We start from the raw sequence: 72,089 nt of genomic DNA on the forward strand, positions 1-72,089 counted from the left end.
CGTCCATAGGATCACCTATACAATACACATATGCGTCTCATAGACCGTCCATAGGATCATCTATACAATACACCTATGAGTTTCATAGACCGTCTATAATATCACCTATACAATACACTTATACATTTCATAGACCGTCCATAGGATAACCTATACAATACACCTATGCGTTTCATAGACCGTCCATAGGATCACCTATACAATACACATATGCGTTTCATAGACCGTCCATAGGATCACCTATACAATACACATATGCGTTTCATAGACCGTCCATAGGATCACCTATACAATACATCTATGCGTTACATAGACCGTCCATAGGATCACCTATACAATACACCTATGCTTTCATGGACCGTCCATAGGATCAACTATACAATACACATATGCATTTCATAGACAGTCCATAGGATCACCTATACAATACACCTATGCATTTCATAGACTGTCCATAGGATTACCTATACAATACACCTATGTGTTTCATAGACTGTCCATAGGATCACCTATACAATACACCTATGTGTTTTATAGACCGTCTATAGGATCACCTATATAATACACCTATGTGTTTCATAGATCGTCCATAGGATCGCCTATAAAATGCACCTATGTGTTTCATAGACCGTCCATAGGATCACCTATACAATACACCTATGCGTTTCATAGACCGTCCATAAGATCGCATATACAATACACCTATGCGTTTCATAGACCGTCCATAGGATCGCCTATACAATACACCTATGCTTTTCATAGACTGCCCATAGGATCACCTATACAATACACCTATATGTTTCATAGACCGTCCATAGGATCACCTATATAATACACCTATGCGTTTCATAGACCGTCCATAGGACTCATAATACATCATTATGCACATGACCATATATAAGCTCAAACAACATGATTAACATTACATTTAAGGTCATAAGTTCTCAGATCATTGGAATACTTCATGTTCATGCTCATCATGGAGAAACACAACTCATTACATTAGCACGTGTATGGTGAATCAATAAGTCAATTTCAATGGCACATGGCCCAAATTCGTTTTCCATAAGATTCATTATCATTTAGCATAGGACATATCTCTTTCATCTCGTTATATACTCTCTTGCCATCTTAAGGTCATTAGCTAAGTTCAAGATTCTTGGAGACTTAACATCGAAGTCATTTGTATTTATTATTTTATAAGCATACATACTATGATTGAAACCATTGGAACATACAATGCCTCATAATTCTCATTTTGGCAAGCAACCACATTTCATGTTCATACTATCACTTCCTTTTACTTGCCACGGGTGACCATATAACATTAAGAGCATTTAAAATATTTAGGAACTCCATAGCCTTTATTCATGAGAACGTAAGAGTTTATAACACATTGGAAATACTTATAAAAGATAGCATGGTGATTTATGATTGAAATAGTGGTTCAAATCATAGGTATTAGTTTAGAACAACAACATTTGAACACCACTTGAGTACATGAGCCTTTTCGGCAAAACTATTTTCGGAGTCAATTTGAAATAGTTAAATCAAGGTTCATTTCATCATCTTTCACACATCATTTCACCTATTGGTACCATTGGCCACAAGTATAACTTTTATTCTTGGCACGGTGGCCACACTTTATATCTCCAACTCACTTCTGTCACTTTCAATCATCTTTATAGATTATCAACCATAAGAGCATTTGAAATCAAGGCCTTAAGTATATGTATGACAATAGGAGTTTTAGGTGCATTGAGTATTCTTTCCAAATTAAGCATAATGGACTTTCATTTGAAACATGAATTGAAGTTGTAACGCTTTAACACATAAACCATACTTGAACACATTCCCGAAGAAGATCATGGTGAGATAGGAGTAATTGGAACACGTTTTGAGTACATACATCTTTCGACACTTTGCTTACTCGGGATAATCGAATTTATTAAGAACAAATCTAAACATAGGAATTATGGACCTGGGCCAACCGTACTTGAAACTTACAGGAACATCATGGAATTCAATTCTAAGAGAGAAGTTTTAGCCAACATACCTGAAATTCGCTCCTTAATAATATTATGATGGTCCACCACACTAAACAACTTCAATCTACAACAATGCAACACAATTATGCCAATATTAGCAAGATTTCTATACTTTAAGTCATTTAGACTTTTTATCAAACATCTAATGTGCATATTTTTCTACAACCTCTAGTAATGGTGTTTCTTCATCCAATAATCCCTCCTTTCCACTAACAAGAGATACTACAACATCCTTCGTCCACTAACTACCTTCTTAGCACCATTATAATCATCAATGAACTCACATCCACCAAATTTTACTAATTAACTCATTACAAAAAAATCTCTACAACACCCAATTATCTAGGTTAAGAACTTATGGCTTCCAATCACCATCTCATAAGTGCTAGTATTTATTTCTTGCTCGTATATTCACTAACAATCCATGCATGTAGGTTTAAGGGTAAAATATTACCTCTTGTAGACCAAATCTTGAAAGACAACTTTTGGGGTGTTCTTGAATTTTTTTGAGAAATCATATGGAATACAATCAAAACCTTGTTGTAACCAGTGATTGAGAAGTGAAATTATCACAAAAACACACTTAAAAACTCACCTTAGGTGTGTATTGGAAGCCTTGGTCGGATGGGTGATGGAGAGAAAGCCCTAGTCTTGAAGAAATAACTTAGCCACTCTCTCTCCCTGACCTTGGGGGTATTTATAGGGTTCCTACATGCATGTCCGCTCACCTGGGCAAGTGACCGCACATATGGCCGCGCACACAAGGCAGAAAACCCCCCTTCTGTGCGCGGTCGCACATCTGGGCGCGCATATGGCATAGGTCTGGTTCAATGGTCATAACTTTCTATATACATATCCAAATGACAAATGGTTTGATGCGTCAGAAACTAGACTCAAAGATCTTTAATTTGATAGGTATATTACCACTTAAGTCTTTATATTTTGGTAGAGGCATGTATTTGAAATTGAATCTTATGTGAATTTATTTGAAACTTTAGCACATTGCATAGCTCTCAACTTGGCTTAGTTCTAGGGATCTCCTTAGACCCTAACAACATCCAATACACCTCCTACACTTAATATCTTGATAATCTAAGTTTTTCCAGTCCTTAACCTCTCCTGGAAGTCAAGACGATACTTAAGCGACTTATGAGCGTGCTTATGGCTTCAGAGTAATAGGAAATTCGAGGGGGCTCACAATTTTGATCTAGTTATGAAATGCCAAAGTGACCTACTAAAGTAGAATGAGTCATGTGTAAAACCTATCCCTTTGGAAGCATCAAATATGAAAGCATGTATCATTCATAGATGCCATCTCCTCATCAAACAATAGTCCATATATCTTGCCCAGCCTTGCATGTAACTGTGTATATACCTTGCTTCCATTTCTCTATTTGAAACAAATATTGTATCCATACCAACCTGTTTTAGCCAAAATTGATCCATGTATGCATGTGAAAACAGTGCACCCAACTGATGACTACTCCAGTGATGAATTTGTGAAACCATTGTTGACCATAGCCAATTCCAGTCACAAAACACTCTCATGTTATGCATATGACACATATATATACCTGCATTGCCTTATAAAATAAAAAATCCACATGCATTCCCAATCGTCCCCAGTGTCTAGAATATTTGCTCATAGGCGGACATGCACTGTTTGAACAATAATTCATGTGTCTTCCAATTATATTCCGATGAAGTCTTAGCATGAAACCACTCTTGGGATATTGTAGTAATGGAATGCATTGATTTTTTATTCTGCAATACATCCATTAGTCCCATTTATGACCTCCTAAGAAGCTTACCTCGTATGATCTCCAAGACTAAACTGTTGGGCAGAAGCCTTTTGCTGCTTTCCAAAACATATGTTGCCTTGCTAGAGTAAGTAAGCTTGATGAGTTAAACTTGAATCCCATTGTGCTAAGGTATTGGTTCTTGATCATTTGCTTCCTACAAGCCAACATAACACTGCCAATCCCTAGCTTCTCCTTCTTGAAGTTAAATTCCATGCTTGTGCCTACCATTGATACTCCTTCAACGGAATGAGCACTAAGTGCTAATACCACACATTGAAGTCGTATGGAATGGTAAGGCATGGCTACAGTAGCATCACCTGCAAAAATGAAAACGAAGTTAGTAGTAACAATGACCACCATGTTCTCCTCCCTAAGGACTTGAGCATGGTGATCTACTACATTCTCCAACCCCCTACTACTCCTTTCATCCTCATCTCCTAACCCCTTGCAACCCTTACTCATAGATATGGACATTGTAATTTATCACTATTCACAATCCTTCTACCTTGTACCTCCAATTGATCGAAGCCATGTGCTTCCATATAGCCATTATCAAGAGCATAGTTAGCTAAATAGTCAGCCAATTTATTGCCCTCCCTCATAATATGTGTGACTCTAGCAATGCATCTCTCCATTATACCTTTGATTTCTTCAACATATGTTGCTACTGTCCAAGGTGCAATCCATGTGCCATCAACTACATTTTTCAATATCATGGAGTCCGTTTGCACCCCGATATGTGCGTAACCAGTATCTCAATGCTTCAAGAATAGCAAGGGCTTCAGCTTCAGTGTTGATAACCTCCTAGATTTCCCTCCCCATTGCATACTTTACATCTCCTTCTTCATTCCTTAATACAAATCCAATCGAACTCTTGTGCGGGTTACCTCTTGATGCCCCATCTGTATTGACTTTTATCCACCCTTGAGTAGGAACTTCCCACATAACTTTAGTCACTTCAAACATGGAGTGTAATTCTCCATCATATGCAATAAATATGGCCATTTGTGTGGAACATTCTGCAAACTTGACTTCCTCGCTTTGACTAAGGCTTGTAGTGTAGATGATACATGATATATAACTTTACTAATTGATATCGCTTCCCCAGGCTTATAACTATTCCTCCTCTTCCAGATTTTTCACAAAATAATGGAGGGTGGTACATAAAATATAGGTTTAAGTCTTGGCACAACCTGGACAATCCAACATTTAGTTACTGCATGTTGCAAGGAGATCCCTTCCATTGATATTCCTGCATTTGAGAGAAAGTAATACCAAATAGTGTGAGTTGCATATGATCTATAGAAAACATGAGCTAATGTCTCCTCGTCTGGATTTCGATAGCACCAACACCTCGATGGCATAAAATAGCCCCATCTCCTAAAGTGATCATCAAGTGGTAGCCTTGCTTTCCAAACCTTCCACGTGAAAAAAGCAGTCTTAAAATGCAGCCCTTTCACCCACATATTTTTAAATGCAATCCTGGGATCTCTTCTCCTCCTAGTGTATTCCCAAGCATATTTGACTGTGAATTTACCTCTAGCCTCCAACATCCAATAAGGTCTATCTAATTCGTCATGCATTACTGGAGGCTTAATATTCTCAATGATATGAAGTGTAAGATCATGAGTTAAGATGTCCATAAGCATGTCCTCATCCCATTCTCCTTCCTCCACCACATCGTACACATTATGAATAACTTCATCACAATAAAAATCCTGTGGAGTAATGAAATATAATGCTCCTAATCCTGTCCAATTGACAAACCAGAAAAGTGAGGAGCCCATTCTTGGTTGCCATATTATTTGATGCTCAATGTTATCTCTACATTCTAACATCTTCCTCCAAATGTATTATCCATTTCTCCATTGTACTACTATAGTTTTTAACTTCTTGCAATATTTTTGACTCATGAAAGAGCTCCATAAGGTAGGTTTATTTCTAAAATTTCACCAAAGTTTACAAAATAAAGCTTTGGAGATATCATGTAATGATCTAAACCCTACTCCTCCTTCTTCACATGGCAAGCTTAATGTATCCCAAGAAGCCCCCAGTGCATTCCTTTACCACCTATTGCATTACTCCAGAAAAACTGTGCAAACATCTTGTGCAACTTATTAATGACAAATGAGGGAGGGTTCATTGATGACAACAAATGTATTGGCATGCTTTTCAACACATGTGTTATCAAAATTGCTCGACCACCAATAGAAAGAAGTTTACCTTTCCACGATTGTAATTTGTCTAGAATTTTGTTGATGAGGCCATGATAGTAGTTTGTTCTCCTTCTTGCATAAAATATAGGGCAGCCATGGTATGTGAAGTGGAACTCCTGCCTACCTATTCCTATGATCCTTTGAAACTTATTCACCACTGCACTGCTTGTAGAGTGATGCATGTATACTGTTGATTTAGCCTTATTTATCAACTGCCCAGAAGCCACCTCATAAGCACTCAAAACCTCCATGATCAATTGTAATGAAGTTGCATCTGAGGTTGAAAAATTATGGTATTGTCTGCATATGCAAGATGATTGATCCTTGGACTCCATTTTGGTAACCCAAACCCACATAAGTAAAGATTCAAGTGAAGTGAATTCAATCCCCTTGACAATGCCTCGGCAGCTAGAATGAATAGAGTAGGTGACAAAGGGTAACTTTGTTTAATTCCTCTGGTGGATTTGAAAAATCCATAGGGCTGGCCATTAATCAACACTGAGTACCAATTGTTTGCAACAATGCCATAAACAATCCCAATGAATCTCTCATAGAAGCCCATTTTCCTCAGCATTTTAGTCATGAATAGCCAAGATAGTCTATCATATGCTTTGGTCATGTCTAACTTGATCACCACATTTAGTCCTGCCCTTGTTCTCAGTCTAATATCAGTTATTATTTGTTGAGTCAATAGCACATTCTCCACAATACTCCTCCCTTTAACAAATCTAGCATGTTCATTTGATATAAGTGTAGGTAACAAGTTGACTACTCTTTCATGGATAACCCTTGAGAACACCTTGTTAATAAAGTTGCTAAGACTTATAGGTCTCATTTTAGAATATGTGACCACTTCCTTTTAAATAGGGAACAATACTAAGTTTGTGTGCGTGATAAACTTAGGTAGTTCCTGGCCATTGAAAAAATCTTTCACCATAGCATACACATCATCTCCTATGATCTCCCAGCAGTAATGAAAGAACTTTCCACTGAAGCCATCAGGTCCTCCTGCACTTTCCCCATTTAGCCCAAACACAGCGTGTTTGGCCTCCTCTTTTGTAGGTTATCTTACCAAATCTTGGTTATGCTCCATAGTGACCATATTAGGAACATGATCAATGATCCCAAATGCAGTAGGGACAATATCTTTACGAAACTTAGCAGTAAAGAATCTTACTGCTTCTTCAGCCATTTGTGCATTGCCTTCAATCCAGTTTCCTTCTGCATTTTGAATCTTCTTCAACTGCAATCTTCTTCTCCTCCCATTCACTTGAACATGAAAGAATCTATTATTGCGATCACCATCTTTAAACTAGGTCATACCAGATTTCTGCTTCCAAAATTCTTCCTTAAGTGATAAGAATATGATAGGTTATGCTTGTACTTTATAAAGTCTTTCCCTATTAATCTGAGTAGGATTAAGTTCAAATTGAGTTTCATGCACCATCACCACTTCTTCTAAGCTAGCAATTTTCTGAAAAATATCTCCATAAGTAGCCTTGCTCCATGCTAATAATGCCTTCTTTAACTTCTTCAATTTGTGATTGAATATGATAAAGAGATTAGCACTAAAATCAAGCTGCCAGTTTTCCTTCACTACATCTTGAAAAGTCGCATGATCTATCCAAAAGTTTAGGAATTTGAATTGCTTGTTAACAGGAATAACATCTGGATCACACTTGATTAACAAGTGGTTGTGGTCATATCCAATTTTGGACAAGTGCGTGATCTCCAACCCTAGGAATAACTGTAGTAATTCATCATTAGACAGCACTCTATCCAGCTTTTTAAATATAAAATCAACCTCAACTCTACCATTCCACCATGTAAAAATGCTTCCTTTGAAACCAAGATCATGAAAATTTCACGTATTGATACAATGCCTAAAGTCATCTAATGCATTCAAATCTACTGGAAGTCCACCAAATTTCTCCTCCTCATCCCAAATTACATTGAAATCCCCACTAACAATCCATGGAGATATCATATCGCTAGCCAAAGCATACAGTGTATCCCATAATTCTATTCTCTCTATGGCATCACATTTGGCATATATTAATGTAAGTATGATCTCTTTTTGCGAATTAAAGTCAAACAACTTAAGAGTAAGTTGTTGAACTATGTCAATAAGAATAGTAACCTCATAATCATCATCAACAAAGGCTCATATTTTATTAGAAACATTCATAATAGTCTGAGCAAAACCAATCCTTCTTCTATATATTTCCAGTTTCCTCACTTGTTGCATTGGTTCCATCAGCCCCACAAATCTAAATTGATGTTGTTTATGCATTGTAATAAGCCTTTCAAAGGCTTTCTTGGTATTTACAAAACTAATATTCTAAATGATAGCATTCATAGCTAAACATTGGATTTAGAGATTGTCCATCTTGTTTGCACTCCAGTGCCAGGGACACTAGTGTTTTCTTTTTGTTGCCTCTTCTTGCCTTTGCCAACTGATTTCACCTTCTCTATTTTCCTGGGAGATAGATCACCTTACCGTACCACATTCATGAAGTTCTGGGCATTTGATTCCTCATCCATGTCCTTTCCATTTCTTGCATCATTCTCTTCTTCTTGGATCACTTGTTGTTGCTTTGTTATCTGATTCTTCCAAGGTTTAGGGACTACTAATTTAGCTACCTTTTGATCCATAGGAGCTGGGGATACATCTGTTACCTTTTTTCCAGCTATGTTGGTGTCCTTAGGCATCAAATAAGGCCTAGGGTTTACTGTATCTAGGGTTGCATCAGGTTGTTTAGGGCTAGGGTTACTTTCTGGAGTTTGTGCTGGTGGATTTGGACTTTTAGGTTTGTCTGGAGGTTTAGGATTAGCTCAGCATCTCTCTTAACACTTGATTCCATGACTGTGCCACCCTTATCACCTGCAGGATGTTCATCTGTAGGTAATACTTCCTCATCATGATCATCTTTATCAACTAACTGTACCACATCTTATAGATCTTCACCACATGATTGAATACCATCTTCTACATCTACCTGCTCATTTTCAGAGTGAAATTCACCTTCTTCTTCAGATTCTTCTTCTACCTGTTCAGTCTATAATCATCCTAGTTGCACATTGTCAGTAACTTAATTCTATGAAGGAACCTCTTGGCAGGACTGATTAGTTGTAACTAGTTGAGGAAAATATGCTCCTTTTTGTTCCTTGTTAACACTATTAGCATTGTGTTCATTACGTTGGACTACATTGATAGGTACAAAGGTCCTATTCACCCATTGATCTGTTGATTCTTTTTGTCTCCTTCGGTAGTTCCATTCCCATTCGTCTTAGGACTAGCATTCTTTCCTTTTTCCAGCTTGTTAATCCCAGTTGAAGCAGGCATGAAGACAGCAGCCATTGGGTTCAATCTCCCAATTTAAATAGGATTAGGTCTAGGGCTTCTTTGAGTAACAGTTTTCACCACCAAAGCCAACTGATTATTGTCTTCCTTCTCCACTTCTTCCACCTCTACAGTCACGAATGTGTTTGTTGTTTGAACCTGCTGGGCACCACCACCAACTGGGATAATTTCTTTCCCAGTTTTATTTTACGAATCATCCTGTTTTCCGGTGTTCTTTACACGATTGTCCCTCACCTCTTTCCACTGCTCACCAACATTACCAACTACTCTTCCACTTGTAAATATCATTAATGGACCCTTATTTTTCTTCTTTTCTTCAACATTACCAGTTGCAACCTGTTTGTCTTTGTCATGAACCATTAATTCTGGATGTAACCTCCAACAATCAATCTCACCATGACCTTGTAGCCTACACTCTTTGCAATATTTAGGTAGAAAATCATATTGAATTTTCACCCATTCCGTCCTTATTTCCCCAGTAGATTCATTCTCTAATTCCACAGGCACTTTCTTGGGCAAGTCAGCTAGAATATCAACAAGGACTTTAACTCTAGCACAACTAGGTCGTGTTTTATTTGTAGTAGCTATATCGAGGTGTAATGGTTTCCCTACTGCTGAAGCTAAAGAGAACACACATTCCTTCACAAAATACGTTGGTAACAAGCTTAGAAAAGATATCCAAGCCATAGCCATTGGAGTTTCTTCCCCTACTTTGAACTTTGCATTATAAATTAGCAGCCTCATTTGATATTTATAACCATCCTTAGCTCTAACATAATAAGCACTCTTTGACGTAAGATTAATAAAATCTTCCCATAATGTCAGTCTAATAAGCACATGCCTATCTCTAAAGAAGCCAACATTGCATTCACCTTTGATTCCACATTGAGATGGGATAATTCTACATAACTCTTATAATTCTGGCCATTCATAAGAGAACTTACCCACAACTGTGTATTATAATCCTTCAATGATATTCATACGATCAACTTCTGCTTCTGTAAACTTGACAAGAGGTTATCCATGCAAGAATGTAGTGATGATAGTACAAATGTATTGGTGAGATCACAAATCTTATGATGTGTCATGTGATTTGATAAAAATTCTTATTTTCAGAATTTGTTGGCAAAATGACACTAAGGAAAATCTAATAAGTTTTATTAACACTTATGTATTGATGAGAGTACATATGTTTGAGCGCTAAAGATAAATTTTCATGAAAGAGTATTCCTTTCGAAATTTGAAAAATATAGTAGAACTCGTTATATATTTAAAAGGTTAATGTTAAATTACTAAAGGCTTTAGCATGAAAAGGGTAATTCATTTGATTTTATTCAAATAATTTGGATTGGATTGATAATCATGATTTAATGAAAATAGATCCTTTGAAGCTGTTAGACTATGAATTTATTGTTGATATGCCAAAATTTTGGGAGTTACTAGTGTAGGCCATAGACATTGGTTCGAATATTGAGTTCGTTACCATGGAACTACATGTGCGGTGTAGGGACGCATTCATGCTACGCTGAGGTTTGTGGGATAAAGTCCTCCATTGTGGGGGGAAATTATCATTACTTAAAGTAATGAGGTAAAGTCGACTCGTACGACACTACGGGAAGTCATCCAGACAAGTAGGGTCAAATACTTGTTGCTTGGTTGATCACCTAGTGGTGTTTATTATGCTGGTGTTGATATAGTACTCCCGATGAAACGTAAAAGAGGACTTTCTTATGTTTAGGCCTAAGGAGATAAAAATAATTTCAATTATTTAATGAAATTAAAATGGTTCTATATGATTTCTACTAAAATCTTGGATTTATATAAATTTTCTAAAAACTTATATCATGGCGTACATTTCACTTGTCTTTTTATTTAAAATGATAAAGAGCATGATCTATATAACTGTTTATACTTTATAGTAACTATTGGTTGCATATTCTTTCATAAATATTGTTCCAGAAACTTGAGTTAGAGAGAGTATATAATACTAATTGAGTACCGTGGTAGTGTACTTATCCCTCAGGGGCCCCATTCCAGGGCTCCGCTTACTTTACAGGTTTCATGATGAGGAATGATAGACATGCGAACAGGGTTAGGCTGACTCTTTTCCCAAGGTATATGGTGAGGCACCACTCCTATTTCGTGGTACCTATCATGTTGCTTTCTTATATTGTGTTAGTCGGGCATTGTGCAAGTGTTTAGTTCTATTTCTTGGTATAGAGGCTCAATAGATAGTTGAAATGAGTTATAGTAATGGGATTTGAAAATATATTTTGTTTTATTTGGTCTCAATATTATTATGAAAGGCTTCATGTATGATTTTTGTCATGACCAAATTCTCACTTCAAGGCCGTGTGGTACCTAGCAGAACTTGCTAAGCACGCCAACTCACAATCAATAGATAAAGTCCATTTTCATTACTTAACACAGATACATAATAATTAAAGATTGATATAGTCTCAAAACAATAATAATATCTGATAAAAACCCAAGTACAACCTTAACACGATCAATACGGTATGCCTCAAGACTAGGTGGCAAAAGTACACGTGCAACTACGAAAATGAGATCAAGTCTGTATACATGTCGAGCTATCTGAAATACAAATAATAAAAGGAACATGAACTTGGGAACTACAAAGTAGATCCATGAAGTGCAACTCATCCTAAGTCTCCGTGAAATCTCCTAGCTCAATCAGGAAGCTCTACTAGGACCCACCTACTGATCTATACAAAAAGATGTGCATAAACGTATTATGAGTACACCACAATCGATACTCAGTAAGTACCAAGTCTAACCTCGAAGAAGTAGTGGCGAGGCGCTTCTGAATATTTACCACACTGATATAATAATAAAATTAAGAACTGAAATAATAAATAATATCATGAATAACAAAAAGCCACAAATATCATTAGTTGAAAGGTATTAAGCATGCTTTTCTAGCACAGAAATAACTGTAATGCTACTCATATATAGAAACAAAAGATAGCATGATCAAATAATGGAGCCGAGACTCCCAGTTAACATATAAGAATATCAAGTAACAATTAACAGTGAAATAAACACTTTAAAACGAGCCAATAATAAGAATGCGTGCTCGACTGGTACAAGATCCACGTACCCCGATACACAATCCATGTATCAACATAACCCGATACAAAATCCATGTACCAAACCGGTACAAAATAAATATACTAACCACACTCATAGGGCCCAAAGTAACATGGGTTATCACCTGACTCCGGAGGGGTAGATCGAAATCCAAGCGCAAAGAGGGGCAGAATAGCATCCCTCATAAATTAATAACCGATCATCACGTCCAATATGCCATAACTGTATTTCATCTGCACGCTTAGCCTTCATGCCCAAAAATCCATTATCCAAAATGTAAATATATGCTCAAAAATTATAGATAAAAGGTGCACAAGGACTTAATAAATATCATATGGATATGTGCCCATGAAATCTCTATGTGACTACAGATAATTATGAAATTCAACATATCAAGAATAAGTTCTCATGCCTTCATAATTAATCATAAGCCTAGGAATGATTTCTAACATGAGTAAGATAGCAAGCATAGTCACATAAGTTAAATAATTCATGATTAAAATGAGCACATAGTAAAAACAAGGCATAAAATATTCAAATTCTACCCCGGTCATGATATAAACTCGGTAAATGCATATATTATCGCTGTCACGTATATAAACTATCCCCAATACCTTAAACACATAGCAAACAAGTCAAATCATAGGGGTTTTCCTCTTAACAAAGTTAGCCAAGAGACTTACCTCCACCCGGTGGCCTCTAATCTCCTAAAATAGCCTTTCCTCTCAAACAAACCTCCAAACGAGCCGAATCTATCCAAATACAACTCAATAATGTCAAAGAAAATCATAAAAATCGAACCCAAATGATAAAGATTGTATCTTTAATCAAATACAGAAAGTCAATCGAAACATCAACCCGGGCCCTCTTCCCGGAGCCAGACAAAACTCACAAATTCTAAACACCCATTCCGATATGAGTCCAAATACAAGTTTCATCCAAAACCAACTCCAAATCGGGGTTCGAATCCCAAATATTCATTTTCCAAAACTTCTTACAAAAATCCCACTTTTTTCCTTTAGATTTCATCATCCAAAACCTAAAATCAAAGATAAAATCATGAATAATAATCAAATCTGAGTTGAAAGACACTTACACAATCCAAGTGGGTGAAAATCGCTCAAAACTCGCCCCAATCCGAGCTCCTAATCTCAAAATATGATAAAATAGGCCAAACCATCTATCAAAATAACACTGCCCAGCGATTCCACTTTTGCAGACACATAAATTGCTTCTGTGACTCCGTTTCTACAAAAATATGCTCGCATCAGCGAGCTCACTAACATCCCGACCCTTCACTTCTGCGAAGCAAGTTTTCGCTTCAGCGGGGCTGCACCTGCGGAACAGCCTCGCAGGTGCGCGATCGCTTCTACGCCAAAAGTCAGCATCTGCAGACTCCCTGTCCCAGGCCCAAATTCTAATTCTATGTTCACCTGTCCGCATCTGCGGACTCGCACCTGCCTTCCAAACATCACAGGTGCGAAAACACCATACTAGAACTGCCCTTAAATTTCAACATGTTCAAAAACTAATCTGAAACATACCCGAGCCCCCCGAGACCCTGCAAAATCATACCAACCAGTCCCAAAAACTAGCATGGACCTACTTGAGACTTCAAATCACAAAAAATAATATCAAAACCATAAATCGCACCTCAATTCAAGCTTAATGAACTAATCAAACTTTTAACTTCCAAACTCAAGCGAACCACGTCTAACCAACTCGGAAGAAACTAAAATTTTACACACAAGTTTCAAATGACATAATGAACTTATTCCAACTCCCAGAACAGCAATCCGACCCCGGTAGCCTCCAAGTCAACTCCCGATGAAACCTATTATCCTTCCAAACCTTCAAATTTTTAATTTTCACCAAATAGAGCCAAATTAACCTAGGTCCTCCAAATCCCCATCTCGACATATGCCTAAGTCCAAAATCACCGTACAAACCTATTGGAACCATCAAAATCCCATTCTGCGATTGTTTACAATAAAGTCAAGTTTCGGTCAACTCTTACAACTTAAGCTTCTACAATGACACTAAGTATTCCAAATCACTCCCGGACCTTTTCGAAACCAAACCAACCATCCCTGAAAGTCACAAAACAATAGACACACATACGACAAGTATTAAATAAGGCAACAGGACTCAAATACAAAAAATAATCGGCCGGGTCAAACGAGTTCAGAAACCTACCTGGAATTCCAAAAACATGAGGATATCTGCTCTGCATATCATGTTCGGTCTCGCAAGTTGCCTCCTTGACTGGTTGACCCTTCCACTAAACCTTCATCATTGCAATATGCTTCGACCTCAATTTTTGAACCTGCCTATCCAAAATGGCCACTGGTTATACTTCATAAGATAAGTTCTCATCCAATTTCACCGAACTAAAATCTAACACATGTGACTGATTCTCACAATACTTCCGAAACATGGAAACATGGAACAAAGGATGAACTCCCAACAAGCTGGATGGAAGAGCAAGCATGTAAGCCGCCTCACGCAGTCTCTCCAAAACCTCAAATGGACCAATGACCGAGGGCTCAACTTGCCCTTCTTCCTGAACCTTATCACGCCCACAGTATTGTATTAAAGATTCCTAGTATTTTTCAGTAGAGCTTATGATTCTGTACCATCAGATTTTAGGGATTGTACTATTGTTGCTCAGTTATGGTTATTATGTCATTTATCAGCTTGATTTAATATCTTAGTCATTATTTCTGTTAATTTCTCAATATGTGTTAGGCTTACCTAGTCTTAGAGACTAGGTGTCATCACGACTACCTAAGGTGGGATTTTGGGGTCATGACAAGTTGGTGTTAGAGCTCTAGGTTCATAGGTGCTACAAGTCATAAGCAAGTTTAATAGTGTCTTGCGGATCGGATGGAGACGTCTGTACTTATCTTCTAGAGGCTACGGAACTATTAGGAAAGTCCACTTCTTTGATTCCTTATCATGTTGTTGTTGATTTCTGAATCTGAACCTTTGTCTTTCTATTCTCTCATATATGGTAAGTACACGCACTTCTGGATTAGCTATGCAGACACCTGCACCCCCTAATAGAGTCGCGATAGGCCGGGGCCGAGATAGAGGCCGAGGAGGGACGTGCCACAGATAGGGCACCTGCCAGAGCAGCGATTGAGGAGCCACCAGCAGCTCCGGTTGGGGGACATGCACCCGAGGCGCCTGCTACTACCCATGCACTCCAGGAAACATTACCACACTTCTCGAGTATGTTCGGCACTTTAGTTCAGGCAGGATTGATCCTGGTTACACCAGCCACATCTTAGGCTGGGAGAGGAGCTCAGACTCCAGCCGCCCGTACCCCAGAGCAGCGGGTCCATGTAGATCAGGTTCCTGGAGTTTTGTCAGCATAACCCATTATCCTAGTTCAGCCTGAGGTCACTCCAGAGGCATCGGAGAGGAGTAGAGGAAACTTAAGAGGTTCAAGAAGTATGACCCTCCTACTTATAGTGGCGTAGTTCCTGAGAATGCATAGGGTTTTCTACGAGTGCCATCATATTCTCAACACCATGGGCATTGTGGAGGTGAGTAGAGTCGCCTTTAGTACATTTTAGCTGTCAAGAGCAACCTATAGGTGGTGGCAGGCTTATGAGGAGGGTAGGCCAGCTGATGTCGCACCACTCGCTTAAACTCAATTTTAACTTATGCTTTTGAGGGAGATCGTCCCACAGATCCTCTGGGATGCATGGCGCACAAAGTTTGAGCAGGTGCATCAGGGGACTATGAAAGTGTCAGAGTATGCCATCAGGTTCAGTGGATTGTCCCACCATGCACTCGCTTTAGTTTCTACAGTCAGAGATCAAGTCCGTAGATTTATTGATGGGCTCAATTATGATCTTAGATTCAGCATAGCTCGAGGTTTGGAAATCGATACTCCGTTTCAGCTGGTTGTAGAGATTGCTCATAGGTTGGAGCGTATGCGAGGCCAGGATAGGGAGGATAGGGAGGCCAAGATGCCTCGAGATTCTAGAGGATTTAGTGGTGCCCGCGCTCCAATTGTAGCTCGTCATGGAAGAGGTTATGTGAGCCGACCAGTTCATTCAGCACTTCCATCTACTCGAAGTGCTCTAGCCACCCATTATGCATAGCCACTTTCCAGTGCACCTCCTGCACGGGGTGCCTTCAGCGGTCAATCGAGCCGACCGGTTCAGACTCAATTACAGTAGCCATGGCCATCGAGATGTTGTTTATAGTGTGGTGATACTAGGCATATGGTGAGGGACTATCCCAAACTTATGAGAGGTGCACCTCCATAGACTTCACAGGTTCCTCGGATTCCACAGGGCGCACAGGCTATGGTTGCTACTCAGCCCATTTCAATTCCACCATATCGTATGGCACTAGTAGAGTTGAAGGAATTAAAGGAATAGCTTCAGGAGTTTCTTGATAAAGGTTTCATCCAACCGAGTGTCTTGCCTTGGGGTACTCTAGTTCTATTTGTGAAGGAGAACGGCTTTATCAGCTTCAGGGTGCTAGAGTGTTCTCGAAGATTGATTTGAGATCAGGATATCATTAGCTGAAGATCTGGGATTCAGACATTCTAAAGACGGCTTTCAGGACTCGATATGGTCACTATGAGTTTTTAGTGATGTCATTCGGACTAGCCAATACCCCAACAGCCTTTATGCACTTGATGAACAGTGTATTCTAGCCATATCTTGATTTATTCGTCATCGTGTTAATTGACGACATATGGGTATATTCTCGCATTCGGCAGAATCATGAGCAGCACTTGCAGATTGTGCTCTAGACCTTGAGGGAGAAGAAGCTATATGCTAAATTCTCCAAATGTGAGTTTTTGCTTGATTCGGTGGCATTTTGGGCCATGTTGTGTCTAGTGAAGGGATCAAGGTAGATGCGAAGAAGGTGGAGGCAGTTCAGTGTTGGCCCAGACCATCTGCAGCTACAGATATTCGGATCTTCTTGGGTTTGGCAGGATATTATCACTATTTCATAGAGGATATTTCATCCATCGCAGCTCCTTTGATCAGATTAACCTAAATGGTGCTCCTTTCAGATTGTCCGACCAGTGTGAGGCTAGCTTTCAGAAGCTCAAGAATGCATTGACTACAGCCCAGTAATGGTGTTGTCTACAGGCTCGAGATCTTGTACCGTGTATTTTTATGCGTCGCATATTGGGCACAATGTTGATACAAGATGGTAGGGTGATTGCCTACATATCTCGCTAGTTGAAGCTTCATGAGAATAATTACCATGTGCATGATTTAGAGTTGGCAGATATTGTTCATGCATTGAAAATTTGGAGGAACTATTTATACGGTGTTCATTGAGGTCTATACCGGCCATTGGAGTCTCCAACACCTATTCAAGCAAAAGGACCTTAATTTGCAACAGCGGAGATGGTTAGAGATACTGAAAGACTATGATATCACCATATTATATCTTCCGGGGAAGGCCAATGTGGTGGCAGATGCATTGAGTAGGAAGGCTGAGAGCATGGGCAGTTTGGCATATTTACCAGTACCAGAGAGGCCACTAGCCATGGATGTTCAGGCTTTGGCCAACCGAATTGTGACATTGGATGTTTCAGAGCCTAGCAAGATTTTTGCATGTGTGGTGGTATAGTCATCATTGTTGGAGCATTCAAGGCTCGCCAGTTTGATGATCCTCACTTGATGGTATTGAGGAACACGGTGCAGCGGCATGGTGCTAAGGAGGTTGTGATTGGTGATGATGGTGTTATGCATCTTCAAGACCGAATTTGTGTTCCAAATGTTGATGGGTTGAAAGACTTGATCCTTGAGGAGGCTCACAGCTTGCACTATTCCATTCTTGCAAGTGTTACGAAGATGTACTGTGACTTGAAACATCACTATTGGTGGCGGCGAATGAAGAAAGATATTGTTTCTTATGTCTCTTGATGTTTGAATTATCAACAGGTGAAGTATGAGCATCAAAAACCGAGAGGGTTGATTCAGATATTGGAGATAATAGAGTGGAAGTGGGAGCGCATCACGATGGATTTTGTGGTAGGCTTACCATAGACCTTGAAGAAGTATGACGTAGTTTGGGTTATTGTGAACCAGTTGACTAAGTACTCACACTTCATTCCAATGATGACTTCCTATTATTCAAAGTGGTTGGCTTAAATATATATCCGGGAGATTATCCGTCTGCATGGCGTGCCCATTCCCATCGTTTCTAACTGAGGCACACAGTTCACATCGCATTTTGGAGAGCTGTGCAATGTAAATTGAGCATGCAGGTTGAGTTGAGCACAGCATTTCATCCTCAGACGGATGGAGGACATTTGTACAAAGCGCTCTACCCTAAAACAAATTATCCAAAACAATCTGGTGCTTGACAATGCATGTCGCAGATCTGGTCTGATCACCCGATCAGGATGTTCCTATCACACACCTAGGCGATGGAAAGGATTCAGGAAGTTTAGATGGCCAAGAATTCCAGATGGGACAACAAGGTCCAGGAGTTTTTCACAAAAAGAACTAATGCTTCATTTGCCACAAGATTGGACATTTCGCAAGAAATTGTCCCCAATCGAGGACATCTATCAAACTTCTGGAAGAAATTGAAGATTATACTGGTATACATCTTGGAGAAGAAAAGGACCTTGAATTCATGTTCTTTATGGATGATGAACCCATTGAAGAAACTTTATTCTCTCATGATATATACAAAGATCTTGGTGATGACCACTACCAAATTACAGAACCAGCAACCAAAGCCCAAGAGGAGATCAACGCTATCATAGTCATTCCTCATGTGGAACTCAAAGTTTATCCATCTAAATAGAATAAGCCAACTCAGGTCATTGCTTTTATTGACACTGGAGCTGCTTTTTCACTCATGAATCCAGATGTTCCCCCTGAAGATCAATGGGTACTGCACTTCAAGGATTTCAATACTGCATCAAATGGGATCCTAACTACCACATCCATCACAAAGCACCCGATCATAATTGAGTTTTTCCCACGATTGAAGTATATAACCAAGCTAATGGGGTATGATATACCATGAAAAGACCTTATTGTTGGATTTGACATTTTCAGACAACTAAAAGATCAACTTCAGATCAGGGCTAACAGGATAACTTTTAAGAAGCAGTTCAAACTTTATTCTGAAGTTCCAAGGCTATTCTAGATCACCGATGATGAACAAATCAAGGAGATTGAACAACATCTCGTTGGGCATTCATGTGCGGAATTCCACAAGAATTTTATGAAGAAAAGAGAAAGCCCGTTATGGAAGAATGAAGAGTTTTTTATCAAGCTCCCTTTCAAGAAAAATAAAAATATCAATCCAACAAAACCCAGTCATTCAGGCATGAACCCAGATCATCTTTAGCTTGCAAATAAATAATGCGAAGAAATCTTGGAATTTGATCTGATAGATCAATCAGATTCACAATGGGCATGCGAAGTATTTTATGTAAACAAAAGAGCTAAACAAATAAGAGGAAACTAAGTTTAGTTATTAACTATCAGCCTCTTAACCACTTTCTCCAAGATGATAAATTGCCTATCCCAAATAAACTTACCCTTTTCTCCCACTTAGCCAAAGCCAAATATTTTTCAAAGTTTGATCTTAAATCTGGATTTTGCAATTGGGAATCCACCCTGAAGAAAGAGCCAAAACACGATTTTGCATCCTCGATCATCATTTCCAATGAAAAGTCATGCCTTTTGAATTAAAAATTGCACCTTCCTTATTCCAAAAAGCCATGAAATATATATTCTAACCTATCCTCCATACCTCTTTGGTTTACATTGATGATATCCTGTTATCTAGTGATACACTGGAGGATTATATCAACTTGCTCAATCAATTTGAGGCACTGGTAACACAGTATGGGATTATGCTTTCAGCAAAGAAGATGGTTCTTGCTCAAAAGGAGATTGATTTCCTCAGAATGCACTTTGTCCAAGGGGCATCCAGTCCAGGATCACATATATGTCAAGAGCTAATCAAATTTCTAGATACTAGCCTCACAACAGAGCAAATCCAATAGTTCTTAGGTATAATAAATTATGTAAGAGATTTCATCCCAAATATCTCTACATACATTTCTTCATTCACAAAGATGCTTAAGAAAAATGCTCTGTCATGGGGGAAGGAACAAGATGAAGCAGTCAAGAAAATAAAGGAGATATCCAAAGATGTCAAGTCTCTTTACATCCCCTTAAAAGGTAAGAAAATATTGCAAACTGATGCCAGCAATGAACATTGGAGTGTTGTTCTGTTTGAAGAAAAAGTTGGCCAGAGAAAAATATGTGGATACACTAATGGGAAGTTCAAAGATACCGAGCAATATTATCACTCTACGTTCAAGGAAATTCTTGTAGTAAAGAATGGGATTAAAAAATTCAATTTCTTCCTTATCCATACAGAATTTTTAATAGAAATGGATATGAAGGTCTTCCCAAAAATGATCCACATGAATGCAAAAAATATTCCCAATCCTCATATTCTCATATGGGCCCAATGGTTCTCTCCATACAAGTTCCAAGTCAAGCATCTGAAAGGAAAGGATAATGTTCTCGCAGATTTTCTATCCAGACAAGAAGAATTCTCAAAGAGATTTTCACCAGAGAAAATGAAGCCGAAACAAAAGCTAAACAACCAGATCTTCATGTTTTCAAATGCACCATGAACCATTTCATTAAAGCCAATGGGTCACCCACCGGAGTTGTTCAATCTCATAGATCCCTTTGATCCATCAATCATAATAGAAAGAAGAACTTATTATGAGCTCCAGGTTTTCCGACAACATGGAGGATCCATTCTTAAGTCCTACGGAGTCAATCTAGAATATCCATTCTTCCATATATTCATGGAACAAGATAAGGGTTTTCCCCAGTTACGTTAATGGTTTTTCTGGTACTAATGCCATCAATATTATATTTTCATAGAATTCAAGTGCAACGTATTCAAGGATTTTGACAATATTGAACCTGCTCTTAAAGTATTTCTATTATGTTTCAAGCCTCGACGATATTGGATATAATGTTTTAATGATTCCTACAAAACAAAGATATTCATGTTCCATAGGCCAATGAAGATTATTAATGGAAAGGTCCAGGCGCAAGCAGAAGTATCATTCTGGTGGAAATTTTCTGTTTCCATTTTATCCCTGGAAGAAGAATACAGTGAAGCACAAAGAACTATCTTCCAGCAAAATAAGTTTATCTGAGAGAAATATGGCCAAATGAATGGGCAAGCTGGAATATACCAGCACTCATCCTCACTGGGGACGAGTCCGAGAAGCAGCAAAAGAATATCAGACCCCTTACGAAGTCATCCAAGAAAAAATCACTCATGACATCGCCAGGTTAAAGTTATATATTACATCTCACAATCCAAAGGAGAAGGAACACAACGAAGCAGGATCACTAAGATCCGGGTGTTACTACACGAGATCTTTGAAAAGAAGTCTAGAAGAATCAATGCCAGATAATCATGAGGATTTAAACCTAAATCCTTGCTAATCTCACCTTAATCCCACATTACCTACCAAAAAACCCTAAAAATCATCTACCCATACCAAGACAAAATTTCACATATTATCATACTTTCTGGGGGCCACTTTCACATACTTCCACATTCTTTGTCACATGGATCACCCTAATTTCGCATGCTCCCACCTACTTCCACATGCTTTACCATGTATATTGCACCTCTTTCACATGTTCTCAGAAGCTTTTTAGTATATATTAGTTGCTTGGCCTAATGTCCTTCACATGTCAAAAGGGACCCACTTGTAGATAGGTTATCCATGTAAGATAGGCTTATTTTTATAATATAAGTTTTTCTTGTAATAATCTACTAGCCATATATAAAGGAGGCAATGTAGTAGTTGTAGGATCAGCTAGTAAACATTGTAAATCTTTGTGATATATTCCATATGAGTTTCTTCTAAATTTTTCTCTTGCTCTTTCTTTCGAATGGATGGAAAGGCCAGTACTTGTATGAAAATAGAATAAGAATACTCTAAGAAAGTTAGCTTATTATAGTACGAAAGTTTTCTGAGTTAGAACAGCTAAAGTTGGTTATAGTACAAAAGTTTTCTTAGTTGTGTAGCTTGGCAAGCCATCCCTAAAGGGTTGTGAAGCCTACCCCTTTGTAGAAATATTTTTGCTACTATAAGCAAATTTACTGTTTGTGTAACTTGGCAAGCCATCCCTAATGGGTTGTCGAAGCCAGCCCCTATTTGGCAAGCCATCCTAACTAGGTTGTGAAGCCATCCCTTTTGTAGGAAAACTTTCGTGTCTATAATTAAGTTTGCTTTCTTGGTAGTCTCTTACTTTGTTCTTATACTAGGTATACCTAACCCAACCCGCTAGCTAAGCGAAATAGCAGTCAAACACAACTCTAATGAAAAATAATAAAAAATCAATAAGTGAAAACTACCAAGATAACTGGTAGTACAAGTCATAAGCCTCTAAGATTTAGATTACAAACTTGGTATGAAAATAAATACATCTGTTTGGATTATATATAGACAGAGTAAGAGTCTAAAACTACCAAGGAAAAATGGTAGATCTGGATAGTAGATACATCTTTACTGCCAGCTCCCGTCATCCACAGCATCTCAGCTCCAAGATCTGCACACAAGGTGCAAAAGTGTAGTATGAGTACAACCGACCACATGTACTCAGCAAGTATCATAACTAACTTCAGCAAGGTAATAGTGGCAAGAATTATAAATGATACTCGCTATTCACCTGTACAATTCATAATTCCAACAAGTACAGAATAATAATATGATCAAGTCATGAATCACAGATAAACCACCTTACTGCACACAATAACTTAACGTACTCTGCTCTGTCAACAATCCAGCATATAAAGAATATATTCAAATAAATTAGGTAAAACAACCAAGGATATTGCAAGTAAAGATGAAATGCAATAACCAAATCAAACACTGGCTAGCTTTTCCTCAAAATTCCAATAACCGAACCAAACCACTAATCAGATTTCCTGGAACCGCGTGTACACTATCAAGAAGGAACATGAGAGGGTAACTCTATGGGTATGGATCCATATCCACACGATGCACAGACAAATCACGTTCTAATATCACAATACGCCCGACATGGTCACAGGCTCAATATCACAATCCGACAGGCATGATCACAAGCTGAATATCACAATCTGCACGGCGTGGTCATGTGCTCACTATCACTATCCGCCCGGCATGGTCACAGGCTCAATATCACAATCCAACAGGCGTGGTCACGTGCTCAATATCATTATTCTCTTGGCATGGTCACATGCTCAATATCATAATCTGCACATCAAGTTCACATGCTCAACATCATAATTTGCCCGGCGTGGTCACAGGCTCAACATCACAATTTGCACGACGTGTTCACATGCTATCAGTCCAATCTATATCACACAGAAAGCATATATACAAGAATACATGTACATGATCAATGAATATCAAATTTCATACTTCTAGACTGGTATAAGTGACATGCTAGGGTGTATGCATGTGCAGCGTGTACTATCAAAACTCAAAACAGGCAATTACATCACGAAAGTAGCAATTATCAGGTTCAATTAGGAAATTAACCTCTATGTAACCTCAAACATGGCTCAACTAGCTCACAGCAGGGGTATGAATATAAGAACCATCACAGCATGAAGCTTATCCATCAATCCAAGGCATATCATAGCCTAAATACTACCTCGAGCATGAATAATACCCCGGTGCACGTGAATGGGCTCAACCCCACACATGTGCACCACCCATAGCACGTAGCTATCACAAATAACTTAGACAACTAGTGACTCAACTAAGTTTAGATAAGATATATACCTCAATCAAGCCAAATCGATACTTTAGAAGCGCCATCCCGCACGAATCGACCTCCGAATGGCTCGAAACTAGCCAAAAGCAACTCAAAAATATCAAATAATACTATAGAAATCAAACCCAAACGATAAAGGTCGAATCTTTAATTAAATACTCAAAGTCAACCAAAAGGTCAACTCCATGTTAGCACCCCGGAACCCAAAATAACTCACAAATTACAGCAACCCATTCAAATACGAGTCCAAATATATAATTGGTTTCCAAATCCAACCTCAATTTCATGTTCAAAACCACAAAGTTCATTCTCTTAAGTTCAAGTCAAAAAAAAACCCCAATTTCTTCTCTTCTAATCCTTGATTTAGGTTTAATAATTCATGGAAAAATAAAATATATAATCAAAACAAAGAAATCATTACTTACCCTCAAGATTCGGGTGTTTAACTCCTACAAAATTGCCTTACTTGTGAACCCAAAAAGTGAAGAAAATGAACACAAAATCCCAAAATTGAACATTAAATACCACTGCCAGACCTCTTTCTTCGTGATTGTGGTCACCAACCTCATGATTGCGGTTCACAAAATGCCCAGCATGATTTTACCCATCACAACCACGGCCAAGAACTGTCGCGATCACGATGAACAAATTCGAACAAACTTGCTCAACTCTTCGAGACAGCCTCTCGTATAATGGCCATTACTTTCTATACAAAATTTCAAATGACAAATGATTTGATTTTCTGAAAGCTAGACACAAAAGGTTACAACTTTTATTTTTGGATCATCTTAAATTCCTTATGGATTGCAAGATATAACCTATGGAAGTCAGCTCAGCGATAATAGAAATTTCTTCTGCCCGAATGCATAAAGGCCACCGCGATCACAATTCTATCATGACCCAAAATCCAACCAGCCATGATGGCACCTAACCCAGCCCACTAGGTAAGCCAGATAGAAGTAAACATAATTCAAATGAGACAATAGGAATTATTAAATGGAATAACTGAGTTTCTATACAACAACCCAAGGATTGTTAGTACAAGTCATGAGCTTCTAAGACTTAGAATGTACAAAGTTGGTACGAAATAAATACACCATCTGTCTGAAATATGCATAAACAGAATTTTAAAACATAAAGCTACCAAGGACAAGTGTCAGCTATCATCGTTACACATGGACATCTTCGATGCCAGCTCCCACCATACACAGCAACATCAGCTCCAAGATATGCACGCAAGGTGCAGAAGTGTAGTATGGGTACAACTGACCCCATGTACTCAATAAATGAGAAACCTACCTCAGGTTAAAAGCAATGACGAGCTCAAAACAATGGTCAGATTCCAACATCAATAGCCAATGATAATTCATAATAATGTAAAATAGACAATAATAATGAACAACTTAAGGGATACCATGCTCGGCTCGTTCACAGTTTTGGGAGAGTAAACATGCTTTTCAAGTATAACAGTTAAAGTTCAAATCTTCCACTGAAATCCGTTAAACATGAGTTTATTGAAAGAACTATGTTTTCCCAATTACAACATCAGATAATCCTCTTTTTTTTGTTTACCAGTTATCATGCGGAAATTATATCTCTATGCCTATATGGCAAGTATACATGTCAACTAATCAATTGGCATATCACCGTCTAGCATGAGAAAGGTACATCTTTATGCCTATATGTCAAATATACATGTCAAGTAATCAAATGTCATGTCATGATCTAGCATGAGGAAGGTATATCTCTATGCCTACATGTCAAGTATACATGTCAAGAAATCGGTTTTCACAGTGGAATCATTAAGCACACACAATCTTAGCACACTCCAGGTGCCTGGCTAAAATTCCCCAAACAATATCACCGTGGATCCATCAAAATAAACACACTTAGCACTGTACGGGTGCCTGGCATAATTACCCATCATCGAGCACGAGTATATAACATTGTGCATGCACCCACTGCTAGCATGTCAAACTCAGAAGGGGTAAATACTACCCAAGCGCTAATCATAATCACATAGCCCAAATAGTGGGGCCTGGTTCATGTGTAGCCTCAAATCAGTATAGCTTAGCCCAATATGGGGCCTGGCATACATGTCACCTCAATATCAATATAATCGTTGCAGCATACAACCCGATTCAAATATCCATATTAATACGGCTCTATGGCCCACATCAGTCAACAATCCGCTCAAGTCTCAATATGCAAACATCTCACAGAAACACAATCCAACTATATAACACGAACTGTCACAATATGTCTCAAACACAGTTCAAACTCGTGCCACATACAAGGCTTCCAATATCATATGACACAGCATATCAAAAGTGCACAGAGAAAGAGATGTAACATGTGGATGGAACTATCATGACTATACAGTATGACTACGACTAAGGCAAATAGCTCAACATAGCGAAAAAAGCCCTAAGGCATGATTTCTAGCATGAATAATATACCACGTAGTCACATAAATGGAGAAAACATGATATCAAAGAAGCATGATAGCAAAACAAGGCATATAATAGCCTAAGAACTACCCGGATCATGAATACCTTGGTGCGCACACACGCGCCTGTCACCTAGCATGTGTGTCACCCTCAACCCATCTCAAATATCATAGTTCTCATAGATATTTACCCTCAAATGCAAGTTTAGATATATTACTTACCTCGAATAAGCCAAATCAAACACCGAGCAAGCCAATCGATACTCTAGAAATGCCTTCCCGCGTGAATCAACCTCCGAACGGCTCAAAACTAGCCAAAAGCAACTCAAAAACAACAAATAATGCCTTAAGAAACAAATTCAAGCGATAAAGGTCGAATCTTTATTCAAATACTCAAAGTCAACCAAAAATTCAACCCGGGTCCACATCTCAGAACACGACAAAACTCATAAATTCTGATAACACATTTGAATAGGAGTCTAACCATATAAGTTTCATCTAAATCCGACCTCAATTTCATGTTCAAAATCCCAAATTTTATTCTCTTAAGTTCAAGTCAAAAAATACAAATTTCTTCTCTTCAAATTCTTGATTTAGGTGTAATAATCCATGGAAAAATAAAACATACAATCAAAATAAAGATAAAATTACTTAACCTCAAGATAAGGGTGTTTATCCCCTCCAAAATTGCCTTATTTGTGCTCCAAGAACTCAAAATGTGAAGAAAATAAACTCAAAATCCTGAAATTTGATGTTTTAATGCACTGCTAGTGGTCCTTCTTTGCGATCACGGTCAACCTTGCGATCGGGATTCCAAAATTGACCAGCACAAATGGCGCGATCGCGATGAAAAAATTCCATTAACCCTTCCCAAACTCTTCCCAGATAGGCTGTAGTGTATCAGCCATAAGTTTTTATACATAACTCCAAATGACAAATGGTTTGATGTACTGAAAATTAGAAACAAAGGGCGACAACTTTCATTTTTAGATTACCTCAAAATTCCTTATAGATTGCAAGTGACAGTAGATATTGTTCTGCGCGATCGCGAGAATGGCTTCCGCGATCGCGATTCACAAGGCCCAAACAACAATTTTCTTTTCGCGAACGCGACCCAAAGGCCCGCGATCGTGATTCACACCCATGCCTAGAAATGGTCTGAAACCACCCCGAAACTCACCTGAGCCCCTCGAGACCCCGTCCGAACATACCAACAAGTCCCAAAATATAATACGGACCAACTCGAGGCCTCAAATCACACGTAATAAAATCAAAACCATGAATCGTCGATCAAAATCAATCTCTTAAGTTCATAAACTTCAAACTTTGAAACAAGCGTCCGATTCAAGCCTGACCAATCCGGAATGAACCCAAATTTTGCATACAAGTTTCAAATGACATATCAAATCTATTCCAACCTTCGGAACAACAATCTAAATCTGATAACATCAAAGTCAACTCCCGGTTAAACTTATGAGCTTTCCAAACTTTTAAATTACCAACTTTCGTCAAAATAGTGCCAAAACATTCTAGAAGCATCCAAATGCAAATTCAGGCATACGCCCAAAGTCCAAAATCACCATCCAGACCAAACGGAACCATCAAAACTCTGAATCGAGGTCAAATACATAAAATTCAAACTTGGTCAACTCTTCCAAATCAATCAGAAATCACACAAAAACCAAAACCGACGATACACGCAAGTCATAATACACCATATGAAGCTACTCAAGACCTCAAACAACCAAATGGGATACAAATGCTCAAAACAATTAGCCAGGTCATTACAAATTCACAAGATCCAAACAGCAATTTACTCTTCGCGAACTCGGCCCAGAGGTCCGCGAGCGATTCACACCCCTGTAGCCAAAAATCGGCAACTGAAAAGGACCTAAAAAGGTCTGAAACCACCCTAAAACTCACCTGAGAGCCTCGAGCCCCCCTCCAAACATGCCAACAAGTCCAAATACTTTACCCAAACTTATCTGAAATCTCGAAATCATAAAAACATCAAAAACAAGAATCGAAGATCAACATCATTCAAATAACTTTCAAACCTTCAAACTTCGCCGAAAACGTCCAAATCCTACCAAATTAACTCGGAATAAAACCAAACTTTGCACACAAGTTTCAAATGACAAAATGGACCCATTGCAAGTCCTAGAATACAAAAATCCAAACCTGATACCCACAACGTGAACTCACCATAAAACTTATGAAATTTCTAAACCTTTCAAATTGCCAACTTTCACCAAAAAGAGACAAATCAACCTAGGAACCTCCAAATATAAATTCGGACATACGTCTAAGTCCAAAATTATCATACAAACCTACTGGAATCATTAAAACATAAATCAGAGACCGTTTACACAAAAGTCAAGTCTTGGTCAACTCTTCAACTTAAAGCTTTCATATATGAAGATTTATCTTCAAAATCAAATTCCGAACCTCTCAAACATCAAAACCAACCAGTCATACAAGTCGTGATACATCATATGAAGCAAATCAAGACCTCAAACTACAAAACATAATGCTAAAGCTCAAAATGGTCGGTTGGGTCGTTACAATAATGAATCAACTCCAAGCCGGGTGGAAAGGAATACTCGGCATGCAAGGAGCCCCATCCTGATGATTTGGATGATGAGCTCGTGGCCGACACCGTAAGAATTTTGAGAGCACAACAACAAAAAATTATGAACCATATCTTAAGATAGGACCGGATAATGACTGAGCTTCAACAATCAATATTGGCGGCTTCAAAAATTCAAATAGTGGAGTTCGAACCCCTCCTGGTGTGCCTATAAATCAAACGGTTCTAGAAACCGGTAATGTAGCTTAAAGAGGAGAGTTTATATCGGACAACAACAAGGTAGGTGGTGCAGGCAATGGGTTTGGAAATGAAAACAACACAAGTGATCCTTTCAAGGTTGAACTAATAAGGTGTATGAGAGATATAAATGCTTGAATGGATCAAAATGCTAAAGAATGCGCACTCAGATGAATCAGATTCTGGGCACCGCCATCCCTAAAGGGCCCAAATTCAAAATAGTACATATCGTTGCCTTTCAAACATAGTGCGGCTCCGAAATTGATCCCAAAGAGGTTTAAGATGCCGGATATTTCAAAATACAATGAACATCAAATCTGCAAGAGCACAATACAATGTACACCACTTCTATAAAGGGAAACAATTTGGCTCCACACGAGATCAAATTAGTTTTGCTAAAGAAATTCAAAGAGACCTTAGTGAAAGGGGTTTTAACATAGTATTAACCTTTACCGGAACATTCAATTGATTCTTTTGAAATGCTTGCAAATTCTTTCATCAGAGCTCATGCTGGAGCAAGGAAAGTTCAAGCCCAAAAAGCAGACATTTTTAAAATTGCTCAAGGAGACTCAGAGTTACTTCGAGAATTCGTGATCAGGTTCCAAAAGGAGAGAATTTTATTACCGGCGGTACCTGATGAATGGGCAGCGGAAGCATTTACCAAAGGCCTTAATCCTTTAAGCTTTAATCCCTCAAGAAAGCTAAACGAAATCTTGTTGGAAATTTAAGCAACCACATGTTGATGTCCATAAATGATATGAATCAAAAATTAGAATTAAAGATGATCGGTTGGCTTCTATTGCATCTTTCAAGGTTCGTAACCACGATTGGAAACTAGAAAGTCAAAAATGACATCGATAAGGACTGGAGGTCATCTAGGAGCCATTTTGACCATATGTGTCAAATGAAAGATATAATTCTTAGGTAAGGTAATGAAGTGGAATTAGAGGTTATCAGTCATTGGAAAGACCTGGACCGGATAGGAGAACTGACCGTGGACAAAGTAGCAGAAGTTTGCAAGATAAAGAGCCATCTGGGTCACGAGATTCAAACTATCCTAAGTTGTCCGATTACAATTTCAATGTTAGCTTGGCAGAGTTGGTTTCTGCCATGAGGAACATAAAATAAGGAAGGTTCCCGAAGGAGGACCCTAATCAAAGAGATGCTAACTTGTGATGTGAATTTCATGGTACACATGGTCATAGGGACTGGGGACTGTCGGCACCTTGTAGCAATTTTGCTAAGAATGGGAATCTTATGGGGTTCTTGAGTGATCGTGCTAAGAATAATTACGGCAAATGTCGTGATGCAACGGAACCGGCGAAATCAACAGGGTCTCCTCGGCTCATAATAAACATGATTTTCGGAGGACTTGAAGTGAATGTTATGACACTTTCAGCTGCAAGAAAGATAAAGATATTAGTCACTCATGGAAATAGGATCCACGAAGTGCCAGAGAATGATGAAATTGCTTTCAGAGGAAGATGCAGACGGCCTTACTTTACCACACAATGATGCTCTGGTATTATCTTTAGATATTTTAAATTTTAAAATTAAGCGTGTGTTGGTTGATCCAGGTAGTTCGGCTAATATCATTCAATTAAGAGTCCTAGAGTAAGCAAAGCTGATAGGTAACATCGTTCCGGCAACAAAGCTTTTGGCTAGATTCAATTTAACAAGCGTGACGACTCGGGGAGAGATCGTGTTACACACATACGCTGAGGGAGTGATGAAATCAATGTTATTTAAAGTTGTAGACGGAGATATGGGGTACAATGTGATCCTCGATAGGCCATAAATTCACGATATGAAAGTTGTTCCGTAAACTTACCACCAGTTGTTAAAATTCCCAACACTGGATAGAGTCAAGCAAAATAGAGGTGACCAACCCACTGCTAAGGAAATGATTGCGCGGTTACTTTATCTAATAGCAAGGAAGTTGGGATTAAAAAATAGCAATTACAGATTCCGATGCCAACTCTCAATTCAATTCCGGTCGCAACACCGGGGGAATACAATGTTGAGGATGAGACATCGGATATTTACCAGGTACCCAAATCTTTTCAGGTACCAGAAGATACGTATGCAACAAAATCAATCGCAGAGGAACTCAAATAAGTCATTTTGTTCATTGAGTTTCCTAAAAGAAAAGTTTACCTGGGGATGGGGTTAAGCCCCCAACTAAGATGCAAAATTATTGAATTTCTTAAAGCTAATATTGATTGTTGTGTGTGATCTTATTTAGATATGATAGGTATTCCACTCGAAGTGATAGTTCACAAGCTAAGCTTGGACACCCAATGTTTCTCCGGTAAAGCCGAAAAAGTGAACAATAGTTGAGGTCAGAAACATGTTTGTTTAGAAGGAGGTAACTAGGTTGCTTAATATTGGTTCAATATGAGAAGTTGAATATCCTGATTGGTTAGCTAATATAATGGTAGTACCAAAAAAGAACAATAAATTTAGAGTGTCTATTGATTTTAAAGATTTGAATAAGGCTTGCCGTAAAGACTCTTTTCCATTGCCCGAACATTGATCAAATGATTGATGTCACGGTGGCGCATGAGTTGATGAGTTTCCTTGATGCGTATTCCGGATATAATCAAATAAGTATGCATCCGGAGGATCGAGAAAAAACTTCATTTATTACTAATTTTGGTACTTACTGTTATAATGTGATGCCTTTTGGGCTTAAAAATGATGGAGCCACTTATCAAAGGCTCGTGAATAAGATGTTTGAACATCAAATTGGGAAAATTATGGAAGTTTATATTGATGACAGGGGATTATTTGAGTCATTTACAAGAAATAATTGACATCTTGAGGAAGTACAATATGAAGCTTAACCCAGAGAAATAATCTTTTGGAGTTGGGTCCGAAAAGTTTCTCGGTTTTTTGGTATCACAACGAGGAATTGAAGTAAATCCGGACAATATTAAGGCCATAGAAGATATTCCTGATCATACGAATAGCATAAAGGAAGTGCAAAGATTGATCGGAAGATTGACAACCCTTAGTAAATTTATATCTAGATCCTCATAAAAGTGTCACAGGGTTTTTTCATTATTGAAAAAGAAGAATGACTTCGCATGGACATTGGAATGCCAACAAGCATTGTAGGATTTGAAGAAATACTTGTTCAGTCAACCTTTGATGTCCAAACAAATGATGGAGAGCAATTGTTAGTATATTTGGTGGTGTTAAAAGTGGCAATAAGTGCAGTTTTGGTTGGAAAGAAGAAGGTACGTAATACCCTATTTATTACGTTAGTAAAATGTTATCACGTGCGAAAACTCGATAGTTGCACCTAGAAAAGTTGGTTCTGGCTCTCGTAGCTGCCTCTCAAAAGCTTAGATCATACTTTCAATGTCACCCAATAGCCATTTCGACGACTTTTCCCCTGCGTAACATCCTTCATAAGCCTGAGTTGTCGGGTCGATTGGCTAAATGGACAATCAAAATTAAGGAGTTTGATATTGAATATAAATCGCGGACTGCAATCAAGTCATAAGTTTTGGCTGACTTCGTGGCTGACTTAGTCCGGGAATGATGACTCGAGCTACAAAAGAAGCAGGTTTGGTGTCAGGGACTATGTCCGGAGTTTGGACCTTGTTTATGGATGGTGCATCCAATGTGAAAGGGTTCGGTTTTGTTACGCCCTGCAGTGTTACGATGATTTTTGCGCTCCGCAGTATTATATTACGATGATGTTATGCTCTGCAGTATTATATTACGACGATGTTACACCTTGTAGTATTGTACGATGAATTTGTCGTAAGATAATTGACATCAGTTCAAGGACAAGATTATTTGGAGATTATAAGTATTATGTTATTTCAAGCAAGTGATAAGTAAATTCGTGAAGGTGAGAGGGTAAGCGAATCGAAGAAAATGAGTTTCGTCGAAGGTTGTCATTTTGAGATAAAATATGGTCCGAGTTATAATACCCGGTATTTATGGACTAGTGCCACACAAGGGACCACATGACCATGATAGCAAGATGTTAATGTTTATAATATAGTGATACATGCATCTTCATGCATTTACCACCGTGCTACGGACGGTTGGGCAGATATGCATCTACATTTACCACCGAGCTACGGCCGGTCGGGCAGTCATGCATTTACCACCGAGCTACGGCCGGTTGGACAGTTACACATTTACCACCGAGCTATGGCCGCTCGGGCAGTCATGCATTTACCACCGCGCTACGGCCGATCGGGTAGTTACCACTGATTAGTTGGGCAGCTATGCATCATACGATATGGATAATAGAAATAGTCTCAAAGAAAAGCATTATATATGTAAGTATAATAAGTATGCATATACGGTGGAACTTTATAGATTCAGGTTGATTCTTATATGTCTTTAATTAATATTGACTTATTGTCATGTTTCAGTTCTGCCTTACATACTCAGTACATTATTCGTACTGACGTCTTTTTGTTGGGGACGCTGTATCCATGCCTGCAGGTATAGATAATCAATTTGAAGAGCCCTCATAGTAGACGAGATTAGCATTCAGCGAAGGATCAGTAAGACTCCACCTCATTCGGAGTGCAGCCGAGTCTATGAGTCATCGTGTCAGAGTTTTGCTACAGACTTATAGGTAGGCCGGTACCCTGTCTCATTTGATGCCAAATAATCTTAGAGGCTTTGTAGACAGAGGTTCATTTTGTACAGTATGTTAGAGGCCTTGACGGCCCATATGTACTCATGTTTTAAGAACGATGGTTCATTGATACAATGTTTGCCCACTTATAGTTATACATTATGAGTTGTGGCCATGTTGGCCCATGATAGTTACAGAAAAAAACAAATAAGTTACAGAAGGGTTCGCTCGGGCTAGTACGGCATCGGGTGCCAGCCACGCCTCCCCAAGTTAGGGCGTGACAGGTTTGGGGATAGTATTAAGTACTCATTCTGGAGAAATCCTAAGGTAGGCCATAAGAACTATTCCTTTAACTAATAATGAATTCGAGTATGAGGCTATGATTGCAGAACTTGAATTAGCCTGGGGACTAGGCTCCGAGGTGATTGAAGTAAAGTGTGATTCCCTGTTGGTGGTCAATCAGATATATGGAATTTTTTACTCCAAAGAAGAGCATATGCAACAGTACTTAAACAAATTCCAAGGTTTGTCTTGTTGATGGATAGTTGTATCGGAGATCTTTTAAGGGTATGTTAGCTCAATGCTTACGTCTCGGGGATGCTGATCATCTAATAAGGGAAGTTCATGAAGGAGTTTGCAACAATCATTCCAGAGTAGATTCATTGGTGCTAAATTTAATGAGAGTTGGTTACTATTGGTTCCGAATGGAGCAAGATACTAAATCATTTGTTCAAAAGTGTGTTAAATGTCAGCATTACACTCAGTTAGTACACCAGTCGGCTAAACTTTTGCATTCAATTGTATCACCGGCCATATATGAAATGGGGGATGGATATAGTTGGACCTTTGTTCAGAAGGGTTGGCATCGTTGTGCATCGCATTCGCGAGGTATGTGCCACGAACGCGGAGTGTTTTCTATGGGTAGTGAAGTTTGTGCTTCGCGATTGCGAAGCTGGTCCCACGATCGCTAAGGGTTTACCTGGAGCAATGTTATACGTACTTATTTTGGTCTTTGAGTTATTTTTATCACATTTTGAGATTGGGAACTCGGATTTGGGTGATTCTTGAGGTGATTTTCACGATTTGGATTGGGATAAGTATTTTTGACTCAGGCTTGATTATATTACATGATTCCATTTTTAACTTTGGCATTTGATTGGTGAATCTAAAAGAGAAATCGGGGATTTTTCTCTAAACTTTTCTAAAGTGAATAGTTAAGTTTTGAACGTCAATTCGAAGTCGCAATTGGATGAAATTAGTACAGTTGGACTCGTACTCGAATGGGTTGTCGGAATTTGTGAGTTTTATCGGGTTTCGAGGTGTGAGCTCAGCTTGACCTTTTGGTTGACTTTGAGTATTTGATTAAAGATTCAACCTTTACCGTTTGGGTTTGTTTGCTATGGCATTATTTGATGTTTTTGAGTTGCTTTTGACTTGTTTCGAGCTGTTCGGAGGTCGATTTGTGCAGGATGGCATTTCTAGAGTATTATTTTGGCTTGCTCGAGACAAGTAACATATCTAAACTTGGATTTGAGGGTAATTATACGTGAGAAATATGATATTTAAGATATGCTGGGGTGATGCACGAGCTAGGTGACGGGCGTGTGTGCATGCACTGATGACGTCCAAACCCACTCCTCAAAGAGTAAGTGGACACGATCGCATACAATACAGTTTACCCAACTATGAGTCGGGGTCGAATCCCACAGAGAACAATATGTAGGCAATTAGGCATGTAAGAGAATTATCGCTTATTATGCTAAGCCAAACACTAATAATGATTTTGAGAAAATATTTATGTCTAAATGTAAAAATATAAACTAACCTAGAAAGAAAATAAAATGATCAATGGCTACAAGCACGGATACACGGGAAATTACACTCAAGTAACGATCCAATATATTTTATAATTTTACAAATATGAGCGAGTTCAAGTTAATTAGCCTCGGATGATAATTCTATATTAGCTTCTTTCGAAAACTAATAAGACTTCCTAATTGAATTATCCCTAAAATAATTAAGAGATTAAGTGTATCCGAATATGCTACAAGTAGTTCAATCTTATCCCTAGGTAGAATCTATAAAGTGAGGGTTAACGCCTCAAGTTCTTGTTAATTAATCTTTTCCAACCCCAAATTACCTCTTCCAAGATTAATTCAAAGTTAATAGGCGAGTCCTAGGGTTATCTAATCCCTTTAGAAATATTAAAGAACAAGAATAATTAAAGAAATAATTAACTCACTTCAATATTAATAAAACTCATTTAATACATAAGCACAACAAAATATCTAATCCAAACTTTAAATATGAATATTCCCTTAAAGAAGATTCAGATATTGAAATAAATACTACACACTTAGATATTCAATACAAATCAAGGAATTGAAGAAATGAGTAAAAATGGGTAAGCAAATCTCATCCAAAATCTTCATATCTTCAACTCCCAAGTGTGTGTGCAAGAAACCTAGCTCCAAGCTTGTGTTTTTGTCCAAAGACTGCCAAAGATGTCTTCCAAATGAACCGGGTTAAGTAGTAAATGATTTGGGACCAAAAAATATGAATTTCTAAATCCGCCCAATTTTTTCTGCCGAGTCTATCTTCGCGTTTGCAGTCAAGGCTTCGCGTTCGTGTTCACCCAATTTTTCAAACCATCGCGTTCGCGAACGCAAAGCCTTGATAAAATAGTTTCTTGCTTGATAAACTATTTTATCGCGTTTCTCGCGTTCGCGAAGGTTTCTCGCGTTCGTGAAGGTTTACTCTGCCCAAGACTTTTGTTATGTTTAATTGATAAAATAGTGCATTTACTATAGTTTACTTCTATTTTACATGTTTATGTGATTTAGAAGTGAAACCAAGTAAAAAGAAGTCAAAATGGAGCTCAAATGAAGATATAATTTCTGCCCAGTGAATTACCCTTCGCGAACGCGAAGGAGGACCACGAGTGCAAAAGTCAACTGGTCAAAAAACCTTCGCGAACGTGATGGTTTGAAATTCTCTTCGTCCAATTTTTCAAACCATCGCGTTCGCGAAGGGTTTTTGACCAGTTGACTTTTGCACTCGTGGTCCTCCTTCGCGTTCGCGAAGGGTAATTCACTAGGCAGAAATTATATCTTCATTTGAGCTCCATTTTGACTTCTTTTTACTTGGTTTCACTTCTAAATCACATAAACATGTAAAATAAAAGTAAACTACAATAAATGCACTATTTTATCAAGTAAACATAACAAAAGTCTAAGATTAAAGAAGAGATAAGTGGGTAAAATACCAACTTATTATGCATCGGGTTATTCATGATCTAGGTAGTTTTTAGGCTATTATATACCGTGTTTTTCTATCATGCTTATTTGGTATCATGTTATTTCCATTTATATGACTACATGAGTTATTGTTCATGTTAGAAATCATGTCTACGCTATCTACTTAATTGTTTGAGACATGATAGGGCTATTTTTTCCATGTTGAGCTATTTTCCTTAGCCTTAGTCATAATGTTCAGTCATGATAGTTATATCTGCATGTTATATCTCTGTCTCTGTACACTTTTGATGCGCTGTCTCACATGTTATTGGTGTCTTTGTACGTGACACAAGTTTGAGCTGAATTTGTGGCACATTGTGATATTTCGTGTTGTATAATTGGATTATGTTTATGTGAGATGTTGGCATATGGAGACTTGAGCGGATTGATGACTGATGTGGGCCATAGAGCCGTAGCGATTGATAGTGAGGCGATGCTTGCGTCGAGGCCCCGCATTGGGCTAAGTGTTAAAGATATTGAGGTGACACGTACGCCAGGCCCCGCGTTGGGCTAAGTGGTATTGTTTAGGGGCGACGCGTACACCAAGGCCCATGCTGGGCTATGTGATATTGATTCTTGATTAGCGCTTGGGTAAGGATCCGCCCCTCCGGAGTCTGGTATCCACAGTGAGCGCAGGCACAGAGATATATATGTGCTTCGGTGAGAGGCATTTGTGTCAAGCACTCGTACAGTGCAGAGTGTGATTGTGTGTATGTTGATGGTGAGGGGCAATTGTGCCAGGCACCGTGAGCGTGCTTAGTGTGAGTATACTTGGTGGCTTGGCTTTGATGTTATTAACTCGACATGTATATTTGGCATGTAGTCATAGAGATGTATTTTTCTCATGCAAGATGGTAACATGGTGTTATTGACTTGATATGTATATGTGAGACGTAGGCATAGAGATGTATTTTCCTCATGCTAGATAGTAAATGAAATGTCTTATCTATTGTGAAAATTTGGAAAATTACAGTTCCTTATTAAATTCATGCTATAGTGATTTTGGAGAAAGATTTGGGCTTTGATTATATACTTGGGAAAGCATGACTAATTTTTCGTATTGTGAACGAGCCGAACATGATATCTCTTAAATTGTTTTATTCAATTGTCATCATCATATCATGTGTTGATATTGATCATTGATGTTGGACGATGGCCTTCTTCTGAGCTCGTCACTGCTTTCCGCCTAAGGTTAGGTTTGTTACTTATTGAGTACATGGGGTCGGTTATACTCATACTACACTTCTGCACCTTGCGTGCAGATCTTGGAGTTGATGTTGCTGTGTATGGCGGGAGTTGGCATTGAAGATGTACCTACTTTTTCGAGTTTTAGATTCGTATTCTGTTTATGTATATTCCAAATAGATTTTGTATTTATTTTCATACCAGCTTTGTAAATCTAAATCTTAGTCGCTCATGACTTGTATTACCAATCATTGGATTATTGTATAGAAATTCAGTTATTTCACCTATTGAATTCTTATTATTTTCATTAATTTAGGTTGACTATTGCTTGGCTTACCTAGCGGGTTGGGTTAGATGTCATCACAACTAGGTGGATTTTAGGTCGTGACAAAAAAGAGAAGGTCTAATCTACTTTTGGGTCACATCAAGTTGAGTCACTGGAAAGTAGGGGTACTATCTGTATTGGGTAGATTTAGATTTTATCGGTAGACGTCTCTCGAGCGCACACGTGGCAGTGATGACAGAGTGGAGATGAGTGAGCATCTAGCTAATATCAGATAAAGACATATGACTGGAATTATGCGAATTCTGGGGATACAATGATTAGAGAAATAAATTTGAAAGCAAGGTATCGGTTGGAGAAACCAACATTAAAGGGACAGTCATTACAGAAAATCTCAGCATCACCCCCAACGTTATGCCATCATCAATATGGACTTTTATTCATCTTTAAGAGGTCGAGATTTAAGGATCTTGTATCCTCGGATTTAACTATAAATAGCATCGTTTGTACTCATTGTAGAAATACGAAAAACAAGAACTAACAAGCTACTCTCTCTCTTTCATTCATTTCTATAGTCTGAAATACAAGCTTGTTCTTTCTTAAAATATCTTTATTTTGGCGATTAAGGTGATATCCAGAGTTGTAACAATTATAGGGGTATCAAATTACTGAGTCATACCATGAAAGTGTGGGAGAGGGTGGTTGAAGTGAGGGTAAGGATGACAGTGTCTGTATCCGACAACCAGCTCGGGTTCATGCCGGGTCGTTCGACTACAGAAGCTATACACCTTGTTAGGAGGTTGGTGGAACTGTACAGAGAGAGGAAGAAGGATCTGCACATGGTCTTTATTGACCTAGAGAAAGCGTATGACAAGATTCCTAGAGAAGTTCTCTGGAGATGCCTGGAGGCAAAAGGTGTATCGGTTCCCTACATTATGGCGATTAAGGACATGTATGATGGGGCTAAGACTCGGGTTAGGACAGTAGGAGGCGACTCTGAGCATTTTCCGGTTGTAATGGGGTTACACCAAGGTTCTGCGCTCAATCCGTTCTTATTCGCCCTCGTGATCGACGCGTTAACACACCATATTCAAGGGGAGGTGCCATGGTGCATGCTATTTGCTGATGACATAGTTCTGATTGATGAGTCGCGAGCCGGTGTTAACGAGAGGCTAGAGGTTTGGAGACAGGCTCTTGAGTCTAAGGGTTTCAAGTTGAGCAGGACGAAGACGGAATACCTGGAGTGTAAATTCAGCGCTGAGCCAGGGGAAGTGGGCGTGGATGTGAGGCTTGAATCACAGGTCATCCCGAGTAGAGGCAGCTTCAAGTACCTTGGTTCGGTTATCCAGGGGGGAGGGGAGATCGACGAGGATGTTACACACCGTATTGGGATAGGATGGATGAAGTGGATGTTAGCATCTGGAGTCATATGTGACAAGAGAGTGCCACCAATACTCAAAGGTAAGATCTATAAAACGGTGGTTAGACCGGCCATGTTATATGGGGCTGAGTGTTAGCCCGTTAAGAACTCACATATCCAGAAGATAAAAGTAGCAGAAATGAGGATGTTGAAGTGGATGTGTGGGCACACTAAAATAGATAAGATTAGGAATGATGTTATTCGGGAGAAGGTGCGCGTGGCTCCTATTGATGACAAGATGCGGGAAGTGAGGCTTAGATGGTTCGGACATGTTCAAAGGAGAAGCCTAGATGCTCCGGTACGGAGGTGTGAGCGGCTGGTTGTGGAGGGCACGAGAAGAGGTAGAGAGCGGCCTAAGAAGTATTGGGGAGAGGTGATCAGACAGGATATGGCGAGGCTCCAGATTTTCGAGGACATGACACTTGATAGGAAGATGTGGAGGTCGAGTATTAGAGTTTTAGGTTAGGATGTAGTTGAGTCTTAGCTTACTTCGTACCATTGTGGGACTAGCCACGTAGGGTTTTTGTCTAGGATAGCTAGTGACAATGTTGTGCTTTACTACTTCGCTTTTCAGTGCATGTCCTATTTACTAGCTATCGTTTTTGCTTTGCATCTTTCTTCTGCATTTCATGGTGTTCCTATTTTTTCTATGATTGTTGTGGTGATACTAATATTGTCTCCTCTTGATGTTTTGTCTTTTTGTTTTCTTAAGCCGAGGATCTTTCAGAAACAGCTTCTCTACTTCTTTGGGGTAGGGGTAAGGTCTGCGTACACACTACCCTCCCCAGACCCCATTAGTGAAATTCTACTGGATTGTTGTTATTGTTGTTTTATTTATTCTTTGTAATTTTACTAATCAGATCATCTTAATCCACGTGTCTATAAATTACGTATACAAATTCAATTATACCTTTTTACGGGTAAACAACTAACAAATGCATGTGGACTTCCTTCTTTATCTTCTAACAATTCGCATGATTGTCTTACAAAAACATTCACCAATGTATCACTAAAAAGAGGAAAGAGAAAAAAGTAAAGAACCAGCAAAAATTATTTTCTATGATTTTAACTGTAGCTTGCCACTTCAGTTAGTCGGTCTTGTTGTTTCATGGTCAACTTTCCCGGAGATGGCGGATAGAGAATCATTATCCACAAAATGAAATAAAATGCTTAGAACAAGCAAGTGCTGGAGGGGCCTAAGCAGTTGCGGCCATAGGAACTGATTTTTGTGCTGATCGATAACATGCCCTCTTTGCTGCTCGAACAATGTCTTCAACCTGCATCATCAACTTCAAATACTCAGAAGGAAATGGAAAAAGTATCATCAGCTTGGACATGCAATTCAACCAATAATCAATGGGAAGAAATATTCCCCATGAGCTTCTGGGATATCCGATGTCTATCACCAATAACACATTTTATACCTTCTTTAACTTTCAAGAACCTTAATATGTGCATGTATCATTATGACCCTTTTTCTGGAATTGATAAAATAGACTTCGATAAGTTGCATATACTCCTACTGATTCAATAATTTGTTCTAAATTCTTATTTGTTTTCTTCTTTTCTTCGACTGGTACACTACACCTATTCCGTATGACAATAGCAGCCTTATTTACCCTGAGCTTGGTCTCCTGGAGTACGTCGAAAATAATTGTCCTCTGATATATGCAAGAATGCCATTCGTGGCCAACTGATTCAGAGGTATATCAGTACACAGCTGATTTGCTTATCAGAATGCATCAGACACTGAACCTTCTACATCATTGATTGATGTGATCATATACAAAGACCAGAAAGAATGCCCAATCATGTTGGGTCACTTCTTTTTCTTCCCCCACTTAATGGCCATATTTTCCATTTTTATCAAAATAGTCATAATAGAACCAAATTCAAGACAACACACAAAAACTGGCCAAGCCCTAACAAAATACACCTATTTCCAATATAAGAAAAAGAAGATGATCTTCAACTACAAACCTGAGGAACAGCCATCCTTTCGAGATTTGCTGCATATGGCATAGGAACATCAGCCCCTGAAATCCTCTCAACTGGTGCATCAAGATACTCAAAGCTTTCTTCAACCACAGATGCACTAATGCAAGACCAAAATGCAATCAAGTAAGTTTCTTCGACAAAGCAGGCATAAAATGGAACAAAAGCTCTTTTAGCTACTCCGTTTCAATTTATATGATGCAGTTTGACTCGGCACGGAGTTTAAGAAAAAAGAAAACTTTTAAAACTTATGATCTAAAAGCTTAAAACGTAAAAGCTTTGCGGGGCCATAACATTTGTGTAGCTATAAAAGCTTCTCACAAGGGCTAAAATGGATAAAGTGAAAAGTTTAAAGTTAAATTGTTTCCAATATAGAAATGTGTCATTCTTCTTTAAACGGATTAATAAGGAAAGTATGTTATATAAATTGAAAGTTGAAACAGAGGAAGTATCATCTTTTTTTCTGTTTTTTTTGTGGGGAGGGGGAGGGGGAAGTATCTGAAATAGATATAGAAAGAGGATAGGGAACTAAGGTTGTTATAAAGAAGGCAACCAGATCTCTGCGCCAACACCATGTTGTGGAAACCCTTCTTCCACAGTTATAAGCCTGTTGGTTTTCCTGACAGATGCATTAATTGTGGATCTATCAAGCGGTCGGATTGAGCGCAGATTTACAACCTGTACATGAAAAAAAAAGGAATTAAAGGAAACTAGTAAAATGAAAGACACCTTGTAAGCATAGACTAAAGATTTAAACCAAAACCAAAATCCGAACACGTTACCTCAGCACTAATTCCTTCCTTCGCAAGAATTTCAGCAGCCTATAAAATTTAGATTTAACACATAAGGAAATTGGTGATAACATTAAAAACAGTGTCATCCATTTATTTTAATGCAATATCACCAAATCAAGCAAATTTTTTTATGAAATTCTCCCTGCTGAAAAGGCAGATCATAAGCAAAGGCGGATTCAGAATTTGAAGTTTAGGGGCTCTAATGACCCCGAGCTTGCCATCGAACCCATGGCCCATTTATACTATTGGGTTCTGCAAATTTAATGGATTTGCCACCGGGTTTATTATATGTACATATTTAATGGATTTCTCGACACAAATAAGATCTAGCCAAAGCTACTGGGTTCTGCAAACCTGTACCATAAACTGTGCATCTGCCACTGAACATAAGTTGTAGGAGAGGATTAGACAAATGTTAAAGGCATGTATGCTGAGAATCTAAAGCTTCAGAGCTCAGAAATACAGATAAACACTTCATCACACAACCTAACAAAGAGCAAACTAGCTGCTGAAAACCCATGGGCTTTCTGATAGTTGAGAATTGCTATGGTCACAGTTACATATCCCCACATACAAAAGAGAGACACCAGTCACAGTCCAAAGCTGTCACATAATTCAAGTCTTCGATAACAGTCCCCATAATTATCAAGCAGCATTAAAAATTAACATGAACTAGGATTGCTTCCCCATATGTATATATGCTCGTGGTTCATTAGTTGTTACCAACTTGTTAAACATATATTCGGATGCATATACACTGGCTATCTTTATTCACATATAATTCAATAGGAATCAATTATCAGCGTAACATTAAAATATTTTCAAAAAGGCTGATGCTGGAATTCCTTCAGAAATGCTCCAAATAATGCTAGGTAGAAAGGCCAGACAAACCTTAAGAGCAGAGCCGACCATCTTTGAGAAAGCGGTAATTGTCACATCTTTTCCTTCAAGTTCTATCTGCCAATGGTTGTAATATAAGGAACAATACCACATATCAATGATACAAAGAAACATATGATACACATGGTAGAACTTGCCTTGGCTTTTCCAATGGGAAGACAGAAACTAGAATCAAGAGCTTCAGCTGAAACAGGGAAAGACTCACCATATCTGCATCATGCAAATCACACAACGATGATACATTATGATAACTAAACACCAGATTTCGAATAAGTAAATCAGTAAAGTAACTCACAGCAACTCATTTTCCAGAAAAACAACAGGATCTGGATCCCTGATAGCAGCTTTGAGCAGGCCACGGGCATCTTCAGAAGAGTATGGAGCAAGCACCTTCAATCCTGGACATGCACCAAACCATGCTGCATAGCACTGCATAAGTAATAAATGAAAGGAATATTGAATATACGGCAATAATCAGTGTTATCAACAATGAAAAGCGCAAAGAAACTCTAAGGTCCGTTGGGTGTTTAAGCGTAAAGCTTAAATAAAGCCTGCGCTTTAATGAAGAAAGACCCAAATGGAGAAAAAATGTGTAGTCCAAGACTAATAATTATAAGCATGAATAACTATATGGACAAAGAAATTGAAAAAGAATTACGATAAAGTGAAATATCAATTGTCTAGTGTCGCCTCTTTAGGATTACACTCATCGGCAAGAAAAAGTATGCCTTAGAACCTTGATAACGACATTGAAGCGCCCGCTAAGCGAGACGAAGCACTCAACATGTTTTGCGCCTCACTTCAGGGCTTAAGCGCAGCCTTTGACAATACTGGTTGTTAGATAGTTATGTGCAAATAATCCTAGTCCCATATGTAGTAGGAGTAGAATATGTTCTAGTCCCATATGTAATAGGAGTAGAATATATCCTAGTCTCATATGTAGTAGAAGTAGGATATATCCTAGTCTCATATGTAGTAGAAGTAGGATATGTATTATATATAGGGCTCATTGTATCATTCTTAAAAAATAAATTTTTCTCTCGTGCGCTCTCACATAGTATCAGAGCTTTAGTGAGAAAATTATCGTTGTGCTGCATTCCAGCGACATCCGGGAAGAAAGATCCCGTCGCCGTGCAATTTTCCGGCAACTTCGTCTTGTTCCCAGGGTTCATCACTGCTACAGTGGTACAATGCATATACCAGTACCACCATCAGATATGAAACCCTTGTGCGACCAAACCCCAGAAATCTCAGATCCATCGGAACAAAAAAGTAAGTCACCGTGCGTCTTTCCGGTTGACGACTCAAGATTGATTTGCGTCATCTCCTTATTGGTAAGTGTTGTACGAAAACCAACACTACTATCTTATTCGGAGAAGTCAGGCGACAAACACCAGTCAATCGCTCCGGCAGAAAGTCCCTCACACGCTGGCGCGTGAGCACTTTCCATCCAGAATTTTCAAAAATTTCTTTAGGACAGTTATTTCGTGGGGTGATTCCGAGTCCGCCAGTACAATTTCCTACAGATTTCGAGAACTCTGGAATTTTCCGGCGAGCTACAGTAACTTTTTCGGCGCGTGTGAGCCATTCCGACCACTTTTTTGACAAAACTTCTTCAAGACAACCTACTCGTCCAGTGATTCCGAACCTACCTATATAAATTACATTAAATTTTGACAACTTTTATTTTTCCGGCAAGAACAATGCACTTTTTCCAACATAAACAGTGGTTTTCCGGCGTGAACACTAATTTCCAGAAAAGTTTATGTTTTCTGGTGGTGTTTTAGAACCTATTTTGTAGTTTAGAGTTCGACTTAGTCTCACTATTTTCATATTTCTCCGATGACTTTTCGGCCAACTTTTGTTTAGCAGCAACCACCTGGTTTTGTTGCTCATGGGGAGTCTAGTGGCCTTGTTGTCGCTTGCGCCGGTCACTTTATGGTCTAAAGCAGTCTCCTCAAGTCTGGTTTACTATGTTCAACCCAATTATCCAGGAGTTTGGCATGACTCATAGTGATGTCGAATGATAAGCGTGCAGATATTTTTACCAAATCCCTCACTGGTCCTCGTATTAGTTACATATGTAACAAGTTCGGTACATATGATTTGTATGCACTAGCTTGAGGGGGAGTGTTAGGTAGTTAACTCCATTTTCTTAGGTGTTTCATTTAAAGGAAGAAGGTAACCTCTGCCAAAGATTGGATCACTCTTTGCTTTGTATTATATAGATGCTTTAATAACGATCTTGAAATCAAAATTAATATTATTATTCATGATCAACATTTAGTTAGTACACTTGAAACTTAACTTTTTATTTTGTAATAATATCCACATGTTTCTTCAATGATAATGATGTATTTAATAATTTATTTACATAATCGACATCAATTTTATAGCCAAAGTTAAAAAGAGTACAACTTCTTGTGTCCTTTAAATATTATGATGAACACTTGAAATATGGGTTATCCTATATGGAGTAGGCGTGTGCCCAGAGATTAGTAATATAGATAATAACTTAGCTTGTTCAATAACGCTTTCATTTGAAATTCAGATGCAGAGCCACGTTAATACATATTATTAGAATATGATATCCCAAAAATGTACGGGGCATTTTCTTATTTTTAAACTTCTTTATCTGAATAAATCAAAAAATTATGAAAACGAAGAAGAAAAAAAGATTAGCTTAAGGAAAAAAATAGAAGAAAATTTGTCATCAAAGAATTACACCCAGTTAAGAGCTAGACTTTAGCTTATGACAAAAATGAGAACAAAAAAGAAAAAACATAAGAGAAGAAAAAGAAAAAAACAAGAAACAAACAAAAGCTTGACTTTTGCATTTTAATCGGCAAGCCCAATAGCAGAGGTGCCCAAGATGGCAAATCTGTAAAGGATCAATTCCAAAAAGTCAACCAAGTATGTGCCAACTGGATCATCAATGGGTGAAATCCATTTTCGACATGCGGGTTATCCATTTTTTTGAGCGGATAATATGGGTTTACCCATATTTGACCCCCTTTTAGTGGATCAGCTATCCAACCCATTTTTGAGCGGATAATAAGGGCAGATACTTATAAATTTTATCCATTTTGCCACATTTAATAATGACCAATATACACTGATATTCGGTGGCATTACAAGGCATACACCAATGAAGCCACAAGACAGATAAAAGCAAACAGCTGTAATTTGGTCGTTACTCGTTAGTCGTAACACTTGTAATTCTCTCACTTAATGATAGTATCTTTAAGCATGTGAGAAATCAAGGGAGAAAAATATATATTACTGATGTTTAACTATAATACAAGGACCTCAATTTATAACAATACACAATACATACACTAATCCTATTCCATGGGGGACTATACTTATTCACACAACTACCTATTATCTAACACTTTCCCTCAAGCCGACCCATACAAATCATATGTACCGAGCTTGTTACATATGTAACAAATACGAGGACCAGTGAGGGACTTGGTGAAATATCTGCAAGCTAATCATTTGACTTCACAAAATTTGTAGCAATATCTCCTGTGAGTATCTTTTTTCCTGACGAAGTGACAATCAATCTCAATGTGTTCAGTTCTATCATGGAACACTGGATTTGATGTAATATGAATAGCAGCTTGATTATCGCACACATGTTCCATCTGGCTGATTTCACTGAATTTCAACTCTTTGAGCAACTGTTTGATGCAAACTAGCTCACATATTGCCATAACCATTGCTCGATATTCTACTTCTACACTATTTCAAGCAACTACATTCTGTTTCTTGCTCTTCGAGACACCAAATTACCTCCTACTAAAACACAATACCCAGATGTAGAACGTCTAAAGGTGATCCTGCCCAATCAGTATCTGAGTATCCAACGATCTGCTCATGGCCTAGATCCTCGAACAATAACCCTTTGCCTGGAGCTGATTTTATATATCGAAGAATGCGGACAACTGCACCCAATGACTATCACAGGGAGAATCCACAAACTGACTCACAACAGTCACAGGAAAGGAAATATCAAGTCTAGTTATTGTGAGGTAATTTAATTTAACAACCAGCTGCTTATATCTTGCAGGATCGCTAACTGGCTCCCCTTGTCCTAGCAGAAGTTTAGAATTCGAATCCATAGGAGTGTCAACAGGTCTACAGCCTGTCATTTATGTCTCCTCAAGAATGTCTAAGGCATACTTCCGTTGTGAGTTCACAATACCTAAGCTAGACTGAGCGACCTCAATACCTAGAAAATATTTTAATCTGCCCAGATCCTTACTATGAAAGTGTTGAAAGAGATATTGCTTCAACTTCTTGATCATTGCCGGTAATAACAATATCGCCAACATAAACCACCAGATATATACAGAAATTTGAAGCAGAATGTCGATAAAGCACAAAGTGATCAGCTTCACTACGAGTCATGCCAAACTCTTGCATAACTGTCCTGAACTTACCAAACCAGGCTCGAGGAGACTGCTTTAGACCATGAAGTGACTGGCGCAAGTGACATACAAGGCTACTAGACTCCCCTGAGCAACAAAACCATGTGGTTGCCCCATATAAACTTCATCCTCAAGGTCACCGTGAAGAAAAGCATTCTCAATGTCCAACTGATAGAGACGCCAATGGAGAACAGCAGCCATGGATAGAAAAAGGCAAACTGATGTTATTTTAGCCAAGGGACAGAAAGTATCATTGTAATCGAGCCCAAATATCTGAGTATACCCTTTGAAAACAAGACAGGCCTTAAGTCGATCAACCTGATCATCCGGACCAACTTTGACGGCATAAACCCAATGACAACCAACGGTGGATTTACTTGAAGGAAGAGGAACAAGCTCCCAAGTACCACTCATATGTAAAGCAGACATCTCGTCAACCATAGCTTGTCACCATCCGGGATGAGACAATGCTTCACCTGTAAACTTAGGGATGGAAACAGAGGACAAAAAAGATACAAAAGTATAATGGGGTGATGACAGACTATGATAACTTAAACCGACATAATGTGGACTAGGATTAAGTGTGGACCATATAACTTTCCGAAGTGCAACCGGTGGACTAGAAGGAGACAAGTTAGGAGCACGGTCAGGTGCAGGACGTGAATCGGCTGGGCCTGATGTTGGACGCGGACGACAACGATAAGTCTAGAGTGGTATTCCTGTGGCTGGGATCTGGAGGATCTGTAACTGGACATGTTGTGGAGGGATTGGGTGAGTTAAGGTAGTAAAGGCCTTGTGAGTAACGCCATGTGCCAATCGTCGGTCCCATACTGTGGTCCTGCATAATAAAAGAGTCATCAATAAAATATATACCACAATGGAGGGCACGAGTCAATCGACAAACAGATGCAAGATTAAAAGGACAGTCAGGGATATAAAGGATAGAATCTAATGTGACAGAGGATAAGGGATTAGCTTGTCCAACTTCTTTTGCCTTTGTTTGGACTCCATTAGCTAGAGTAGCATTGGGAAGAGACTATAAATAAACAATACTTGACAAAGTGAACCATTACCAAAAATATCATCAGAGGCGCCTGAGTCCATGACCCACGGTCCAAGAGTAGTAGACTAGGAAACACAAGCAAAGGAATTACCAGCAACAAAAGTATCAGTCTGAGCAACAAAGGCTACTTGCAGAGGTTTCTGCTTACTTGTTCAATACTGAAAGAACTCATTATATTCCCATTCAGATAAACAAAACCCTGGTTACCTACAGTCTCAGTTTGAGCAACATGAGCATTTTTTGGTGGTCGACCATGCAAAGAGTAACACACCTCACGTGTGTGTCCAAGCTTATTATAATAAGAACACTTGGGTCGAGACCTTCCAAAACGACCTCCTTCTCGTCTATTCTCCAGTCTAAGATGCCCGATTTTTCATTTATCTGTGATGCGAGAATAGAGGGTCAACTATCTGTGATGAGATCACTATGTGACTAGGCACTGCAACAAAGCGAAGTAATCGAGATAATATTTCATCAACTGTAGGGATAGTCGGACTAACCAAAATCTGGTCGCGTACTGAATCAAGGTCATTAGGAAGTCCAGTTAGCGTAAGAACTAGAAACATCTTTTGTCATTGCTCTTGTTGCTTTTCAATACTAGCAGAAACTGCATCAACTTCTCAAATTCCTCCATGGCTGCATGTACTTGTCCCAAGTAGACATATCCAATTCATGTTTCTTCAAATTTGTCATCCGCGATATCACATCATAGAAACGAGATATGTCATTAGCGTACAAATTGCGAGCCTTTTCCCAAACTAAATAACATGTCTGGAATGGACGAAACAAAGACATCAACTTGGAATCAATGGATTGCCACGGGATACTACATAATTGAGCATCAATTTTTTTCCAAAGTGCTTTGGCCTTTTCAACTCTCTGACTAGCCTTTTTAGTTAAGTGATCTTGAACACCTTGACCTTTACACCACAACTCGAAAGATGAAGCCCAAGCTAAATAATTTGAACTCCCAAATAGGGGTTCAAAAGTAATCATAAAAGCTGAATTTCCAACTCCACTATTTATGGAACCAAAAGCATCTAAATTGAAAGACATTATTGGATTGAAGTAAATTCTAATTGACCAAATCCGTAATCAACTTCAAGAAGTCAGGAGAATAGCTTCAAAAGAGATCCCAACAGAACTAGGAAATTCCAGAAAGCACTGCTCAAAGTGGACAGAATGATGTTCACGTCGTAAATGTTACCGCAGCTCGCCGAAAAATTCCAAAGTTGTCGGCATCTGTAGGAAATAGTACAGTTGGACTCGGAATCACTGTGCAAGTAAGCTGTCCTGAAGGAGTTTTGTCGGAATCTGGTCGGAAGAGGGCTCACGCGCACGGCGCGTGTACAGATCTCGCCGGAAAATTTCCTATCCGTCCGGCGCGTGGGGAGGATTTTTCCGGTGGGGTTTGATAGGGTTAGGTCGCGGGACTAAGGCGGACCTTGTGGTGGTGTTGATTTGTGCACAACACTGATAAATATTGACTTTGATGCAAACAGCCACTGGAAAGTTGCACGGTGAACTTTTTCTTCCCGGAATCGCTGGTAGATTGCACAGCAAGTATTTTCTCACTATAGCTTCGATACCATGTCAGAAATCACGGGAGAAAAATATATTATTGATGTTTAACTATAATACAAGGACCCCATAACAATACACAATACATACACTAATCCTATTCCATGTGGGACTATACTTATTTACACAACTATTAACTATCTAACAAAGCATATCTACTCTCCTACCTTGCGTTTTGCATATTTACTTGATCCAGTATATGTTTTCAGCTTTTAAAACTCAAATACCCAATATGAATTCCATAGCGCTTTACCAAAGAGTTACTTACACTAGAGACCTACCTCCACGAACAACTTAGACTGGTATAATGATAGTAGCTGCTACCCATACCGCCAATGGTCGCTTACCCAGACTTATATATGTATATATGCTTAGAGCTCACCTCCTCACCCATACGACTCCCGATAGTAGAAGAGAAGCCTCAAAAAACAGTAGGGTGAAAAGTGAGGAAGGAAGAGCTTAGGGGACGTCACGAGAGAGGAAGATAGAAAGGTAAACTATGACACCGGGAATTACACTTTTTATCCCTGTCCCAACATTCCCCACACTCTCATCTCTTACCAATCTGTCTTTAACTAACTCTCTCTACTTTACTCATACTAATTGCTGTGAGAGTACAAAAAGAGAAATCTGGGACCTTCTTGGAAAAACAAATATAGCTCTCTGAAAGGAGAAAATTCCATTATCATATCAGCCAGATGTTATTTTTCCAACTAACTTTCTAGCATCCTCATTCACAAGCTAGTGCCTGCCAACCTGATAAGTCCCTAAAACCAAGCAGCCAATTAGCTGATGGTGCTTCAAATGATGGTTCAAGTGTGTTCTCTGTAATTGATTAACTGAAGGCAACGCTTAAAACACAATCTTAACGAATCTTAGATGAAAAGTTCCCTTTATTTCTTGCCTATTGCCGCATACAAAGAAAAAAAAAGATCAATCTGGAAACCAATGAGCTTATATAGCATACTTTTACCACCAAGACGAGATAAATACAGAGGATCAAATGTAATACTTCCTCCATTTCAATTTAAATGACACACTTTCCTTATTAGTCCGTTCCAAAAAGAATGACACGTTTCTATATTTAGAAACAATTTAACTTTAAATTTTTTATTTTACCTACTTTATCCTTAATGAGAAACTTTTATAACCACGCAAATATTATGGCCCCAAAAAGCTTTTGCCCCTTAAGCTTTTAAGGCCACATATTTTAAAAGTCTTTCTTTTTTTCTTAAACTTTGGGTCAAATCAAACTACATCATCTAAATTGAAACGGAGGGAGTAACTTATAACAGTGTAACAACATGATACTTAAGCTTACTTCACTTAATTTTAATGAACTCTGACAACAGCACCAACAAAACAGAGTGCACGCCCCATTTCAGTTCATAGACATACCTGAGAATGCTGGGCACCAACTCCAGCTGCAGCACCATTAGGACCTCTGAAAACAATTGGCACTGATATCTGACCAGCAGACATGTAATTGGATTTTGCGGCAGAATTAATAATATGGTCGATTGCCTGCAAATAAGCACCAGCAAGGTTATATGCTTGTACTCAAGGACAAGTGCTATAAATAACCCCAAAAGTCATGATAATATTACAAATCCTATATAAAAACTGATTTTCCACTTGCAGTGACTTAACCAGAATCCATGCCAACATTTGCAGACAGAAATGCCGTTGTCATATGCTATTCTAGAAGCTCTACAGACACATGTTTGTACAAAGAGAGGGAATAAATTGCAGCATGTCAATTTGGTTAGATAAGAAAATACAAAAAAATCTCAATGCTCGCAAAACAACAGTAATAAGAAAACATTTATACTTATTTGTAAATAAATTAGAGCTACTGAAAAAACCATAAGGCCATTTAAGTATTTAATAGTATAGCCCATTTACCAACACAGCTACTCAAGAATTAGTTGTAGTGTCACGCATTATAAAGCTGAAGATGACGAAAAGAGACATCTTTGTGATTTTGACGAGTTGTTATCAACCTCAAATGTAAAAAGTGCCCTGCTTTAACTTTCTAGCTTAAGTGCTTAAAATTTGTGTCCTCCTTACAGTGCAGCTGCTTGTTGCTTGCATTTCAGTGGCTGAAAGCAATAGCTGGCATCCATTCCCTAAGAGAACACGAATACACAGAAGAGAAAGCAATAGCAGTTTGTTTTCAATAGTGTAGGTGGTCTGACGAATTCAGAACTGAAATACCAAGACAGAATCTTTTGTCCTCAAAGACTATAACTTAAGTTTCCTCCCCCTTTGGCATTTTGTTGCTTTTATTTTTTAAATCATTTTTTATAAGAGCATTTCGTTGCTTGTATTAGCAACACATTTCATTCAATCAGCAAAAAAACAAAACAAAGAAAAGAACAACTTACACCACATCATACTAGAAAATAACTCCGCACTAATCTTGATTCATGAACCAATCCTATTTGCAAGTTCTGTTTATCCTAAATCTTACTTAAAAACACCCACAGATGTACCCACTTTCCACCACCACCACCAAAAAAAAAAGGAGAGGTGCTATAACATACTAATGGATGCATTGAACTGATATAGTTGTGTGCTACATTTGTTCATTCAACGACAATGTGAATGACTTTTACATCTTTGACAAATAATTCAGTAGATCACTAAGAAAAGAAAAACAGTGTTTAACAAGAAAAAAAGTCCAACCTGCATGGAGAAGTTAAATGTCATGAATTCTATTATAGGCTTCAGTCCATGGTAAGCGGCACCAACTCCAATTCCAGCAAATCCAGCCTAGGAAAGAACGTAAGACGTTTTAGGCGCTTCATCATATATGTTCAACGGAGAGCCAAGGAACATCTATTTGATTATTAGTGTACAGGAGCAACCTCAGTGATCGGTGTATCAAGAACTCTTTCCGGACCATATTTATCCAAAAGCCCCTTTGAAATCTGGGAGATTTTTAATCCAAAAAAAAATAAAACTCAGGCATAAAATATAGATTATCAAGTGTGATGAATAAAGGAGATTAGTGCAACAATTGAGATTGTGCAAGATATCTAACCTTGTAGGCTCCCTGGTACTCACCAACCTAAGTCAACAGAATTAAGAATATATATTTTATTGATCAAGATTTAAAAAATAACATTGAAGGGCTATACAATGCATTTTAAGAACCTTTTAAAAAGCCACAATTATACCTCTTCCCCCATTATAAAGACCTTAGGATCTGCAGACATTTCTTCATCAAGAGCAGAATTTAGAGCGTCGCGCACTGTCATCTGCAAAGATGTTTAAAGCAATCACTATTAAAAAAACTAAACATTAAATAAAAATATTGCATGACAAAATTAAAGGAAAAAGAAATCACCTCTTTAGCAGTGGACGAGTAAGTTCTAGATGTAAATACCCTGCTTTCCCGCAAGAACTGGTTTATATTCTGAAACCAGAAACCCAGTTCAAAAATTTTCAGAAAATGAAATCTGAATCTATTACAAAAAAATTAACTCCATACTCACCAAAGCAGAAATGGCTCTGCTGGTCATTTTTCGACCTATAATTCCAGACATATCCACTTCCTCTTAACTGAGAGAAAACCTAATAAAAATCACAAACATATCATCACGCAATAGGTTAAATCAGTGGGAAAAAAAAGGTTTATCAAACCTATATTCTTCCTTTATTTGTCTTGTTTGTACCAGGATTCAGTAGGAGTAATAAGAAAGCGAGCACTCGTGCCAATTATTCAAAGTCTACAAAAATTTAGTTAAAAGGACTAAAATTACCAATAATTAAGTCAATGTAAGATAGATCTAAAAAACACTCATACGATCATCACACGAACAAGCAGGCAAAATTATATACATCTACATAAGAAGAAGAAAATATCGATAAATTTCAATGAATCGCTGAAATTTTACGTTGGATTTTCTTAAGGGGGTGGGAGGTTGGAGGGAAACGAACCTGTTAGTTGTTGGCTATGGCAGAAAGAAGCAGAGAGTGAATAAAAGTTATACTTTTGATTGCGATAGGGAGAGAGAGAGGAGAAGACAATAAGAAAATGGCCAAAAGCTACTTTCTTTACAGCCGCTGTATAGTAAAAATATATAAAATTTATATATTTTTAAATTATACATTTTTTTGTTACAGATGAAAATAGTTTCTGATGGTTAAAAGTGATAATAACCCGTGAAATAATCTCCAATTGGCGGCCTTAAGGAGGGGACGAAATATAAGATCCTTGGAGCGTTACAATTTTGACTCGCTCTCGGCGCCTGTGAAGAGTTAGTGGACAATATTTTTTTAAGGAATATAGTAGTAGTAGCATAATCAAATTGTATTGTTTTTCTTTTTTACTTAGATTATTATGTGGTGGGAGTCGAGAGTGTAATGGAAACAGTCTTCACCCTAAGGTAGGGGTAAGGTCTGCGTATACACTACCTTTTCTATACCTTACTAGTGAGATTATATTGGATTATTATTGTTGTTGTTGTAGTTGTATTATGTGGTGGGATTAAAAATTTCATATCACTCCCTTTCAAAGTCGGCTGTAGTTTGTTTCAATTTCTATATGTTTTTATTACTTCCAATTTTTTCTTATATTTATAAAAACTACTTTAATTTATAAACATGATATATTTTTCGCGAAAGGAACTCAATTGAATCTTCTTTGGCCGTATAGCTCCGTGAATGGTTGACATATAACTAAAAGTCTAAAACCATCATTATTCAAAATATCAACAAGTAGATATATCATAGTAAAGATAAAACTGAAATGCATCCATACGTATAGTTAACTCGGCAAGCCTTTTTTTTTCTTCTTTTCTTTTTTGTTTAGTCTATTGGAGCATGATACAACACCTCTACAACCAAATAACTAATGTAATGACCTAGCCGATTATTTTGCGTATTTGAGTCACGTTTCTCTATTTGAGTCACGTTTCTCTATTTGATGCTCCCCGCGTACTTAGTTGTTGTTTTGTGACTTGCGGGAATGGTTGATTTGGTTTCGGAAGATTTTGGGGTGATTTGGAACACTTAGCTCTATTGTTGGAAGCTTAAGTTAAAGAGTTGACCAAGGTTTGACTTTTGTATAAATGACATCGGATTGGTGATTTGATGGTTCCAATAGGTTTGTATGGTGATTTGGACTTAGGTCGATGCCTGGATTTGAATTTGGAGGTTCCTATGATGATTTGGCTCTTTTTGCCGAAAGTTTGCAATTTGAAGGTTTAGAAATTTCAAAAGTTTGACCATGGGTTGGCTTTAAGGCTATCGGGTTCGGATTGTTGTTCTAGGAGTTGAAATAGGTTTGCTTTGTCATTTGAAACTTGTGTGCAAAGTTTGATCTCATTCCGAGTTGGGTTAGTAGGAATCGGACTTTTGGTTGTGAATATTGAAGTTCTTGAGTTTTAAAGCTTGCATGATGCATTTTGGTGTTCATGTAATTTTGATATTTGGAACTTGCGAGCGAGTTCACATGAGGTTTATGTACTTGTGTGGATGTTTGGTGTAGGACTCTAGGGGGCTCAGATGAGTTTCAGATTGGTTTTGGAGTTGTTTGGAGAAGTTTCAGCTGTGCTGGTGCTATAGACCTCGCATTTGCAAAGGTCTGCTCGCATTTGCGAAGGGCCACAATTGCGAACACCTTATCGCACTTGCTACATTGGCTGGCAGTAGGGAGCTTCACAATTGCGAAGTTGGGGGTCGCATTTGTAACATTTGCTGGGGCAGACTGGGTTCGCATTTGCCAGTCTAGTGTCGCATTTGCAGAGGTCGCAAATGCGACATCTGCAGCTGATTAATAGCTGAGTATTTTGGGACTTATACCTATTTTATCATATTTTGAACCCTAGACTCCTTGAGGGGTAATTTTTGAAGAGGATTTTCATGCAAAGCTACTGGGTAAGTGATTTTCACCTAATTTTGATATTATATCTTAATTTCTCATGGATATTCACACCCAAAATCATGGAATTTGGAAGGCGTTTTTGGGAATTATTTACTGTATTTTGAAAAAATAAAACTGGGGAGTTGAGGGTCTATTTTGACTCAGTTTTAGAAACTAATCACATATGTAGACTCGTGGGATTATGGGTGATCGGGATCTACTCCTTGACTCGGGTTTTGATTGTGTGGGCCCGGGATTGACTTTTATTGTCTTTTGAAAATTGAGTAAAGATTGGGACTTTATCGTTTGGGATTGATTTCTTTTGCGTTGTTTGATATTATTGAGTCGTTTTTGGCTAGATTTGAGCCAGACATAGGTGACTTTTAAAGGAAAGGCATTTTTGGAGTATTGATTTGGCTTGTTTGATATAAGTCTCTTGCCTAACCTTGTGTGAGGGAAATACCCCTTAGGATTTGGCCTTATTTTCTTATTCGTGTTATATGAAAAATGACGTGTACGCGAGGTGACGAGCGTGTACACGGGTAGTATGTGTGGTTTATGACCGGACTAGACTTTAGGCTATTAATATGCCTTAACTTGATGATATGCCTTATATGAAATATGCTTAATCACTCTGTGACTACATGAACTTGATTGTTGTAAATTGATTTAGCTGTAACCATGCTTTATATGTTATGCCCCTATTTGCATTTGATAATTTTCATGTCCTTGTGCTCTTTGTTAACAAATTATGAGTGTATGTCTCTTGATGATGATTTGGTTTATTAAATTGTTGTGATTATGGCAAATGTGGACATGATGAACAAATTGTTTGGTTGTTTGCACGAGGATTTTACCGAGTGATTGTGGTTGATATTATTATAACATCGGAGTACGGAGCGATAAGGGTGGATATTGATATTTCGGAGTGATAAGGGTGAATATTGTCATTTCGGAGCGATAAGGGTGGATATTGATATTTCAGAGCAATAAGGGTAGGTATTGATATTTCGGAGTGATAAGGGTGAATATTGTCATTTCGGAGCGATAAGGGTGGATATTGATATTTCAGAGCAATAAGGGTGGATATTGCTATTGTATCAGGGCACAGAGCGATAAGGGTGGATATTGCTATTGTGTCGGGGCATGGAGCAATAAGGGTGGATATTACTATTGTATCGGGGCATAGAGTGATAAGGTTGGATATTATTATTGTGACAAACAAATGTGGGTACGAGGTGCCATGTGTCAATATTTCTATTTGATGAATTGTTGTCAAAACTAGACTTTTCTTGCGTTGAATTGTTATCACATGTTCTAAAGAGATTGTTGGTAATGTTTTTCCATTACATATTATGTTGTCAGTTATTGATATATTGCACATGTTATTTGACTAGTGAGTATCACATGATTTGAACCTCATCACTACTTCACCGAGGTTAGTCTTGATACTTATTGGATACTGATTGTGGTGTACTCATACTATACTTTTGTACATCTTTGTGCAGATTCATGTGTTGGAGGCAGCGGGCCTAGGAAGTGAGAGCATTCATTGATCGCGAAGATTCAAGGTAGAGTTGCATGACCGTCGCAGTCCCTTGGAGTCTCATCCTTTATGTGGATACTGTTAATTTTATACTCAAACAGTATTATATTTTGAGATATTCTTATGTATTCAGTTAGAGCTCATAACTCTATATTACCTAGTTCTAGGGATGCTGGATTGTGTTTTGCTATTTTGGGCTTATGTTAATGTTATTTCTACTGTCATATTAAATTCAGTCTTATTACATCTCATTATGTGTTTTAATTATTATTAAGTGATTGGTTTACCTAATCTTAAAAATTAGATATCACTATGACCCTAAGGTGGGATTTGGGTTGTGACAACCAATACTTATTTGTATTTGTAGAGGCCGTTTGGCCCTTTCTCTTTTAATAAGTCACTTTCTTTAACCTAACCGTGATAATTAGTGTGGTAAATAAGATAGTCCCTCGATAACTATGATTGTGGCCTAAACGATTCAATCATTAATAACCCATTAACACTTTGATCAGTTACACGTTAACTATTGATAAATTAATAAAATACCTTTTGCCTGGTTGAATCTTAGCTGTAAACTAATGAGACCATGACATATAGTCATTTAAGCGTGCCAAATCAAATCAAATACCTACGAGATAAAGTCAAATATTCTCACAATCCCAATTTTCCACTGTAGGATGTTGTAATGACACCTAAATTCTAAGATTAGGTAAGCCTAACATCATAGAGAAATAGTAGAAATAATACTAAAATCTCAAATTAAACCATTACACTATTATAATAAAACTCAATAGTACAATAGCCAACACTTCCCCCAAACCTGGTGAAACAGAGTCATATGCTCTACAAGAAAGTACTAATAGTCTCGTAATACAATAATGTTTTGAAACAAGAAATGAATAGTGGAATGTCTAAACCAGAAGGTGACTCTGAGGCATGCGGACATCGAGCACGTATACCTTGAAGTCTCCAAAAGCAGCTACTCAATCTACCTCTAGCGTCCGACACATGCAGACGTACCTGGATCTGCACAAAAATATGTAGAAGTGTAGTATGAGTATACCATAACGGTACTCAGTAAGTTTCAAGCCTAACCTGGGTAGAGTGGTGACGAGGCCAGGTCAATACACCTACTAGGACATGATAAATAGATCAAAGATATAATAACAAGAAGTAATAAAAAGCAGAGAAATGAATGATAACAAAGCAATTTAATAACGTAAACTAATGATAGAATTGCAGGCATAAAGATAACAAGAAGGAAGAAAATAATGGGAACCACAAATAATAAAATACGGACAAAACTGGTAAGGCAAGAAAGAATAAAACAACAAGAAACTGTTCAACCAATAACTCTTTTCAACATGAGATGCACAACAAGAATCACAACCGAGGTACCACCTCGTATTCATATTTCTAGATTTCAATCACAATCTTTCCTTATACCGCCGCGTAAGCCTTACATTTAGGTAGTTTTTGAAAATATTTTTTTCGAAATAGCTATACGCACTTTAGCCCACCTTATGTTGATGTGTGACTTCAAGTAGTTCCCTTACTAGCAACACGCACATAAATCCCACCTTATGCCACTGCATGCACATTAACCCCTATCCTTATACCGCCTCATACGCATCAATATCACAACACAATAACAACTCGCACCACAAGTGCCTATATACCATAACTTGCCAAAAATCGATAATACCAATTTTTCCATAACAACTAGCCCATGGCTCAACCACAATGTGTACACGAATCTCAACAATAACAAAATGAATGTGAATTGCTCAGCAAGAACAATATTTCAATAATTAACAACTTCACATCAACGTGATAACAACTTTTACAACTTCAACACCAATAACTCAACAAGAAGATATTCCACGAAATAACAACTTCAAGTAAAAGTAATCCAACAATTAAAGATGTAACAAGGCAATAAGGAAGACAATAACTTCAACTAAGGCATTTAAGAGCAAAGTATCAAGTAAGAGGTAGAACAAGTATTAACAAAGTCAAATAAATCATGTAAGGGTAGTCTAACACATGTAAGAGTAGATTAATAATGAGAATTATAACATGATATGAAAATTCAATTAAAGGCATGGAAATAGTCTAAATAACCTAAACCGGTTAAATACCACATATAACCCATGTACCCACTCGTCACCTTGCGTATACGGCTTTAACATAACACAAATAGCACAATCAATGCCAAATCCTAAGGGTTAGTTCCCTCCCCCCCCCCACAAAGTTAGGCAAGATACTTACCTCAACTAGGCCAACTCAATCCTCAAAAATAACTTTTCCGCTAAAATTCACCTCCACACGGCTCAAATCTAACAAAAAGTGACTTAATATCATGAACCAATGTAAGGGAAAATAATTACAATAGATTAAGCTTTGATCGTTACAAAATTCTCAAAAAGTCAACAAAAGTCAACCTCGGGCTTGCCCGGTTAAAACCCAGGTCCAAGGGTAGATTCCGACTATCCATAACCCCACGAGTCCATATATGTGATTAGTTTTTAAATTCGAGTCCAAATCGACTCTCAAAACTCAAATTCTCATTTTTCAAAAACTTGACAAAATTTCCCATTTTTTCCTCAATCATGAATTTGATGTAAAATCTAAGATATAATCATGAAGTATAGTTCGAAATTGATTAGAATCACTTACCCAATATTTTTAGATGCAAATCCCCTCACCAAATTGTCTCCTATCAAGTCTAGGGTTCAAAAATGTGAGAAATGAGACTAAATCCCGACTTTTCAGCCCTTATGTTCAGTTGCAGTTGTCACAATTGCGAAGAAATCCTAAAAAATGCGGCAACTGACAGACTAAGAGGAAGTTGCAAATGCGACATTGGCTTTGCATTTGCGAAACCTGTCCTCATCGCAAATGCGACACTTTTGTCGCAAATGCACCCAATTCCTGACACTATTTGCAATTGCGGCCCAGGTATAGCAATTGCGACACCTGAGACCCCCTGCTAGGATCACAATTGTGATGCTGGTGTTCGCAATTATGACACTTGAGGCATCAGCACACCAACAATTCTATTTTCAGTCCAAACCATTCCATGACATGTCTGAAACTCATCCGAGCCCTCGGAGCTCCAAACCAAACAATCACACAAGTCAAAAAAGTATCATACGAACTCGCTCGCACGATCAAAACAAAAGCATAACATCTAAAACTAAGTATCAGACACCAAAACGCATGAATTCCAAAGTAAAGTTCAAGAACTTCTAAAATTGTAACTAAGCGTCCGAATCCTATCAAATTAACTCCAAACGATACCAAATTTTGCAGACAAGTTATAAATAGCATAACGGACATATTCCAAGTTCCAAAACCAAATTTCGAGCCCTATAGCCAAAAATCAACCTACGGTCAAACTTCTCAACTTCAAATTACCATTTTTCGGCAAAACAACACAAATTAACCTACGGACTTTCGAATTCGATTCCAGGCATATGCCCAAGTCCAAGATCACGATACGAAGCTATTGGAGCCATCAAACCACTATTACGGGACCATTTTTACAAAAGTCAAAGTTTGGTCAACATTTCTAACTTAAGCTTCTAAGTCAAGAACCAAAAGATCTAAATCAACCTGAAATCTTCCCGAAACAAAACCAATCAACCTCGAAAGTCATAAAACCTAAATTACACATGTGTGAGGCATCAAAAGGAGAAACGGGGCGCAATTATACAAAATGATCGGTCGAGTCGTTACATTCTCCCCCTCTTAAAACAAACGTTCGTTCTCGAACGTGCATAGATGCATACCTAAAGTAATGAAAAGGTGATGATAACGACTCTGCATGTCGTGCTCGGTATCCCAGGTTGCCTCCTCAGCCAGATGACCCCTCCATTGAACCTTCACTGAAGCAATATTTTTTGATCTCAACTTCCGGACCTTCCTGTCCAAGATAGGCACTGGCTCCTCAATATAAGTCAAATGCTTATCCAATTAGACTGAGCTGAAGTCTAAAACATGATACAGATCACCATAATACTTCCGGAGCATAGAAACATGGAACAATGGATGAACTATAGATAATCTAGGTGGAAATGCAAGCTCGTAGTCCACCTTCCCCACTCTCTCAAGGATATCGAAAGGACTGATATACCTAGGGCTCAAGTTGCCCTTCATCCCGAATCTCATCACACCCTTCATGGGTGAAACCCATAGCAAAACCCTCTCTCCAATCATGAATGTAACATCACGAACTCTCTGATCGGCATAACTCTTCTGTCTAGGCTGGGTTGTATGAAGCCGATCGTAAATCAACTTGACTTTCTCCAAGGCATCTCGAACCAAATCTGTGCCCAACAACCTAGCCTCTCCCGACTCAAACCAACCAACTGGAGAACAACACCGCCTCCCATATTGGGCCTCGTAAGGAGCGATCTAAATACTCGATTGGTAGCTGTTTTTGTAGGAAAACTCTGCAAGCGACAAGAACTGATCCCAAGAACCCCCGAAATCCAAAACATAGGCATGAAGCGTATCCTCTAATATCTGAATGATATGCTCGGACTGCCCATCCGTTTGGGGTGAAATGATGTGCTCAACTCAACCCGTGTGCCTAACTCACGTTGCACAGCTCTCCAAAATACAATGTGAACTACGTACCTCGATCGGAGATAATGGATAGCGGCACACCGTAGAGACAAACAATCTCGCGGATATAGATATGAGCCAGCTGCTCAACAGAATAGGTAGTTACCACCGAAATAAAATGAGCCGACTTGGTCAACCTGTCCACAATCACCCATACATCATCAAATTTCTTCAAAGTCTGTGGGAGTTTAACAATGAAGTCCATGGTAACCCACTCCCATTTCCACTCTGGAATCTCAAGTATCTGAAGCAAACCGCCTGGCATGTGATGCTCATATTTCACCTGCTAACAATTTAGGCACCACACCACATACTCCACTATATCTTTCTTTATTCTCCTTCACCAATAGTGTTGTCTCAAATCCTGATATATCTTAGTGGCACTCGGATGAATAGGGTACCATGACCTGTGGGCCTCCTGAAGGATCAACTCCCATCACGCATCTACATTTGGCATACATAACCGGCCCTGCATCTTCAACACACTATCATCTCCAATAGAAACCTCCTTGGAATTGTCGTACTGTACCGTGTCCTTTAGGACAAGCAAATGGGGGTCGTCATACTGACGCTCTCTGATACGATCATATAAAGAAGACCGAGAAACCATGCAAGCAAGAACTCGACTGGGCTCCGAAATATTCAATCTAACAAACTGATTGGCAAAGGCCTGAACATCCATGGATAGTGGCCTCTATGCTGCCAATAGAAATGCTAAACTGCTCAAACTCTCTGCCTTCGACTCAAGGCATCGGCCACCACATTGGCCTTCCATAGATAATACAGAATATTGATATCATAGTCCTTAAGCAACTCTAATAATCTCCGATGCCGCAAATTAAGATATTTCTACTTGAACAGATGCTGGAGACTCCGGTGGTCGGTATAGACCTCACATGGAATACTATACAGGTAGTGCCTCCAAATCTTCAATACATGAAATATAGCTGCCAATTCTAAGTCGTGGACATGATAATTCTTCTCATGGACCTTCAGCTACCGAGATGTGTAGGCAATCACCCTACCGTCTAACATCAACACCCCGCCGAGTCCAACTCGCGACGCATCACCATATACAGTGTAAAACCCTGAACCCATAGGCAACACCAACACTGGGGCTGTAGTTAAAGCAGTCTTGAGCTTTTGAAAGCTCGCCTCACACTCCTCAGACCATTTGAAAGGACCACCCTTCTGGGTCGATCTGGTCATAGGTGCAACAATGGATGAGAAACCCTCTACAAAACGGCGATAATATCCGGCCAAACTAAGGAAACTCCGAATCTCAATAGCTGAAGATGGTTTGGGCCAACTATGAACTGCCTCAATCTTCTTTAGATCTACCTTGATCCCCTCACTCGACACCTCATGACCCAAAAACGCCATTGAATCAAGCCAGAATTCACATTTTAAAAATTTTACATATAACTTCCTCTCTCACAAGGACTGGAGAACTATCCTCAGATGCTTCTCATGATCCTCCCGACTGCGGGAGCATATCAATATATCGTCAATAAACACAATGAAGAATGAATCAAGATATGGCTAAAATACACTATTCATCATGTGCATAAATGCTACTGGGGCATTAGTCAGCCCAAATGACACACAAGGAACTCGTAGTGACCATACCGAGTCCTGAAAGCAGTCTTCGGGATATCCTGATCCCGAATCTTCAGCTGATGATACCCTGACCTCAAATCAATCTTTGAGAATACTCTGGCACCCTGAAACTGGTCAAATAAGTCATTAATGCACGACAATAGGTACATGTTCTTCACTATAACCCTTTTTAGCTGTTTATAATCAATACACATCCGCATAGAACAATCCTTATTCTTCACAAATAGAACCGGAGCATCGCACGGTGAAACACTAGGCCGAATGAAATCTTTATCAAGAAACTCTTGCAGCTGCTCCTTTAACTCCTTGAATTCTGCTGGTGCCATACGATAGGGTGGAATAGAAATGGGTTGAGTGCCCGGCAACAAGTCAATGCCAAAATCGATATCTCTATCGGGCGACATGCCCTGAAGATCTACTGGAGATACATCTGGGAAGTCTCTCACTACCAGAACTGACTCAACGGTAGGAGTATCAACAGTGACATCTCTCACAAAGACTAGATATGCATCACACCCCTTCTCAACCATCCACTAAGCCTTTATAAAGGACATAACCCTGCTAGGAACATAATCCAATGCACCCCTCCACTCTAACCGCGGCAAACCTGGCATTGCCAGTGTCACAGTCTTGGCATGACAATCTAGAACATCATGATAGGGTGACAGCCAGTCCATTCCCAAAATAACATCGAAGTCTACCATATTGAGTAGCAATAGATCAAATCTAGTCTCAAAACCACCAATAACAACTAAACACGACCGATACACACGGTCCACAACAATAGAATCTCCTACAGGCGTGGACACATAAATAGGAGAACTCAAGGAATCACGAGATATATCCAAATATGGAGCAAAGTAAGATGACACATATGACTAAGTGGATCCCAGATCAAATAAGACTAATGCATCCTTACGACAAACCAAAACCATACCTGTGATGACTGTTTCTGATGCGATCGCCTCTGTCCTACCCGAAAAAAGCATAAAATCTGGTCTGGCCTCCCCTTCTAGGGCAACCTCTACCCGCCTATCCCCACCCCTAGCTGGCTGTGCGGGTGGAGTGGAAACTAGAGCAGCAACCATGGCTTGTGAAGTTTGTGGACCAGGTGGAATCCGTTGAGCCTAAGTAGTCTATGGAGGTGCACCTCACCTGAGTCTGGGGCAGTCCCTCACCATATGCCGGGTATCACCACACTCAAAGCAAGCTCTCGGTGGGTGTGGCTGCTGGAACTGGCTCTGGCCTGGTCAGTTAGACTGACCACTGAAGGCACCCCATGCAGGAGGTGCACAAGATAGTGGCTGAGCAAAGTAGGCAACCTAGGACCTCGGATTAGGAGGAGCACCACTAGAAGATGGAAGTGTTGAATGAACTAGACATCTCACAAAGCCTCTACCATGACCGGTTGTAGCTGCAGCATGGCCACCACTAAATCCTCCAGTACCTCGAGGCCTTTTGGCTTCCCTATCCTCTCTCTCATGGCCCCGCATACCCTCTACCCTCCGCGCGATCTCTACCACCTGCTGATATGGGGTATCTATCTCCAACTCTCGAGCCATGCTGAATCTAATACCGTAGTTGAGTCCCTCGATGAATTGGTGGACTCACTCCCTGACTGTAGAAACCAAGGTAGGTTCATGTTTGGACAACTCACTGAATCTGATAGCATACTCTAACACTGTCATAGTACCCTGGCGCAGCTACTCAAACTCTGTGCGCCCTATATCCCGAAGGGTCTGGGGAACAAACTCTCTCAAGAACATCTCTGAAAACTGAGTCCATGTAAGTGAAGCTGCATCGGCTGGGCTACCCTCTTCGTAAGCCCCCTACCACTAATACGCTGCTCCTGATAACTGGAATATAGTAAAAGCAACTTCGCTCGTCTCCTCAATACCCATGTTGTGGAGAATACAATGGCACTTCTCTAGAAAACCCTATGCATCCTCTGAAGCTAGGCCACTATAACTAGGAGAATGATACTTCTTGTACCTTTCAAGTCTAAGTTGCTCCTCCTCTCATGCCACTGCCCTAACCTCGGGCTGAACCGAAACGACAGAGTGCACTGGCATCACCTCTAGGACCTAATCGACATGGATCCACTGCTCTGGAGTACAGGCCGCGGGAGTCTGAGCTCCTCCCCCAGCCTGAGATGTGGCTCGTGCAAGTGGAATCAACCTCGCATGAGCTAGAGTACCGAACATGCTAAAAAATGTGCTAGGGTCTCCTAAAGTGCAAGGGTGACAACAGGCGCCTAGGGTGCCTGCCCCCCAACTGGAGCTACTGGTGGCTCCTCAGTTGCAGCTTGGGCAGGTGCTCTAGCTGCACCATGTGACCCTCCTCGGTCTCTACCCCTACCCTGGCCTCTCGCGGCTCTAGCAGGGGGCGCTGGTGTCTGATTATCGAATCCAGCAGTATGTGTCCTCATCATCTGTGAGAGAATAGAAAGACAGAGATTCAGATTTCGAAGTCAACCAATTCGCACGATAAGGAATCAAAGAAGTGGAATTTTCCTAACAGTTCCGTAGCCTCTCGAAGATAAGTATATATGCCTTTGTACCGATCTGCAAGACTCTACTAAACCTGCTTTTGACTCGTAATACCTATGAACCTAGAGCTCTGATACCAACTTATCACGACCCTAATTTTTCACTGTAGGATGTCGTAATGGCACCTAGTCTCTAAGATTGGTAAGCCTAACATCATAGAGAAATAGTGGAGATAATACTAAAGCCTCAAAATAAACCATTAACGCTATTATAATAAAACTCAACAGTACAATAGCCAATACTTCCCCAAAACCTAGTGGAACAGAGTCATAAGCTCGTAATACAATGTTGTTTTGAAATAAGAAATGAACCGTAAAATGTCGAAAATAGAAGGTGACTCCGAGGCCTGTGGACGTCGAGCAGGTATACCTTGAAGTCTCCAACAGCAGCTATACAATCAACATCTAGTGTCTGGCATGGGTAGATGTACCTGGATATGCACAAAACTATGCAGAAGCGTAGTATGAGTACACCATAATGGTAGCCAGTAAATATCAAGCCTAACCTCGGTAGAGTAGTGACGAGGCCCGGTCAAGACACCTACTATGACGTGATAAACAGATCAAAGATATAATAACAAGAAGTAATGGAAAGCGGAGAAATGAATGATAACGAAGCAATTTAATAACGTAAACTAATGACAGAATTGTAGGCATAAATACAACAATAAGGAAGCAAATAATGTGATCCACAAATAATCAAATACGGACAAAATTAGCAAGGCAAGGAAGATTAAAAACAACAAGAAACTATTCAACCAATAACTCTTTTCAACATGAGATGCACAACAAGAATCACAACCGAGGTACCGCATCATATTCACATTTCTCGATTTCAATCACAATCTTTCCTTATACCGCCGTGTGAGCCTTACATTTATGTAGTTTTTGAAAACATTTTCCCCAAAATAGTTACACGCACTTTAGCCCACCTTATGTCTCCGTGTGGCTTCAAGTAATTCCCTTACTAGCAACACGCACATAAATCCCACCTTATGCCACCACATGTATATTAACCCCTATCCTTATACTGCCGCATGCACAATAATATCACAATACAATAACAGCTCACTCCACAAGTGCCCATATGCCACAACTTGCCAAAAATTGACAATACCAATATTCCCACAATAACTAGCCCATGGCTCAACCACAATGTGTACAAAAATCTCAATAATAACAAAATGACTATGAATTACTCAACAAGAACGATATTTCAATAATTAACAACTTTACCTCAACATGATAACGACTTTTACAACTTCAATACTAATAACTCAACAAGAAGGTATTCCACGAAATAGCAACTTCAGGTAAAAGTAATCCAACAACTAAAGACATAACAAGGCAATAAGGATGACAATAACTTTAACTAAGGCATTTAAGAGCAAAGTATCAAGTAAGAGGCAGAACAAGTGTTAACAAAGTCAAATAAAACATGTAAGGATAGACTAACATATGTAAGATTAGATTAACAATGAGAATTATAATATGATATGACAATTCAATTAAAGGCATGGAAATCATCTAATAAACTGGTCAAATACCACATATAACATGTGTACCCACTCGTCACCTTGCATACACGGCTTTCAAATAAAACAAATTGCACAATCAATCCCAAATCCTAAGGCGTAGTTCCCCCCTTCCCACAAAGTTAGGTAAGATACTTACCTCAACTAGGCCAACTGAACCCTCGAAAATAGCTTTTCCCCTAAAATTGGCCTCCACACGGCTCAAATCTAACAAAAAGTGACTTAATATCATCAACCAATGCAAGAAAAACAATTACAATAGATAAAGCTTTGATCTTTACAAAATTCCTAAAAAGTCAATAAATGTCAACCCCAGGCTCGTCCGGTCAAAATCCGGATCAGATTCTGACTACCCATAGCTTCACGAGTCTATATATGTAATTAGTTTTCAAATTCAAGTCCAAATTGACCCTCAAAACTCAAATTCTTATTTTTCAATAACTTGTTAAAATTTCCCAATTTTTCCTCTTTGATTCACATAAATTTGATGTTAAATCTAAGATATAATCATGAAGAATAGTTGAAAATTGATTAGAATCACTTAACCAATATTTGTAAATGAAAATCCCCTCTCCAAATCGCCTCCTACCGAGTCTAGGGTTCAAAAATGTGAGAAATGAGACTAAATCCTGACTTTTCAGCCCTTATGTCCAGTTGCAGTTGTCGTAATTGTGACATGGGTTCGCAATTGCAAACCCTCGGAATTGCGAAGAAATCCTCGCAAATGCGGCCACTAACAGTATAAGAGGAAGTCACAAAGGCGATATTGGCTTTGCATTTGCGAAACCTGTCCTCTTCGCAAATGCGACACTTTTGTCGCAAATGCGAACTACCCAATTCCTGACACTATTCGCAATTGCGACCCAGGTATCGCAATTGCGACACGTGAGACCCTCCTGATATCATCGCAATTGCGATGCTGGTATTCACAACTGCTACACCTGAGGCATCAGCACACCAACAGTTCTATTTTCAGTCCAAACTATTCCGTGACACGTCAGAAACTCATCCGAGCCCTCGGAGCTCCAAACCAAACATCCACACAAGTCTAAAAATACAATACGAACTCACTCACTGGATCAACACAAAAATAACATCTAGAACTACGAGTCGGACACCAAAACGCATGAATTTCAAAGAAAAGTTCAAGAAGTTCTAGAATTGCAACTAAGAGCCCGAATCCTATCAAATCAACTCCGAACGATACCAAATTTTGCAGACAAGTTCTAAATAGCGTAACGGGCCTATTCCAAATCCCAAAACCAAATTCCGAATCTGATAGCTAAAAGTCAACCTACGTTCAAATTTCTAAACTTCAAATTGCCAATTTTAAGCAAAAGAACACAAATCAACTTACAGACATCCGAATTCGATTTGGCGCATACGCCCAAGTCCAAAATAATGATACAAAGCTATCGGAGCCATCAAAATACCGTTCCCAGGTCGTTTTCACAAAAGTCAAAGTTTGGTCAATATTTCTAACTTAAGCTTCTAGGTCAAGAACCAAACGGTCTAAATCAACCCAAAATCTTCCCGGAATGAAACCAATCAATCCGCAAGTCATAAAACCTAAATTACACATGTGTGAGGAATCAAAAGGAAAAACGGGATGCAATTACAAAATAATCGGTCGGATCGTTACAAATATCTAAAAAAACTTAATATATTCATATAAAGGATTCGCAAGAGAACCCAAAATAGACAAAATCAGTTGTTTACTAGTAAAACTAATCTCCTTTCGGTGGCCATGATGAAAATATGAGATCAACTAGTACTATAATTCTAACTCCTCTTCCTTTTGAATGAACTTCCCTCCCTCTTTCTTTTCTCTCTCTTCTGGTTTGTAATTGTCTGCTATGAAGTTTAATCAGTTTTACTATTTACTTTTCTTTTTCTTTCCTTTGGTTAGAGGAGCTAGTGGGCTATATTGGGACGTTTGAAGGGTTTCTAGACATGGAGCATTTAAATTTCCATTTTATGTATGGACATTTATTTTATTTTCTTTATTGTTTTACAGTTATTATTATAAGGATACTTTCACTTTTGGTTCGTTAATTAGAAGTATACAAGTGAATATTTTGTGTTTTCCGTGATTATAAAAGATTAAGTAAATATATAAAAGATCAGCAATCCAATAATGAATTTTGATATCATTCGTCATTTCTATAAAAAGAAAAATGGTCATAAAATAATATACGTTTGGGTTAACTCATGCATTAATCCATTTACTTGGATTAATTATTAAGAAGGGTTCAAGGTGCATTAAGAAAATAAATTTAATATTCAAAATAAAATTACAGAAATCACATTTTATAATTGCTAATTATTATACAAATATAAATATTTAAATTATCTTTAGTTGCATATGTGCACATGTTGGGAGGATTGTTTGGCTGTTGGCACGAGGTTTTTATCGTGCGATTGTGGTTGATATTGTTATTATATCGGAGTATAGAGTGATAAGGGTGGATATTGATATTTTGGAGTGATAAGGGTGAATATTGTCATTTTCGAGCGATAAGGGTGGACATTAATATTTCCGAGCGATAAGGGTGTATATTGCTATTGTGACGGGGCACAGAGCGATAAGGGTGGTGTCACGACCCCAATTCCCCTCTGTAGGATGTCGTGACGGCACCCAATCTCTAATACAAGGTAAATCTAACAAACATGCAGAAATAACTGAAATAATGATTAAAGCCTCAAAATCCAACAACTAGTATAAAGAAAATCTCCACAAAAGTATATACATAATTGCCCAAAAATCCGGCGAAATACAAATCACAAGCTCTATGAAGTAATACCGAATATCTCTATACATTAATGGCAAATAAAGGATAATGAAATAAATAATCTAGGAAGAGGGGTTCTTCCAGGCCTGCGGACGCTGGCAGGTATACCTTGAAGTCTCCACGCACGGACTCAAATCACTGATACTCGGACTGGTAGGAGGTACCTAAATCTGCACAAAAAGATGTGGAGAAGCATAGCATGAGTACACCACAACGGTACCCAGTAAGTGCCAAGCCTAATCTCGATAGAGTAGTGACGAGGTCAGGTCAAGGCCATACTGAAATAAATAAAAGACTGAACAAGTGTAAGGCAGTATAATAATGACAGTAATAAAAT

General features: G+C 38.7%; 3 protein-coding genes across 7 annotated transcripts; 1 reads left to right on the forward strand and 2 right to left on the reverse strand.

Annotated features, from left to right (window-relative positions):
- Positions 1-4,989: 4,989 nt before the first annotated feature.
- On the reverse strand, positions 4,990-5,637 carry LOC138899868 (uncharacterized). Its single transcript, XM_070186565.1, has one exon. It carries the CDS (start codon positions 5,635-5,637, stop codon positions 4,990-4,992), a length of 648 nt encoding a protein of 215 aa, XP_070042666.1.
- Positions 5,638-16,212: 10,575 nt separating this feature from the next.
- Positions 16,213-16,656, forward strand: LOC138899869 (uncharacterized). The gene has a single exon (XM_070186566.1). It carries the CDS (start codon positions 16,213-16,215, stop codon positions 16,654-16,656), a length of 444 nt encoding a protein of 147 aa, XP_070042667.1.
- A 24,718-nt stretch (positions 16,657-41,374) lies between these two features.
- On the reverse strand, positions 41,375-55,305 carry LOC104106177 (pyruvate dehydrogenase E1 component subunit beta-1, mitochondrial-like). 5 transcript variants are annotated; one of them, XM_070187783.1, is made up of 16 exons: positions 55,149-55,239; positions 54,856-54,920; positions 54,708-54,774; positions 54,560-54,628; positions 54,390-54,470; positions 54,254-54,280; positions 54,078-54,140; positions 53,896-53,982; positions 52,606-52,731; positions 44,423-44,556; positions 44,265-44,337; positions 44,119-44,184; positions 43,216-43,254; positions 42,987-43,111; positions 42,419-42,533; positions 41,375-41,715 (listed from the first exon to the last, which is right to left on the reverse strand). In XM_070187783.1, the coding sequence occupies exons 3-16, from the start codon at positions 54,756-54,758 to the stop codon at positions 41,635-41,637; spliced, it is 1,137 nt and encodes a 378-aa protein (XP_070043884.1). In that variant the 5' UTR covers positions 54,759-54,774; positions 54,856-54,920; positions 55,149-55,239; the 3' UTR covers positions 41,375-41,634. The 5 variants fall into 5 exon arrangements, with proteins under 5 accessions (XP_070043884.1, XP_070043883.1, XP_070043885.1 ...); XM_070187782.1 differs by having other exon boundaries at positions 55,060-55,201; XM_070187784.1 differs by lacking the exon at positions 54,856-54,920 and having other exon boundaries at positions 44,119-44,180; positions 44,261-44,337; positions 54,708-54,786; positions 55,153-55,305.
- Between the last annotated feature and the right edge of the window lie 16,784 nt (positions 55,306-72,089).

Source organism: Nicotiana tomentosiformis, chromosome 10 (genome assembly GCF_000390325.3).
Source record: "Nicotiana tomentosiformis chromosome 10, ASM39032v3, whole genome shotgun sequence".
NCBI classification, from domain to species: Eukaryota; Viridiplantae; Streptophyta; class Magnoliopsida; order Solanales; family Solanaceae; genus Nicotiana; species Nicotiana tomentosiformis.

What these genes read in the sequence shown, in the direction of transcription:
- LOC138899868 (XM_070186565.1), bottom strand. Translation starts at nt 5,637, where the DNA reads ATGGGCTCCTCACTTTTCTGGTTTGTCAATTGGACAGGATTAGGAGCA.
- LOC138899869 (XM_070186566.1), top strand. Translation starts at nt 16,213, where the DNA reads ATGCTTTTGAGGGAGATCGTCCCACAGATCCTCTGGGATGCATGGCGC.
- LOC104106177 (XM_070187784.1), bottom strand. Translation starts at nt 54,758, where the DNA reads ATGTCTGGAATTATAGGTCGAAAAATGACCAGCAGAGCCATTTCTGCT. An exon ending in TTGATACACCGATCACTGAG is followed by an intron (nt 53,983 to 54,077) that starts GTTGCTCCTGTA and finishes GTTCTTTCCTAG; the next exon opens with GCTGGATTTGCTGGAATTGG. An exon ending in TTTCTGGAAAATGAGTTGCT is followed by an intron (nt 44,338 to 44,422) that starts GTGAGTTACTTT and finishes TGCATGATGCAG; the next exon opens with ATATGGTGAGTCTTTCCCTG.